A 72,089-nucleotide genomic window follows, 5' to 3' on the forward strand; every position below is an offset into this window, starting at 1 on the left:
ACAGACAATGTCTTATGTATCTACATATCCTTAGCATGTGGCACAGATGAACAAAGTTGCTTGAGGCTGGGGAGTGTCATAGCTTATTCATATTTTTCATTGTAATGCTTTTCTCCAAGTACTGTGCTTCAGACCTTAGAAATGTAAATATTCATTGACTAAATAAGCAGACAGGTGAATGGATGGATAGGTAGATATATAAGTAAATGGATGAATTAAAAGACAAGGGAAAGGTGTAAAAGTTGTTTTAAAATAAGAACAAGAACAGTCATGAAGAATAGGGAATATGCCTGTTCCATGATGCCCCAGAGGGCAAGACAAAGTTCAAATAATGTAAGTAACAAGGAAGCAGGTTTCACCTCAACCTAAGCTCTAATCATTAGAGCTTCACAAAGGGTGCAGGCTATTTAGAGATAGTAAGCTTCTATCTTTTTTTTTTTAAAAGAATTATACATTCATTTGATAAGGTTGCCCAGAAAGGATATGGTATGGCTTACAATATACCTACATGATAGGGCCTCTTCAGCCTCTCTGAACTCTTCCCAGTTCCTTCCACTGCAGCCACACTGGCTTTCTTGCTCTTCCTAAAACGTGACAAGCTCACTGCCTCCTCTGGGCCTGAATACCTGATGTCTGGAATGTTCTTCTTCCAGATTTTCTCATGGATCTTCCTTTTCATTAGCAGGTCTCTGCTAATTAGCAGGTCCATCCACAGATAGGCTCTTCTGATCACTCCAACTATATAGTCTGTTCCCCACCCCCTAAACACACACACACCCCTCCTTCCCCTTAATTTGCTTAATGTTCTGCACAGAATTTATCCATGTCTGAAATTATAAATTTTGGTTTACTTTCTTATTACCTGTCTTCTCCATTACAGTATAAGCTCCAAGATGAAAGGGATCTTGCCTTTTTTATTCACTGCTGTGTCCTTATACCTAAAAGTTTCTGGCACTATAATAGGTGCCAAAAAAAAAAAAAAGTTTGTGGAATGAGTTAACTTTCTATAATAACCAGCTGTTTATTCTCAGAACTGAATCTTGACAAACCTAGAGAATAGATGGTTTGATTTGGGGGCTCTAACATCCAATTTGATTGAAAATGAATTCCCCTCATCAAGTCCCAAGTATTACTCTGTCCTAAGAACCAGCTTTATAAAGCAGAGAATTGTTGCATGACGGTTCTTGAATGGGCACTGAAAATACTCTGTCAATGCTTAAATATCTCTCTTCCTAAAGTGTGAGTGCTTGAAATTGTACTTTTAAAGATTCATTTTCTTGTATCCTCAAAGAATTTTAAAGTCCCCTAATAAACTGTTGAATTGGAGGCCATAGAGATAACTTGTTTAATTGTTAGATTTTTAAATTTAAATAAAAGTACCCTTCTAATAGGAAGTTTTCATCATATCTTGTCTTGGAAAATTTTGGAAGGGGACAAATGTTTTGGGAAGGTCGGTGGGAAAGCACTGACTCAGCTCTGGATAGAGTGGCCTGGCACTTCTTTATCAATGCCAGCTCATAGAAAATGATATAAAAAATCATTTACACTAAGATGTAAATGACTGACTAAGCCAATCAGTGGCCTATTGTCCTGTCTAGAAGAACTTAAATTTTAGATGCAATTGGACACATGGATAATATATATTTTGAGGGGCAGGGAGTCCTGCCTTGAATGACTGAGATCATATCTTGGAATTCCATTGTCAATCTCTGTTATGAGAAACAGTGTGAGTGCTGTTTTGTAATAAAATGAATGCTTGGCAAATAGCAGGTGCTCACATTTCGACATTCATTTGGTTTAATGAATAAACAGTGATAACTGGAATGAGTGAAGTTCACTTAAATCAACATGTTGGCTCAGAGGAAGAAGTGATTAAATACAGCTCCAGGGTTCAGGAAAAGCCTTTTGAAGGAGGTGTATCATTCCAAGGAAGATCATTCCAGTCTAGGGAAAGGCATGGGGACTGGAGTATCTATATTTTTAAAAGGTGCCAGGTTGAGTTTGAAATGGGACAGGTTTGAGTATGACAGTTTCAAGCAGATACAACAGCAAGAGTAAGGGCGCAGAGGTAGGGCTGAGTGCAGGTGGATAGGGCTGAGAGGCAGTTGCTGGAAATGAGGCCAGAAAGAAAGGTTTGGGAGATGCCCTAACAGCAAAGTACATCATTTTGAGGCAGCTGAAGCCGAATCATTAGTTAAGTGGTTTGCCAAGGATGCACAAAACAGCGCTGCAAAAGAGTATGTAGCACCAGGTCTCCAGTGTTGTTTCCACTGTAACAGGTGCTTAGGTAATAGCTAGACCAGGAAAGTCTTGAAATGTCTGAAGGATGAAATTTTTGATAAGAGTCTTAGTCCATAGTAGCTAGATGTCCACTTGTCTTGCAGCACTTGATGCTGAAGCTCCTAAACTCTAAGTGATTTTAAAATTTTGTCCTCAACGGAAAAATGTAGGGCATTTCCTCTCTACACCAATTCGCCAACATGAGAGGTAATGGCCTGCTTTGCAAAGTCGTCTAGCATCACGTTGTAGCCGCCTTTTCCAACACTGACCTTCCTTGAAATGCCCCAAGACGACGTCATCCAGTGAGTTCAGGGGGCGGTGCGCCCCTGACCACACCCCCTGCTGCCGGAGCCTCGCCTCTCAGCAGTTTCTCCCCTCCTTTTCTCAGGTGCGTCGTGACGTAAGACGTGGGTCACACAACCTTGGCAACTGGTCCCGGAAGCAAAAAGCCGAGGGGCGGAGAAGAAGGCGGAAAGGAGGGCTTCCGTCCGGGTAGGCCGGCAGGGGGCGGGGCGGGGCCGGGCATGGTAACGGCTCGAAAGCCGAGGGGGCTGGGTCGGGGGGAGGCAGAGGGACCGGTGTCGGCCGCAGCTGCCGCTGCCGCCGCTGCTCCAGTCTGTTCCGTGTGGCCCACGCGGGCCCCGCTGCGGCCATGATGATCCACGGCTTCCAGAGCAGCCACCAGGACTTCTCCTTCGGGCCCTGGAAGCTGACGGCGTCCAAGACCCACATCATGAAATCAGCGGATGTGGAGAAGTGAGGCTCCGGGGCTGGGATTCGGACGCGAGCCGGGGAGCTGGGCCTGGGTGGGAGGCAGGGCGAGCTCGGCGGAGCCCCAGCCCTTCTCTGGGGGGCGGAGGCTCGGGTCCCTCCGGACGGGACCTTTGAATTGACAACACCAGGAAATATTCTTTTCGCCACCTCCTGTCCTTCGGTTCGGGCCGCCAGGCGCTGCCTTCGTGAAATTGTCACTCGCCTGGGTTTGAGCAGAGCATGATTGTTACAGTGGACTTTCCCCTCCCGTAGGTCTCTACCTGCCGCAGCCTGCGCCACCTTTAGACTATTTCTTTCTGGGTGGCTATGACCTGTTTTCTTAGGGGTTAATAACGGGGATGATATATATGCTTGGTTTTTAGCATATCAGAGGCCGTGCCAGGCACGTGAGATACAGAAGATGAAAGACAGCCTCTGCCTCGAGGAATTCACAGTCTTGTGAGAGAGACAGACAATTATAATACAGTGTGAATTGATATAGGTGTATATGCAGGGTTATTTGAGATTGTTTAAGGGAACAAGGCATCCGGGAAATTGGGATGCCTGAACTGAATCTTGATAAAGTCGGTGGGATGGGGTGGGGCTGGGGGCATGTGTAAAGCCGAAAGGCCAGGGAGAGTGACAGCTGTGATGCGTTTGTGATGCCTGAACTGAATCTTGACAAAGTCGGGGTGGGGGCGGGGTCCGGGGGCACGTGGCAAGCCGGTGGGTCAGAGAGAGTGGGAGCCATGAAGAACTGTTTCTGTGTGATTGGCGTGTGAGGTATCAGAGGGGGAGTACTGTAGTGAGAAGCCAGAGGCAGGTAGGCCCCTGGGCAGTGGAGATACCACTGAGAGAACTTTTATGCCAGCCTCAGGAGTTTTGAATTTTATCTAACTACCACCGGGTGCCATTTTACACAAAGGATCGACATTATCAGATGTATACTCTGAAAGATTTCTCTGGAGGTGATGTGGAGGATGGATTGGTGGGCTGCAGGACTGGGTAAGGAAACCAGTTAGAAGGGGAGAGAGGAGAGGTTTTAGAAGATTAAGTCCCTGAATTTGATGGCCACTTGATAGGAGGAAGGAAAAAGGAGGAATCCATACCCTTGGCAAGATTTCATTGCCATTGGACAAGGTGAGAAACCCAGGAGGAAGAGCAGATTGGGGGCAGATGTTGGACAGGGGATGAGTTTAGTTTTGTTGAAATATGAGTTGTGTGTAGGTTATAAAGTGGAGGTGTCTTAGGCGTTTATTTTGGAGTTTAAAAAAGATGACTTGTCCATGGATTTAGGTTGGGAATCATCAGCTTATAGTTGATACCTGGAGCCTTGGGAGTGAATTAAGATCATCTAGAAGTTATCCAGAAGAAAAGGAAAAGGTCATGAGATGGAACCCTAGGGAGCGTGGACATTTTAAGATTTAGGCAGAGGGAAGTGACCAGGGAAGAGAGGAGAGTCATGAAAGGATGTTTAGCTTCCTAATTGAAAAAAAAAAAAAAAAAAAGTAACATTCTTGCAGAGTTACTAAGAAAAATTGAGAAAATACAGAAAAGAAAGGGAAAAAATTCCCTTCATCCCACCACAGACTGAGTTACTCTCTGAGTTTTCCTCTCCATATAACTTTCTCTGTTACATATTGCACCATATATATAATTGTGTTATATAAAGCAGTCAGCTTCAAATTGTGGTTACCCATATAATTTACTTACAGACTCCCTAAGAGGTGCTGGATGCATGGAGAGTTCTAAGGGAATCAAATTCCCGATCTTTAATCTCCTTGTTTATTATTTCTGAAACAGCTCTGCCTGAGTATACTTAGTCCTTTTTCCTTATGACAAAAGAAAGGCTTATCTGCTCCCATCCTAAATTTTTCTGTGATGCCTTGCCCTAGGGTATAGAAACCTCTTGGGTGCTATATAAATGAATTAGGGGAAATTTTGGATTAACGAAACTTCCTTTAATGAATTAAGGCATCTTAATCCCATAGAGGCTTCCTGTCTTCCTTGCCTTATAAATGGTCCTACCTATTTGTTAATGGTGAAGCTTGACATTAGAAATGGGGTTAAGATACTCTGTGTTTGGCCTGTGTTTAAGATACTCGGAATTTAGGACGTTTGAAGAAGTGTTAAGTTAGTGGCAGTGATTCTTTTACATATATGACTGGAATATTTCATAGGACTACCAGATTTTTCCAGATATGTTGGGAAAAATCCAAAGAATCACATCTTACATTAGTTCATATTTGGTATGCATTATCCAGTAAAGTGGTTAGAACTTTACTACTTGACTGGTTTATTTTACTTAGCATAATGTCCTCAGGTTTCATCCATGTTGTCACAAATTGCAGAATTTCTTTCTTTTTAAAGGCTGCATAGTATTCCACTGTATGTATAAAACACATTTTCTTTTCTTATTTCTTTGCTTTTTGTTTCTTTTTTTTAAACCACATTTTCTTTATCCATTCATATGTCTATGGACATTTGCATGGGAGTGTTGATCTCTCTAGTATTTAATATTTTCTACTTCCTAATAACAAAAGAATAAATTTCACTTAAATTTATGATGAAAAATTAATGTTGTTAGCTATCATACTAAAGATGTGCAACTTAAAAGGTTAGATTACTGATATGTGCACATATACATAAACACAGAGATAAAATAAACATACAGTGTGCCTGTTTTTTTCTTTACTATTGTATCATAAGCATTTTTCTCCATTATTATATTCTCCCTTTAAGTATTTTTAATGATTCCATAATATTTCATCATATGGATATACTATAGTTTACATAACCATTTATTTCTTTATAATTAGAGTATTTCTTTTTCTATTAAAAATAAGATGATTATGAGTATTAATGTGTATAATTTTTTTTCCTGCATTGGGGATTATTTCTATATTACAGATTTCCCAAAGCTGATATTTTGGGTCAAAGAATATAAATTTGATTAAGTTCTTGGTACTTTTTTCTTAATTTTTGCCCCAGGGTGGAATGTAAATTGATGCAGTTCTTCTGAAAATCAAGTGAGCAAGTGCTTGTTTCCCTCAGTGGGTGCTTTTGCTTTTTTTTAAAGCTTGCAACAAGTTGAGAATTTTACTGGCGAAGGTGTTTTCCTACAAGAAACAGGATCTTTAATTGCTATCTTTTCTTCATAGCCAAAATTAATATAATTGTTGTGTAAGAACAAAAAGTTCACCAGAGATCGGAAGCTTATGGAAACATGGGACTGTGGTGCATTAAGTCCTCTCCTGGGCAGTCATGGTGGAATTAGAACCCATCTTTATTCTTGAAAGTGGTGGGGCTTTGATGATCCAGGAATGAAGTAGATGTTTATAATAAGAATCAGTATTTTTTCCATTTAAGGCTTAAGTATTTTAATTTGTTTATGCAGGGTTTTTTGCTTGTTTGTTTTTAATATATATACAAGACTTGATTGGTGTGTCTGATTGGAAATAGATTTAAAGCAATTGGAAAGAGAGTAATTGTGGTCTTGGGATATGCATAGATCCTTTGTTAGTTTTATGTAAGAATATATTCTTCAATATAGCATTATTTTACTTTACCTAACAAATATAACTATGTAGCTGTTCAAAAATCCAGAAGTCTTAAAAAAAGAAAAAAGAAAAGAAAGCCTTCTGTTCTGCTAAAGTAGCTATCATAGAACACTTGCACTAAAATTCTGTGCTTTGTTCAGGATCCCTTAGAACTTCGTTCAAAGCATATTTACACTTTTGACTATTGCATACTGTATGATTGTAACCATGTTGGAAATGTAAGGAAGGAAAAGAGTTCCATATAGTCACTTTGCCCTAATAAATGGTTAGCATATTTCATGTTCTCTTTTTATTCATTATGCAATTTTAAGGAGTGTGATTGTTTGCTTTTCTATCCTTTGATAGATAAGAGACCAAATAAAAAGGGATGAGGGTGCTTCAGGGGCAGATACCTACATTCTAGAGCAGCTAGAGGTATACACACTCAATTGAACTTGAGGACATTATCTTACAAGATTGTTAAATATGATGATCTCTGGTCAGCAAGAAAAGGTAAAATAACATTTTATATGTTTTGTTTAAAAACAAAGAGAAGTGTACAATACATTTTGAAAATTTTCCAAAATCAATAAACAGAAAAAAATTGGTACATAAGATAACTGGAAAATCACTTCCATGGAACCTCTGTGTTAGTTGTGCTTTCAGGTTGCAAGGAACGGAGACTCCCGTCCACCCCCCCACCCCCGTGTTGCCTCAAGTGATGAGAATTTAATAATACATGAGGAAATAATTAAACACAGGAATTAGCTCAGAAAATGAACAGCAGTTCTTGTGGCCCCAACTACAGATGTATCTAATCTTCTTGTTACCCTTATTTCTCAGTCTCTACTTGGCTCTATCAGCGTCTCTTGCTATTACTTAAAAATTTCACTCTCCCCTCTTCTCTACCTCATGGTTCTGTGTCATGCCATGTCTCTTGGTCTGTGCTTCATTTAACTGTCATTCAGACTTATAAAAAGAGGGATCAGAGTAAGTTTAATTGGCCGTTATTCAATTCAGCATGAGTGTATCGGGCAGAGTTCTCAGGCTAAAATTCAGGGGTTCCTGCCAGCCCATAGATAATTGCCATTGGTTGAGAAGCCAAACTTTCATCCCTAAGTTGAAAGTCCCGGTTGTAACTCAGGTGTTGGGGTCATAAGGCATGGTAACCTATACATTGACCCACTTTTTTCAGAAGTAACGAGTAGCCACTTAAAAGTCTTTATAACAGGGGTCACAGACTCAGCTTTTAAAGGGCCAAGGAGACTGGTGAACCAGAGAGCCCATGCCCCACTTGAAGGGGGCAACCTCCACTCAGCTCCAGCCAGTTGGTGTCACGTGCAAATACAGGTCCAATGTCGCCAAGTCTTTTTTTTTTTTTTTTTAAGAGAAACTAGAAGTCCAGATTTCTCAAAAATCTCTCAATTTTTATTGGCACCTCAATAATTTTGCCAGTTATTTCAAATATTAAAAAATATATTGTGTAGGCTAATCAAAACACATCTGTGGGTTAATAATTTGTGATCCTGGTCTTATAGTATGTCTAATATAACTTTCTTATGTAATGAGGCTAGCTAGATGAGGTCCAAGTCTTTATAAAGCAGTCTAATATAATGGAAATAGGCCTGGTGTTACCACTTAACTGGCTCTGTGATTTGAGTTAGCTGCTTAAACTCTCTGAGCCTTTCTTAGCTCACAGGGTAGTTTTGAGGCTCAAATTCAACTGTCTCAGATGTGATCTGTGATCATGCTACCTAAAACAGTGCCTCCCCCATCACCTTGCTTTAATTTTTATATATCACTTGTTACTAGCTGACATTATATTGTGTATTTATTTGTATTTGTTTATTATCTGTCTTATTTAGCCCACTACCTAATACAGTGCCAAAAAGATATACACAGAGAGAATGGATGATGAAACCATTTATAGACTTTACAAATATATCATTTTATTAAATCATGTATTATTTAACTCATTTAGGAGTAGAAGGTATTCTGTGGGGATCAAAAGGAAGCAAAAGTGCCAACAGTGATACAAAATAATCCTGCTGACTTTTGGTTATACATAGGTTAGCTGATGAATTGCATATGCCATCTCTCCCTGAAATGATGTTTGGAGACAACGTTTTAAGAATCCAGCATGGCTCTGGCTTTGGGATTGAGTTCAATGCTACAGATGCATTAAGATGTGTGAACAACTACCAAGGAATGCTTAAAGTAGCCTGTGCTGAAGAGTGGCAGGAAAGCAGGTGAGAATCTGGGTAGTTATGGGTTAAACAAAAAAGAAAAGAGTTGAAAAAATATTCAGTTGTGATATGTGTATTTTATTAGAATAGCTAGCACTATTATTAAATCTGATAGTTGAATCATTCTAGAGTTCATTTTTCTCATCCATAAAATGGAGATTAATTACCCCACTCTTGAATACTTCTTGAATTAAATTGAATTACAATTGAGCTGAGCTATGTAGGGTTTACTTTTTTGAGCTTTCAGTGTTCTTTAGTGAAGAGGCATTACACTGTGTACTTTAATGTTCCTATTTTTGAAGAACAATGTTTACTTATGATTTGCATTGAAAATTTGAGGAGCATTGAAATTAAGAAAAATGTATTTTCTTTCATAATCAAATCAGCAGTTATTTACTTTGTGCCTATTATGTACTAGGTTCTTTGAAAAAAGTATAAGCCTTTAAACCATGTCCTCAGGCAGTGTACAGATTAATTGGAGAGACTACATTATCAGTGCATGACAAGTTAAATAACAATAAATGTGCAGAAAAACTAAGACGGATCTTGTGTTAGCGAATTATGACAAGTCTATGTATTTAGTAGGATAGTTTATATTACCTGTCGAATGTGATTTGGTGTGATATATGAATACAGATGATCTATGCTCTGCATCGCTGACTGATCCTCTCACTTTGGTATTTGAGGACGGAGGGTGAGCACTCTAAGGAGGTTGTGAAACCGTATGATTGGACCTATACAACCGATTATAAGGGGACGCTCCTTGGAGAATCACTTAAGCTAAAGGTAAATCTTAGTTTTTGCTTTTATGAGTCGTTGATTGCCTTGGACAGTTTCAGTGTTAGAACTTTCCAGTAATGGGTTATTTTACGCTGCTACTTTACTTTCTATTGTGCGAGGCTTCAGAACCTAATGTAAAGGGATTTTGCTTGTTGATTATCAGCACAAAATAAAAGAAAGCCATAGTGGAACAATTTTTGCTAAAAATGTGGTTGGTAGCAATGGCAGACTGTCTTAATGTTATCATTATCGCTATCAAGAAGCATTAAAATGTATCTGTTCTTGGTGTAATGTATTAGGTGATTTAGGCAGAACCTGCTAGCTAGTAGCTTACAGTTTTATAGATGAACAGATATGTGGGCAGATAGAAATTTTGGTCAGACAGCTTGGATTATTGTTCTGCCTACACTATGTGTGAACCTGGTGTGACTTCAGGCAAGTTATTTAATCTGTCTGGTTCTGTTTTATCAGTAAATTGGATAAACAGAAATATCTACCTCACAGCAGATACAAGATAATCTACGGGAAAGTTCTCAATGAATTCTAAGTCTCTGTATTAATGTTAAGTTGCATCTGTGTAAGCCCTGCTTAAGAAGAGATTCACTTTGTGAATCTCACTTCGTAAATGACACCAGGAAGGTGGAATTGGTAGGCCTCATATTGGGAGCTTAGCTACATAGAGCCATGGATACTGCAGGGAACAGACAAAAAAATCCTTCCATTACAGTCTAATGGGGGAGGAAGGTTTTTCTAGTCCATTAATACTTCATAGATTAATTTTCTTTCTTTTCACTCCTGATTGAAAAACTTTGCAAAGTGTGTAGGCCTTTTGATATTTCATTGCAAGGAGTGAGGAAACGAGAGCTTGTTTTAACCCAATGCAATAACGATGATGATTTACTTTGTGGGCTGACTTACAGAAGCCTCCTGGAGGCTATGAAGTAGCATTAACTGTGATCGAGGACCAAGATCCACGGCAGTAGAGACAGGGAGTGTGAGAGTAGTAGGGGGTGAAAGGCATGTGCTCAGTACCCTTTATTGGCACTTCAGCCTGTCATGTGATTTGTTCTAAGGTGTTGCTGACAAATGTCAATGTGATCAACCACTCACTAGTGGTAAGGAGCTCTGGGTTTGGCAAACCTGAGTTCAAATCCCAGCACCATCACTTAACAGCTTGGAAAAGCAATTTAATCTTTGCTAAGCCTTAGTTCTCACTTTGGTAAACTAGGGATAATATCAGTTGTGAGGTAGTAAATAAGATAACATGTATTAAGTGTTTATGGCACAGTGTCTGTTAACACAATAAGATCTTAATAAATGGCAGCTGCTATTATTATGATAATATCGTATCTCAAATGTCAAGGCAACTAAGTTAATATTATTGAAATACCAAGAGTAAAAGTAGCTATATTGTCTAAATAGTATTTACCCTTGCTTTATGGTCTAAACAGAGCTGATGAATGTGTTCCTTTATTGCCTTAAAAAATAGAGTGACTATTTTCCAGGTAAAATTGTTAGGACTTTGTTGCTTAATTCTCAAAATAGTCTTGTAAGATAGGCATTTTTATCCTTATTTTGTAGACGAAGAAATGGGTTCAAGATCTCAAAGTATGTGTCTCTTAGTAACATAACACCGATGTTAGAGCTTCTTGTTAAGCACATTTGTTATATGTGGAAGATCACTTTCATAGGAACATTTTTTACTTTTAACTTTGTTTTAATACCTAAAGATTTTTTGGCCTGTAATATTATTTGAGATTTTAAATTATTTAATCCTTCAGCTCTTCCTTAAAACACTATTCAGAAGCCCTGGTATGTATAGGAAGTGTATGCCTGTGTGGGAGAAGGTATTTTATGTGTACAGTAAGAATATCAGAGAATGAGGCATTAGAATGAAGCCTTTCCTTTGCCCGTAAATTCTTGGTTTTTAGTTGCTGGGGCCTGTTGGGGTGTGTGTGTGTGTGTTTGATGTTTTCTCACTCTTTAGGTTGTTTAGCCTATTACTCTGAGTTGTAGCATGGTGTAAGAGGAGAGAGCCAGTCACAGAGTTGTACTGACCTGGCTGGATTCATATCCAGCCTTGTCATTTGTTGTCTGGGCTACCATAGGCGCTTCTCTCAGATTATGGTATGAGAATGTTATGAGAAAACAGGTCAAATGCCTAATATGTACCTGGCCTATAGTAACCTATCAACGTTTGGCTGTTTTCTTCTTTCTTATTAAATAAATAAATTGAATATGCAGGAAAATATAAGTAGAAGACTGCCTCTTCTATTGATACTGCTTTTTGGGAATAAAACATGCTTGGTGTTCATGCGTTTAAAAAAGCTTTTTTTTTTAAAGCACATTGGAACATTTGCCCAACTTAGTGTGATTCAGTATCTTGAGCTTTCTTTTTTCCTTTTTTTTTCATTGTGGTAAAAAAATATGTAACAAAATCTACTATCTTAGTTATTTCTAAGTGTATTAAACACTGTTAAGTATATTCATGTTGTTGTGCAACTAATCTCCAGAACTTCTTCCTCTTGAAAAACTGAAACTCTATACCTATTGAACAGCAACTCCCCATTTCTCCCTTCTCCCAGCACCTGGCAGTCACCTTTCTACTTTCTGTGAATTTGACTATTCTAGATGCCTCATATAAGTGGAATCGTACATTATTTGTCTTTTTGTGACTGGCTTATATCACTTAGCATAATGTCCTCAGGGTTTATCCATGTTGTGGCATGTGTCAGACTTCCCGTCCTTTTTAGGGCTGAGTAATATTCCATTGTATGTATATACCACATTTTGTTTTTCCATTCATTTGTCAGTGAGCATTTGGGTTGCTTCTGCCTCTTGGCTATTGTGAATAGTGCTGCTATGAACATAGGTGTGCAAATCTCTCTTCAAAATTCTGCTTTCATTTTTTGGGGGATATATACCCAGAAGTGGAATTGCTGGATCATATGGTAATTCTATTTTTAATTTTTGGAGGAACCCCTGTACTATTTTCCATAGCGGCTGTACCATTTTACATTCCCACCAGCAGTGTATGAGAGGTTTTGATTTGCATTTCCCTAATGACTGGTGATGTTGAACATCACTATGCTTGTTGGCCATTTGTATATCATCTTTAATATCTTGAGCTTTTGAAAATAACTTTAGGGCAGGAATGTGCTGGCATAAACATTGGAAATGAACAGAGTTTATAAGACAAAAGGCAAAAGGAACTACATATGAGTACTGTATGCTTGTTGATAGTTGTTTTCCTCAGAGGTATGGGTTAACAATTCTGGTACTGTTTTAGTTTTGCAAGATGAAAAAGTTTTAGAGATCCATCTTACAACAATGTGAATATAATTTACACTACTGAACTGTACACTTAAATATGGTTAAGATGGTAGATTTCTTGTTATGCCTTTTTTTTTTTTGCCAGCAATTAGAAAAAAAGTTAAACATGATTGCCATGTAACCGAGCAATTCCACTCCTAGGTATACACTCAAGAGAATTGAAAACTGTATATCCACATAAAAACCTGTACATGAATATGCATAGCTGCATTACTCATAATAGCTAAAATGTGAAAACCACCCAGATATTCATTGGTGGATAAACAGAACTGGTATATCTAGACAGTGGAATATTATTTAGTCCTGAAAAAGGAAGGAAACACTGATACATGCTACCACCTTGGAAACATTATGCTAAGTGAAAGAAGCCAGACACAAGGGTACATGTATATGATTCCAGAATGATTTGCTGAACAAACAAATCTATGGAAACAGAAATTAGAGTATTGGCTTCCAGAGGCTGGGGGACGTGGGGAATGGAGAGTGACTGCTAATGGGTATGGCGGTTTCTTTTTGGGGTGATGATATGTTCTGGATAAGATAATAGTGGTGACTGCACAGTCTTGTGAATATACTAAAAACCACTGAATTGTACACTTTAAAAGGGTAAATTGTATAATATGGGAGTTATATCTCCATATTTTTAAAAAAGAAAAATCATTGTAAAACATAGCAATTTCACTGTATGTTCCTAATGGGATGTACACACACACACACACACACACACACACACACACTACTTTCAGCAGTTTTTAAAAAAGGAATTTAACATAGGGTTCTTAGCATTTGCTGTTAATTAACTTTATATGATAAATTTAAAAATATTTATGTCAAGTAATTTCCTTATTATAAGCCTCCATCTGATGTGAGGGAGGTTCCACTTGAAAGATGTGACCAGGACTTATTTTTCTTGTAATGTATCAAGAATATTTGTAGTGCTCCGTATGTTTTTTAAGCTTTTTAAAAATTGTGGAATAACTTAGAAAAGTCCATAAAACATGAAGGTAGAGTTTAATGAATTGTAAAATGTAACCACCCAGGGAAAGAAGTAGAACATTGTGAGCACCCACAAGCAGGACCCTTCCCGATCATAGTTCTTTTAAAAAAAATATTTCCTAGTATCTTTTGAAATTTTCAACCTTAGCTTTTATTTCCTTGAAACTAGTGTACATTGTTGTTTTACAGCTTGGGCCTCATATTTTCAACATCTAGAGTCCCCAGTGTCTTTTATTGTCTTGTTATTTCTGTTGGTTCCGATTTATGGTGTCTAGACTCCTAATATGCCTTCTTATTTTTCTTTGAATCCTGTTTTCCCTCCACAGAGGATTTTTGTTTATTTCTGGTGGGCAGCTGAGGGCATTCATAGTCAAGGGCATAGGTTTGCAAACTGTTTCTGTAAAGGACCAGATAGTAAGTATTTCAGGCTTTGAGGACCATAGAGTTTATGTTGCAGTTACTCAGCTGTGCTGCTGTAGTCGAAAGCAGACATAGACAATATGCAAACGAACGGGTATAGCTGTTTCTCAGTAAAATTTTTTTTATGGCCATGGAAATTTGAATTTCATATAATTTTTATGTGACATGAAATATTCTTAAGAAAAAATTTCCCCCAGTCATTTGAAAAATGTAAAAAGGATTCTCAGCTTGCAGTTCATATAAAAATAGGTGGCAGGACACATTGGCCTGGAAGTCTTAGTTTGCTAACCTCTGGTATGGGGCCGGAGTTTGAGGTTTACTGGGCGTGTAATATAAGAAGCTGTGCAACCAGTGTAGCACTTTGAGATGTCATCCCAAAATTGGGAGCAGGGCAAGGAATTCTCCAAGGCCTCTGCCCTTAGTGAATACTGAGCAGTTATGGCGCCAGCAGAGCTCAGCCTCTCCTCTGTCCAGTCATTGCTGATGCCTCAAGGCCAAAGCCGGAAAACTGTAGGCTCACTTTCACTTTTCTGGGCTCCAGTCCTCTTCCAGATATCAGCCCAGTCATTCTTTAGTGCCTTGTCCGTATAATGCTTTTAAGAACTGTTTGTTTTTTCATCCAGCTTTTTAAATTGTCTTCAGCAAGAGGGTTTGTCCAGGTTACTTATTTTGACAATACCAGAAGCCAAAAATGTTCCATATGTCTTAAGTGTAGCTGTTTTACCTTTTCTTTTCAGATGCTTGAGTTCAGAGAGGAGATAAGTGGAGTTGAGGAAGAGAAAAGGCAAATAAATACAAAGTTTTAGACATATTTGTCCTTATGAATGAAGAAAATAGTATATAGATAAGTTAAATATATTGAATTTCCCTAATCCATGTGTTATCTAATTATTTTTTGTCTTTCTCTTTCAAACATTTTATAAGAACAAGTAAATGGCAAAACTGATGGATTCATGTTCACCAGTCACTTACTGAAGGCATATATGAAATATTAGTGAAGTAGCCATTTACTAATGAGAAAATTCATGTAATGATTAATTTTTTGGAAGTCAGATGTATCTATAAGGAGGATTTTCAGATGTGTTCCTTTGAACTAAAACTAATTAAAAAGTAAGGAATTTAGAAGTTGTGTTTATTTAATAGTAACTAAAGTTTTATGCTCTTAGGGAATCCTAGAGGCACCAACGTTGGTCTTAAATAGATCACAAACATGCAAGTGATGCAAGAGACTGATTATATGCTGCCCTATCCCTATCCCTCACATTCCTTCCCCACTCCGAATTTCACCTTCACGTGTGGTCTCATGTCTGATCTAGACACATATTGGTATAAAATTGCAGAGGGCTAAAATGTTATCTGTAGGTAAACATGGAAGAACTATGGACATTTTTTTCATCTCTTGGGAATCGCATACAAACTGCTGGTTTCTTTCGTAGCAACCTTTTCCCCCTCTGCATCACTTAATACTCCCTAAGATCATTTTCCCACAAAATCTATGTAATCTCTTGGACATCCGTATCATATTTTTCTAATTCTTGTCCAGTTTTCTGAAACTACTCTTCATTTCTTAATTCTATCCATGAGTCAAACAAATGACCTAGTCATAGCTACTAAGTAAAGTAAAATAATAGCTACCATTTACTGAATTCTTATGGTTTGACAAGCATTGTTGTGTTTATTTATGATACAACTATGTCAAAGAATTGAAAAGCTGAACATTTTGTAGTGAAATTGAATGTAGTAAAGAATGGTATCACAAATCATACTTTCATGTTACTATTAGGAGACACTTGGATTTAGTGAGCTACTGATGTGACCTGCCTTGAGATTGTTGGTGCTTTTGTTGGGTTATGTATGTTTGTGTCGGGGGCTGCAAAATAATACTTTGAAAAAATAGCCAGTATCCTCTAATGCCCTTTGGAATGCTAGGAGTTTCCCTTAGAATTTCTCTGAAAGTTCTTATTTACCTCAGTATTTAAAACACCTTTGTTTGTAGATTTGGGGATCTAAAATATATAACATCATTCTAATGGGAAAAAATTTTTTTAAGTTCCAAATAAATGTCGTAAAAGTAGACTTTTACGGCACAAAACTGCTTTGAACTTCTGTGATAGTAGTAGTTCATCACATTGACTAATTTTCAGATGGTTAATTTTTCTCATAGTCACAATAGAGCACTTGATTTTAATGTGTTCTATTTAATGATTTTCATATGAAAGACGATGAATTTTGACTCTCTGTTGTGAAGCTATAGTATCAGACATCTTAGGTTTTTCAGGGACAAGGCATATATCTCGTTTTTCGTGTCTACTGATAACACCCAAATTTAGAACCGGGTGCTCTGGCTATGCAGAAAATACTGGTAGGAAAGCTGTCAAATTTTTTTTTTTATGTGCCCCTTCTTATATTTTTTCTTTTAGGTTGTACCTACAACAGATCATATAGATACAGAGAAATTGAAAGCCAGAGAACAGATTAAGTTTTTTGAAGAAGTTCTCCTGTTTGAGGATGAACTTCACGATCATGGAGTTTCAAGCCTGAGTGTGAAAATTGTGAGTATTGTGAATGTGTTTAAAATTAACTTCTTCCATTTTTACCATTGGTCAGAAATACAAGACTAACTTGAAATCATACCATCTTAACGTGATGTCATGTAAAGTTTCACTTGGGTCTAGAATACATCTTATTAATATCCATCATAAAATTCACAAAATCTTACATATTTTATATGTTGTATTCTGTGTATTTTGTATATTGTTAAGACTTTAGCAAATCATTTTTTTGTAGACCTGTCTGGCTACTTTGCTGTTTGTTTATTACTTAATTTAAATGAAAACTGTGGCTCAATTTTCACATTTCTGAATTAAAAATGATAATTGAAAGGATCTGCAGACAGCACAGTGGATGTCATTTTATTTTATTTTTATTTATTTATTTTAAAAATTATTTTACTTTATTTTTTTAATCTTTGGCTGCATTGGGTCTTTGTTGCTGAACGCAGGCTTTCTCTAGTTGCGGCGAGCAGGGGCTACTCTTCGTTGCGGTGCGTGGGCTTCTCATTGCGGTGGCTTCTCTTGTTGCGGAGCACAGGCTCCAGGCGGGCTTCAGTAGTTGTGGTGCACAGGCTTAGTTGCTCCGCGGCAGGTGGGATCTTTCCGGACCAGGGCTCGAACCCGTGTCCCCTGCATTGGCAGGTGCATTCCTAACTACTGTGCCACCAGGGAAGCCCCTGGATGTCATTTTAAAAAGTCACCCATGTGTCAGAATTTCAGTGCACCATTAAAATACACTTTAGTCTCCAGCATAGAAGTGGAAAACAGAAATGACAAGTGTTAATTCCCTCTTTTTTTTTTTCGTATTCTTTTCTACCAGCGGAGGACAGACTACTTCCATTAACAGTGTTATTGGTGGAACATGATAAAAAAGAATAATAAATAGATCCCCTATTTGTTTACTATTAGGTTATAATTGGGTTTCTAACACTTCCCAGAGAAACTTCAACTGAAACTTTTTATTAAATGCCTTATCCTTAAGATCCAGCTAAAATGTCACCTCCTCTGTAAGGCCTTCCACAGCTCCCCTAGGCAGAGTCAAATATCCCTTTACCATACTCCTATAAGTACTTTTTTTTTTAACCCCTCTATCACAGCACTTATCATAACGACTGCCAAAGACAAGGGCCCCAGCATCAAACATTGTTCTTGGAGCATGATTATGGATACTGTGATTTAAATAATAGTAAAGAATGAAAACAATAAGTCAAAAACAGCAATAAATGTGTTTTAAGCTGAGTTTTTCTGTAGAATCATAGGATTTTGGAATTGTAATGAATTTTTAGAGAATCATTTAGTCTAGCCTCTATAGATGAGATCCAAAAAGTTAGTTTATCTAAGGTTGTGACACTAATTAGTGACAAAGTTTTCTTTGTACCATCTAACATATATCATTATTCTAGCATTAGATGATTGCTCCTTGTTCACCTATAACTTTCCCCCAGTTTATCTCTTGTCATTTAGATTTGTTCATTCTCCAGCTCATCCAGTCATGTACCTTTCCACTTGTCTACCTACCTACGGAATTGACTGTGTTGAATGTTCATTATGAGTTTGCATATCTGGATGTGCATTTGTATCCAAGTGGGTAGATAGTCTACAGTGTATGCAAGTGGATAGGTATGTAGGGAGCATGTGTTTTTTGCAGCTGAAGGAGTTGGAGAGGGTATGGGCATAAATGTATTATGTGTGTATCAGAGTAAATAGTAAGTCTCAAACTGAAGCGTAGCATCATCTTAAAATGCTTTCTTCTTACCTAGTGTAACTTTTAAAAAGTTATGTGATAGGGTTCCATTTTAAGAATGCCTGGAAGGATTTCATTAGAATAGTGAACTTCCTTTCTGGGTTGGTTTCTTTCTCGGAATGTAACAGATATTGCTGTAAATAAAATAAATGCCATAATTTCTGGCTTAGAGGCAATAGGGTATGGACAAATGAAGTTCTTTCTTATAGAAGCAAAGATTAGGCTGGTAAATGTGGATGTAGGTGAGAAACCAGGAATGTGGTGCCTGGGAAGTGAAGGGAGTAGAACTTCTCAAGGCTGGCATGGAGTTCAGTATGCTGAAAAGAGATCTTAATAAGTTTAGAATGGGATGGTGTCCACTAGACTAAAACATTTGTTTATTGGTTTTAGCAATTAGGATATTGTTCTTCACCATGGCAAGATCAAGGTAAGTTACATACTTAGGGGGTAAATGAAAGATGTGGAGGTGGAGACAAAGTGTAGATATAGACCAAACTTTCCTAAAGCTTACTGGTATAGGAGGGGAAACAGATGTAGCTAAGAGAGAACATGAGGTTGACAGAGGCGCGTGTGTGTTTGTGTTTTTAAATACGGGGAAGACTTTAGCATGTTTAGGTACAGGAAGGACTCACTTGTAGACTTGTAGAGAAAGGGGTGAAAATGGATGGAGTGAGGTTTCTGAGGATGAGTATGGGAGGAAGAGGAAGGCTTTGAGCCTTTGCTGTATGTGAGACTGATTGGAAAAACTCCAGTCTTCTCCTGTGTTTCTCCTTTACTCTCACACTACTATCCCACTCACAACACTTCTGACACCAGATGTGTGAGTTTTTTCCCAGCACCAAGCAATTCTGTGACACCAGCTGGATGTCCTACAATTTAATCCAGTTCTGACATTATCTACCTGGAAATAACATCAGGTCCCACAGGTTAAGGACTCAGTTCCATGAGACTGCCCTCCCTCCTTCAGATGCCAATAGCAGGTAGTAGGTCCCCAGGTTACCCACAGCCTCTGTTGGACTTGGCTACAAATTGGAGGTTCCCATGACATTCTCCTTTTGGATTTGATTATTTGCTAGAACAGATCATAGAACTCAGGGAAACACTTATGTTTACCAGTTTATTAAAGAATATGTTAAAGCAGGGGTCCCCAACCGGGCTGCACAGCAGGAGGTGAGGGGCGGGTGAGTGAGAGAAGCTTCATCTGTATTTACAGCCGCTCCCCATTGCTCGCATTATCACCTGAGCTCCACCTCCTGTCAGATCAGCGATGGCATTAGATTCTCATAGGAGCACGAACCCTATTGTGAACTGCACATGCAAGGGATCTAGGCTGCATGCTCCTTATGAGAATCTAATGCTTGATGATCTGAGGTGGAGCTGAGTCAGTGATGCTAGCGCTGGGGAGTGGCTGCAAATACAGATTATCGTTAGCAGAGAGGTTTGACTGCACAGAGACCATAATAAATCAATTGCTTGCAGAGTCATATCAAAACCCTATCAGTGAGTGGCAAGTGAGAACAAGCTCAGGGCTCCCACTGATTCTGCATTATGGTGAGTTGTATAATTATTTCATCATATATTACAATGTCATAATAATAGAAATAAAGTGCATTATAAATGTAATGCACTTGAATCATCCCAAAGCCATCCCCCCCTGGAAAAATTGTCTTCCACGAAACCGGTCCCTGGTGCCAAAAGGTTGGGGACTGCTGTGTTAAAGAATACAGATGAAGAGATACATAGGATGAAGTCTGGGAAGGTCCTAAGCCTACGAGCATCTGTCCCTGTGGAGTAGAGGTGCATTGTCCTTCCAGTATGTGGGTGTGTTCACCAGCCTGGAAGCTCTTTGAATCGCATGCTATTGGGATTTTATGGAGGCTTCTTCACATAGGCAGGATCAATTAGTAATTCCATTTCCAGCCCCTCTCCCTTCTCTGGAGAATGGAGGTAGGCCTGGAAATTCCAAGCTTATCATCATGGCTTGGCCTTTCTGGGTACCAGCTCCCATCCAGGAGCCCACCCAGAATCACCTCATTAGAACAAAAGGTGCTTGCTTCTACTGCTCTTATCGGTTAGGAATTTATAAGGGTTTCAGAAGTCCTATTTCAGAAACCAGGGGTAGAGACCAGTGTATGATTCTCTATTATCTCACAGATACCTTGCTAGACAATTTTCTATGTTATCTGATTTAATCCTCCTGAAAATTCTATGCAGTGAATACTTATTCTTATTTTCAGAAATATTAAGTAACTTGCCCTACATCAATCATACAATGGATAAGTTTGTCTCTCTGCCTTTGTTCCTAATCTTCTAGGATCTAGATCATGAGTAGAAGGACTAGCCTTAAGAGAGAGAGATGCTTCTTCCATATTGATGGGAGGAAGGGAGAACAGGATGCAGATAAGTCAGCCTCTGTGCCGGTGATTCCTAAACCTGGAGTTTTATCAGAATTCCTAGGCACATTAGAGATTTATTTGTTTTTTAACACTATAGGACAAAGAATACATATATTGCTTTTATTTGGTGTTTTAACCTTGGCCGGAAAACGGCTAAAAAGTTATTCTTTTAGAACTGCAAAGTAGTTGATTACAAATGTTTGCTTTCCAGTTTCCATAATAATTATAAAACACTCTGAAAAGAAATTCTGTTGAAATGTGGAAGATGCTTATATAAACAAAATAACGTACTTTAGATTCTTGATATTGTTGGATTGAACCTTTTAGATTCTCTTAATTTATTTAACTGTTTCAGGTTTTAAAGTGTGTTTTCCACCTTCAAATTTCAACCCAGACAACTTTTATTAAAAAATAATCATAATTTCTTTGTGGTACAGTTCCCTAGTGGGAAAGAGTAGATTTAGAGCTCTGTGCACCATGAGGCCTGGGATGTTTTGGATTTGCTTCACTGAATTTATTATGAGTTTTGATAACTTTGTGTGAGTGGCATTACCTATATATCTAATTAGGAGATACTTGTTTCAGAAATTAATTTTCTTTTGTATTTCTAAATTAGCTTCTCTCAGCAATGTTTGTTTTCAGGTTAGGATTTTGTGTCTTAACCTACTTCCTTGTTAGGCCTTACAGCTTGTAGGGCTGTGCTCTAACAGAGATTTAAAGAGAGGCTCTTTTTGTGCTAATGTTAGTTTTTAACTTTCAAAAGAAAATTAATTTCCTATCTGCCAAATACTGGCAGCACTGTGATGTTCTGTAATGGCTTTAACAGCTAATGGTTAATTCCATTCTGAGTCGAGTCAAGAGTGAACATTGTCTGCCTTCTGCTCCCATGTTCTATTTAGAGTGCAAGTATACTGGGCAGGGACATATCTTTCATCTCTGTGTACAGAGAATTCTACAATGCTTGTGCAGAGGTAGCTTTTATTGGACGCGTAGTCCCTTAGAATTGTCATATTTTACAGACACAGGGCCCAAGAGATTGTTTCTTTACATCCCCTGTCTTTGTAGGTGAAAGAGAAGACTTTGGGTGGTTCAGAAACTTGCTCTAAGTTGGTTGTTCTCAACCTTATCGGACCCATTGCTCCATTTTTGTTTTTAACCAAATACTTTAAGCACCCTCTCCCTTTTACTATCCTGAAAGAAATTCATAGATAATATAAGCCACCTTCTTTATAATAAATCAACATAGTGTTCTAATTATAAGATAAAAGGGAAATTTAAAAATTGATTTAGAATAAAATGATAGGAATTTCAATATGTAAACGCATAGTATGACTGTATAAGTAGTCAGATACTTACATTTGCATACTAAATCGCTGTGAACGTGACAGCTACAAGTGTAGGCTGACAGATATGCCAGGTATCAGTCAGTGACTCAGATAACACAATCGGGACTGTCATCAGTGATGTAATTTTTCAAAGTGGTGAACGACTCTTAGTGAAGTGTCAAATAAAACAAAGGATAATCTTCCCTTGATTTACAAGGTAATTGTCTTCCTGGAAATTGAGTGAATTTTATATTTATATGTAAAATGGAATTAGGTTCCAACGTCAGATAATTATAAATCAGTTTTTTTTTTTCACCCACATAAATGCCAGGTGAGATATTTGACAGTTTTGTGGGATGCAGGATTGGACTTTGTTGTAAAGGATCGTCCTGGGTACTACAGAACATCTAATGTCTCTGGTCTTTAACTGCTAATTGTTAGTATTGGCTGCTTATCTTTGTGACAACGAAAAACACCCTCAGAAATTTCCAAACGTCTCCTTGGAGAGAACTACTGCCTTAAAATATACAGCTGAATTGTAGAATTGGGACTAGAACTTGGTCCCTTATTCTTAGTCTCCCCATTGTGCCATGCTGAAACGATACTTCAACTTGCTTCACGTGTTGTGCCCAGTATGACTGTTAATAATTAATTTTGAAATCTGAAGAAATGTTGCAAATAAGTCTTTCCAGTAATTACAAACAGCACTCTGTCAGTGCTAATGATGTGCTTCTCAATTTGTTGTGGTACTGAGTGATCATAAGTCAGGTTCTTCCTCTAGCTCTTCATTACCGCAAGTCTTGCTCTTAAGTCTGTTGTTGTTAACCTGCAGGATACATTTTGACTCAGAGCCTTTTCTCCATCAAAGAGCTTCTAGCCTCTGTTTCATTCAGTCAATAGTTAATGAGCACCTGCTGTGTGGTAGCAACTTTTTTAGGCAATAGGGACACAGTGATGAACAAAGCAGATATTCCCACTGTTGTGGAGCCTACAGCCAAGTGGAGGAGAGAGGCCTTAAGCACGTAAACACATAAATGAATATGGTTACAGATATGTTCATTCATTTGTAATGGAGAACTATGAGAGAGAATAACAAGAAATCTCTGTGATTATGAAACAGTAGGAAAGGCTTCCTCGTAGAAGTGACATTTATTCTGACATCTGAAGGACAAGTAAGCGTTAGCCAGGAGAACAACTCCAGGTCAGGGAACAGGGTATTGAAAGGTCCTAGGGCAGGAGAGGTTGGCCTGTGGCTGGTGACTCTCCAGGCAGTAAAGCTACTTTGGTTACTAGGTTATACTTGTTATTTCTTCTTTCTTCATTAACATTGCCCTGTGCTTGTCTGGAATTACAGGCAGTTCCCTGAATGTATCTTACTATTTCATGCCTCAGTACTGTTTTTCTTTTTTTGGTACATGCTGTTTCCTCTTTCTAGAATTCTTCTTCCCACCCCAGCTTTTCTTTTCATGGTCAGCTCAAAGATTGCCTTCTCTGATTTTCTTCAGCAGGCTTAGCTACTTATTTCTTTGAGTGCTTATTGAACCTTGTGTGTACCTCTGTTATAGCAGCTACCACATCATTTTGTCTGTCTGACTGTTTCCCTCTTTGATAAACTTCTTGAGAATTGAGATTGTATTTTATTTTTATAAATCCAAGACCTACTATAATAAGAACTTGACACTTAGTAGACGATAGTATTTATTTAGTAAATGGTCAAACATATTTTTCCTTTTTTTTTACTAATCCTTTATTATAAAACTTTCAAATATATTCAAAAGTAGACACAATTCTCTTTTTAAAAAAATATTTATTTATTTATTTATTTATTTATTTATTTATGGCTGAGTTGGGTCTTTGTTGCTGGACGCGGGCTTTCTCTAGTTGCGGCGAGCAGGGTCTACTCTTTGTTGCGGTGCGCGGGCTTCTCATTGCGGTGGCTTCTCTTGTTGAGGAGTACGGGCTCTAGGCGTGCCGGCTTCAGTCGTTGTGGCTCACGGGCTCTAGAGTGCAGGCTCAGTAGTTGTGGCACACGGGCTTAGTTGCTCCATGGCATGTGGGTCTTCCTGGACCAGGGCTCGAACCCGTGTCCCCTGCATTGGCAGGCGGATTCTTAACCACTGCGCCACCAGGGAAGCCCCACAATTCTCTTTTATTTAAAAAAATTTTACTGAAGTATAGTTGATGTACAATATTATATAAGTTACAGGTACACAATGTAGTGATTCACAATTTTTAAAGGTTATACTCCATTTATAGTTATTATAAAATATTGGCTATATTCCCCATGTTGTACAGTATATCCTTGTAGCTTACTTTATACCTAATAGTTTGTACCTCTTAATACTCTACCCCTGTGTTTCCCCTCCCCCATCCCTTCTCCCCACTGGTAACCACTGGTTTGTTCTCTATATCTGTGAGCCAGCTTCCTTTTTGTTACATTCACTAGTTTGTTGTATTTTTTAGATTCCACATGTAAGTGATATCATATAGCAGTTGTCTTTTTCTGTCTGATTTATTTCACTTAGCATAATGCACTCCAAGTCCATCCTTGTTGCTGCAAATGGCAAAATTTCATTCTTTTTTATGGCTGAGTAGTACTCCATTGTATATATATTACCATATCGTCTTTATGCAATCATCTGTCGATGGAAACTTTGGTTGCTTCCATATCTTGGCAATTGTAAATAATGCTGCTATGAACTTTGGAGCGCATGTATTTTTTCTTTTTCTTTTTTTTTAAAGATTTTTTTGATGTGGACTATATTTAAAGTCTTTATTGACTTTGTTACAATATTGCTTCTGTTTTGTGTTTTGTTTTTTTGGCCGCAAGGCATGTGGGATCTTAGCTCCCCAACCAGGGATCGAACCTGCACCCCCTGCATTGGAAGGCGAAGTCTTAACCACTGGACCACAAGGGAAGTCCCTGGAGTGCATGTATTTTTTCAAATTAGTGTTTTTGGCTTTTTTGGGTATAAACCCAGGAGTGGAATTGCTGAGTCATACGGCAGTTCTATTTTTAGTGTTTTGAGAAACCGCCATACAGTTTTCCACAGTGGCTACACCAATTTACATTCCCAGCAACAGTGTACGAGGGTTCCCTTTTCTCCTCATTCTTGGCAACATTTGTTATTTGTGTTCTTTTTGATGATAGTCATTCTGACAGGTGTGAGGTGGTATCTCACTGTGGTTTTGATTTGCATTTCCCTGATGATTAGACAGAATTCAGTAATGAATTAATATGTACTTGTCACACACCAATTTATGTCAATCTTTAAAAAAGATTTAATTTTTTTATTGAGTTAACAATGATTTATAACATTATATAAGCTTTATGTGGACAACATTGTATTTCTACTTCTGCATACTTTACAACATGCTTATCACCAAAAATTTATTTTTCATTCATCACCATACAGTTGATTCCCCTTTACCCATTTTGCCCTCCCCCCAACCCCTTCCCCTCTGGTAACCACTACTCTGTTATCTGTATCTATGTGTTTTTGTTTGTTTGTTTGGTTTATTCACTTATTTTGTTTTTGTTTGTTTATTAGTTTTTTATATTACACATATGAGTGAAATCATGCTGTATTTGTCTTTCTCCATCTGACTTATTTTACCTAGCATAATACCCTCAGTGTGCATCCATGTTATTGCAGATGGCAAGCTTTCATCTATTTTTATGGCTGAGTAGTATTCCATTCTATATATATACCATATCTTCTTTATCCATTCATCTGTTCATGGGCATTTAAGTTGTTTCCATATCTTTGCTATTGTAAATAATGCTACGATGAACACAAGGGTGCAGATGTCTTTTCAGATTAGTGTTTTCATATTCTTTAGATGATACCCAGACATGGGATAGCTGGTTAATATGGTAGTTCTATTCTTAATTTTTTTAGGAGTCTCCATACTGTCTTGCATAGTTACTGCACCAATTTAAATTCCCATCAATAGTGTACGAGTGTTCCCTTTACTCCATATCCTTGCATAAGATATTTCTTATCTTTTTGATAATACCTGTTCTGACAGGTGTGAGGTGATTTCTCATTGTATTGTGGTTTTGGTTTGCTTTTCCCTAATAATTAGTGATGTTGAACATCTTTTTATGTGCCTATTGGCCATCTGTGTGTCTTTTTGGAAAAATGTCTATTCATCTCCTCTGCCCATCTTTCAACTGGGTTGTCTGGTTTTTGGGTTGTTGTTGAATTTTACGAGGTCTTTATATATTTTGAATATTATACCCTTTATCAGATATATTATTTACAAATATCTTCTTCCATTCGATGTCTTTGTTTTATTGATGGTTTCCTTTGCTATGCAGAAGCTTTGTAGTTTGATGTAATCCCATTTGTTTATTTTTACTTTTGTTTCCCTTGCCTGAGGAGACATCTAGAAAGATATTACTAAGACCAATGTCAAAGAGCATACTGCGTATGTTTTCTTCTAGGAATTTAATGGTTTCAGGTTTTACATTCAAGTCTTTAATCCATTTTGAGTTAATTTTTGTGATGGTGTGAGATAGTAGTCTAGTCTCTTTTTTTTTTGTTGTTTTTTGCATGTGACTGTCCAGTTTTCCCAGAACCATTTATTGGCAAGACTTTCCTTTCTCCATTGTTTATTCTTTGCTCCTTAGTCATAAATTGTCCATATATGTGTAGGTTTATTTCTGGGCTCTCAGTTCTGTTCCATTGATTCATATATCTGTTTTTTCTGCCAGTACCATGCTGTTTTGATTATTATAGCTTTGAAATATAGTTTGAAAAGAGGGAGTATGATACCTCCAGCTTTGTTCTTTTTTCTCAGGATTGCTTTGGCTATTCAGGGTCTTTTGTGGATCCATATAAATTTTAGAATTTTTTTGTTCTATTTCTATGAAAAATGTCCTTGGGGTTTTGATAGGGCTTGCATTGAATCTGTAGATTGCTTATGTAATAAGGACATTTTGAAAAGTTGTATTTTATTCTTTTTGTTGTGATTGTAAATGGGATTGTTTTCTTAATTTCTCTGCCAGCTCATTATTAGCACATAGAAATGCAACAAATTTTTGTATACTGATTTTGTATCCTGCAACTTTGCTGTGTTCATTTATTATTTCTAATAGTTTGTGTGTGTGTGTGTGTGTGTGTGTGTGTAGTCTTTAGAGTTTTCTGTATATAAAATCATGTCAACTGCAAATAGTGACAGTTTTACTTTTGCCTTTCCAATTTGGATGCCTTTTATTTATTTTTCTTGCCTAATTGCTCTGTCTAGGACTTCCAATACTATGTTGAATAAGAATGGTGAGAGTGGGTATCCTTGTTTTTTCCTCATCTTAGAGGGATAGCTTTCAATTTTTCACCATTGAGTATGATGTGGGTTTGTCATATATAGCTTTTATTATGTTGAGGTACGTTCCTTTGCTATTCACTTTTTTGAGAGTTTTTTTTTTTTAACCATAAATGGGTATTGAATCTTGTCAAATACTTTTTCTGCATCTATTGAGATGATCATGTGGTTTTTTTCCTTCATTCTGTTAATGTGGCGTATCACATTGATTGATTTGCATATATTGAACCATCCTTGCATCCCTGGAATAAATCCCACTTGATCATGGTGTATGATCCTTTTGTTGTATTGTTGATTTCATTTTGCTAATATTGTGATGAGGATTTTTTCATTTATGTTTATCAGAGGTATTGGCCTGTAATTTTCTTTCTTTGTAGTGTCTTTGTCTGGTTTTGGTATCAGCATGATGTTGGCCTTGAAAAATGACTTAGGAAGTGTTCCCTTCTTTGCAATTTTTTGGAATAGTTTGAGAAGGACAGGTGTTAAATCTTCTTTGAATATTTGATAGAGTTTACCTGTGAAGTTGTCTGGTCCTGGACTTTTTGTTTTTTGGGAGCTTTTTGATTACTGTTTCCATCTCTGTACTAGTGATTGGTCTATTCAGATTTTCTATTTCTTCATGATTCAGTCTTGGAAGTTTGTATGATTCTAAAAATTTGTCTATTTCTTTTAGGTGTCCTATTTGTTAGTGTATAGCTGTTCATAATATTCTGTTATAATCCTATGTATTTCTGTGGTATCCATTGTTATTTCTCCTCTTTCGTTCCTGATTTGATTCATCAGGACCTTCTCTTTCTTTTTCTTAGTGAGTCTAGCTAACGGTTTGTCAATTTTGTTTGTCATTTCAAAGAACCAGCTCTTAGTTTCATTGATCTTTTCTATTATCTTTTTAGTTTTTATTTCATTTATTTCTGCTCTGCTCTTTATTACTTCCTTCTGTCTACGGCCATACCACCCTGAATGTGCCCGATATTGTCTCTATTACTTCCTTCCTTCTACTAACTCTGGGCTTTATTTGTTTTTCTTTTTCTAGCTCCTTTAGGTGTAAGGTTAGATTGCTTAGATTTCTCTTGTTTCTTGAGGTAGGTCTGTATTGCTATAAATTTCCCTCTTAGTACTACTTTTGCTGTATCCTGTAGATTTTGGTATGTTGTATTTTCATTTCTGTTTGTCTTCAGGTAATTTTTGATTTCTCCTTTGATTTCTTCATTGATCTAATAGTAATATTTCAGTAGTATGTTGTTCAGTCTATACATATTTATGATTTTTCCAGTTTTATTCTTGTAGTTGATTTGTAGTTTCAGTCTATTGTGATTGGAAAAGATGCTTGATGTGATTTGTCTTCTTAAATTTATTGAGACTTGTTTTGTGTCCCAACATATGTTCTATCCTTGAGAAAATTCCATGTGCACTTGAGAAGAATGTGTATTCTGTTGCATTTGGATGGAGTGTTCTGTACAATTCTATCAAATCCATCTAGTCTAATGTTTTATTTAAGGCCGCTAATAGTAGGGGTGTTAAAGTCCCCTACTATTATAGTGTTGCTGTCAATTTCTCCCTTTAGGTCTGTTAATAATTGTTTCATATATTTTGGTACTTATATGTTAGGTACATACATGTTAACCACTGTTATATCTTCTTGATGAATAGTCCACTTTATGGTTAGATACTGTCCATTTTTGTCTCCTGTTAACCTTTTTGGCTTGAAGTCTATTTTGTTTGATATGAATATGGCTACCTCTGCTTTCTTTTGGCTCCATTTGCATCGACTATCTTCCATTCCTTTACTTTTAGCCTGTGTTTCTCTTTAGAGCTAAGTTGTGTCTCCTGGAGGCAGCATATAGTTGGGTCTTGTTTTTTAACCCACCTAGCTACTCTCTGTCTTTCAATGGGTGAATTCAATCCATTTACATTTAGTGTGATTATTGATAGATGAGGATTTAGTCCTGCCACTTTATCTTTTGTGTTCTGGTTGCTCTATATTTCTATTGTTTTTCCCTGTGTTTCTGTTTGCCATTTTGTGTTGGTGATTTTCTATGATACCTTTCTCAATTTCCTCTTTTTTTTGTTCTGTATCTCTACTCTATGTTTATGTTTTGTGGTTACCCTGAGGTTTTTATTAAACCTCTCCTAGAGAAGATAGTCCTTTTCCTGCCGATAGCATCTCACCTTCTTTTACCTGTATAAATTCTGTCCTTTTCCTCTTCCCTTTTTATGTTTTTGTTGTCTCAAATTATCCTTTTTCATATTGTGAGTTTGTTACCAAACTGAGATAGCGATAGTTATTTTTCTGCTTTCTTTAAAACGTATTCTGATAAACAGTTGCAATTCTCTGGTTCTGTCTGTTTATCACCTTGCTCAAAGTTTTGTGTATTTTTGCTGTTTTGTTTCTAGTAAAAGAGCTCCTTTTAACATCTCTTATAAGGCAGGTCTAGTGTTGATGAACTTCCTCATCATTTGTTTGTCTGGGAAAGTATTTCTCCTTTATATCTGAATGACAGCTTTGCTGGATAGAGTATTCTTGGGTGACAGTTTTTGTCTTTCAATATTTTGAGAATGTCATTCCACTCCCTACTGGCATGTAGGGTTTCTGCTGAGAGATCTGCTGATAGCCTAATGGGAGATCCTTTGTAGTTACTATCCTTTTTTCCATGGCTATCTTTAAAATTCTTTCTTTGTCATTGACTTTCAACAGTTTTAATATTATGTCTTGGAGAAGGTCTTTTGCATTGAGGTGATTAGGTGTTCTCTGAGCTTCATGGACTTGTATTTCCAGTTCCTTCTCCAGGTTTGGGAAGTTCTCTGCTGTTCTTTCTTTAAATAATCTCTTTGCTCCCTTCTCCCTCTCTTCTTCTTTTAAGATACCCATTATCCTAATGTTGCCCTTCCTAAAAGAATCACATAGTTCTTGTAGAATTTTCTCATTTTTAAAATATCTTACTTCTCTTTCCTTTTCTACTTGTATCATCTCTAGATTTCTACCATTGAGCTCACTAATACTCTCTTCCATATGCTGTGCTCTATTTCCAGTGTCTTCTAATGCATTCTTCATATTGTTTATTGAGTTCTTCAGCTCCAGAATTTCTGTTTGGTCCTTTAGAGTTTCAGTCTTCTTGGTAAAGTATTCCTTCTGCTCATTACTTTTATTTCTGAGCTCATTAAACTGCCTTTCTTGAGTTTTCTTGTGTCTCGTTCAGTTTCTTCATGATAGCTACTTTGAATTCTCTATCAGTTAGATTGAAAAATCCTGTGACTTTTAAGTTTGGTTTCTGGAGATCTGTCATTTTCTTTTTGTCATATAGTATTACTGTGGTTCTTCATGGTGCTTGATGAAATGTTCCTCTGCTTGTGCATTTGAAGTTAAATGACAGGTTAGAAGTGAGAGTGCTTTCTTTTGTTTTCTGGTAGGTGGTGCTGTAACACAAGTTTCTGGTTTCTCTTATCTGTGCTACCTCTGGTTATTTTTGAGAATTGGCACTTTCCAGCCTCCACTGTCTTTGTAAGAGGTGTGGCTCCATGCCTTCTTTGTCACTTCTTGTGCCTCTGGGGTAGTTGCTGCTTTGCTTCTGCCAGAGCTGCTAATGTCATGAGGATGGTAGGCTCTTCCCTTGTGTCTGGGATCCCCTGAGACACAGGCTCTGCTGTGGGAAGAGGAGGATAATTGGAGGGGAGCAGGGTTGTGCAGGCTTCTCCACCATGTTGGGTGTCATAAGGGTTCTGCTACTGTGGATGGGGGGCCAGGGCTGTGGGTGCATAAGCAGCTGGAGGGACAGGGTCCCAGGCCCCACTGCCACTGCTTCCCAGTTACCTGTGGCCATGGGCGCTCCCACAGTTGGGAGACCAAAGTCATGTGTGCTGGTTCTCCTGCTGCTACTGGGTTTTCTGAAGCTGTGGGCTCATCCGTCTCGGTCATGGGGCTGGGATTGCAGGCACCGACTTCACTGTTCCCTTGGTTCCACCTCCTCCATGTGTTCCAGTTCACCCACCTTTAGATGTACAGATGTGTGGAATTCTCCAGTGTCCTGTTGAGTTGGGCAGAGGTATACCTTTGTTGAGTTGTGGATGTTTTGCTGGCTGTAGATTGAAGGGGAGAGATAAAGGTAGCCATGTGTCTGACAGCACTCCCATGAGGTATATTCTTTTGAAAGACCTGAAGACCCCACACCTCATCCATCCCCTCCCTCCCTGCCACCAGGACCCACTCTCCACTAACTGACTTTCTTTAGTGGTAATACTTGGAAAACAGAAATACATGGATGTGACACAGATCAAAGATATTAAGAACGTGTTATAATGATCTCATAAACCAGACTTTGGCAGTATGAAATAGTACTTAATTGGTTGCACTGAATTAGAGCATACCATTAAAGCCCTCTTGTCTTTATGTAAAGTTAATAAAAGATGAGTAGCAACAAAGAACTAGGTTGTTCTTTCATTTTGATATTACTGGTATTAACATTTACTGTAAGTACAATTATTTTTTTCACATTATTTAGGTGAGTTTTAAATCTTTTTAACCTCATTATCTTTTGACCTAGAAAAAATATTTTTCTATTGTAGGAAACTGAAACCAGTATGTTACGTATAAACAAGGTTTTGAGCCTTGGTTGGCGCTAGGGCAAAGAACTTCTAGTTCAGAGAATTTTATATAGGGCTAATTCAGCCTTCCTCCGATGCCTTAAAAATGTTTTTTCTTTCAGCAAAGTAATAAAGTATTTAATTTTCATTAAAATACTTTTTACATTTTTCTTTTCCAGAGAGTAATGCCTTCTAGCTTTTTCTTGCTGTTGCGGTTTTTCTTGAGAATTGATGGAGTGCTTATTAGGATGAATGACACAAGACTTTACCATGAGGTATCTATTCTCATTTAATGAAAGTACTAATTGACATTGGGCTTGTTCATGTTGTTACATTGTCAGTCTGACAGTTTGAAATTCAGTAATGCTTTATATTATATGGCTATTTGTCTAACCTTTAAGATTGGGTGTGTCATATTCACTGTTGACTGCACAGTTATCGAAACATTACATCTTCTTTTCCAAAAGTTCTACGAGTTGAACATGTTTTCCAAAAGACACTCCCTGATAAAGGGGAGTCTGATGCTTTTAAAAAGCCTCTTAAACTTAATCTGTTTAAGAAAACTGTCCCTTAACTCTTACTTTTTTTGTAGTATGTGTTGTTTATGTAATGTCCTGATATTAGAAATACCAATCTCATGGCCTCCAGAAATTTGTATTATACAATTATTTTGATAGTTGTTTTAATGTTTGAAAGCTCTGTGCTCCATTTCAAGGAACTGTTAACATACGAAGTTTTTTAAAAAAAATGAAGAAAGTGGGGGGGAGGCTTAAATTGAGTCATGAAAATTCTTCTTGTAGCTTTATAGCAGCCTATCCTTCTTGAATGAATTTTTAACATCATATTTGTGATCCTATAGAATGACGAATGAGAGAAGAAACCACCAGTATCAGTCAGGGTAATCGTAGTAATAGTTAACTCTCCTAACAACCCTATGAAATAGATGCTATTATTATCTCTGTTTTACAGCTGAGGCAACTAAGGCAAAGAGAGATTAAGTAACTTGCCCAAGTTATACAGTTAATAGGTGGCAGAACTGGAATTTAAGCCCAGTAAGATATGACTGGATTGGTATTTTCCTAAATCCTGCACTTTCTTTTTCCTTTGAAATAACATGGTCACTGTGATGGATCTTTTTCTTTTTAAAAGTGATAGTAAAGTACTAAAAATAAGCTATACTTTACTCCCTCAGAAAAAATGAAATCTAAATTTTTAGAAATGCTTATACTTTAATTCAACAATATTGATTTTTTTTTCAGAATTTATCCTCAAAAGATTCTTACATACAGTAACCCACAAATATTAATCAGGCAGCTGTATAGAGTTGTATATATATAAATATTCATGGCAATGCTATTGTTTATAATAGCTAAAAGGAAAGAAGGAAGGTGCTATAATGCCCATTGAATGAGCATTGATTAAATGGCCATTTATATCCTGTTGGCCTACAACAAATAGACTGCCAGATATTTCTCCAGCAAAGTTGGATTTATTCGGGATCAGCAGAAAATTGCAATTCAGGTCTGTAACCATGGTGAGCCCTGTGCAAGTCCCCACACGACAAGAGAAGGAGAATGCTTCTATAGAGAGGAAAAGGAAAATGGGAGTGCTACAGTAAGCAGAGAATCCATGACTTTCCACTGGTTGAGTCCTTGCCAGGAAGTAAGAGGAGTCTTTCTTTTTTCTGTTGGGCTCTGCTATGGTTGCTGGGTATGAGAGCTCCCCAGTCTAGTCTCCCAAATCTATTTAATTGAGGCTTCTGTTTATTAATTTTTTACAGTCCATATAGTAGAAAAATATGCAACCATTAAAATTAATGGCAGAAAGTTGTTTAACTGATTTGGAAAGATGTGCATATTAATGTTGACTTTTAAGATGCAAGTATGAATCTATATAAGATTTTATGTAGAGATTTCTAAATGTTAAGGATAGTGTTGTCTGTAGAGATTGTGATTGCTGATGATTTATACTCTATACGTTTATAGTATTTGATTTTTTTTTAACAATGAGCATTAATCTGTTTTGTTGATATAAAAGATTGAAACTTTAAGGGAGCATAATCTTGTGATTTTTCTTTTATTAAATAATGTTTTACCAAAAAAAACAAATTGTAATAAATTGCTTTCTAAAACCTCACTTTAAGAAGTCTTAAATGGGAAAATTGAAGTACCAAAAAAGTGGCTGTAAATAAACAATTTGATAAGAATTTTTTAGAAATGGGAAAGAACAAAACTTGTTTAAACTTTTTTTGGGGAAACATAAGAGTAGCCACAGTTATGTAGGTAGATGGTAATATAGCTTAAGGAAAAGATGTAGTTCCAAAAGTAATATTAAAATCTCTTGCATATCTCATTTACAAACATACACATTTTCTTTCAAAATAAAACCTTTGCTTGTGTTTTTCTTACATGGTAATTATTAAATCTGTTTACATATGTGTATCAGATATTAATGTGATTTATAGAGATTGGAATTAATAATTCAGAATTCTTGAATTAGTTATTTCACTGTAGAATTAGATGTTCTTATCAGACTTAATGGTACTTTCACAACCTGTTCTAAAATGTGGGCAGTTCTGTTTAATAGAAATGAGTTTTTTAATTAATATAAATAAATTTATTGCAATTTTTTGATTTTTAAACATAGGCTGACAAGACCTACATGTTACGAGAATATACCTCACGAGAGAGCAAAATTGCTAATTTAATGGTACAGTATTTAAATATCAGTTTTTAGAAGTTAAATTTTAATGTTTTATTTTAAGTATGGTATTCCCCCATGCCCCACCCATCCACCAAATCTACATCCCTAAATCCATTCATTTACCTAATAAAGCTCTATAGGAGAAATCCTATGGGAGCGTATTTTTTCTGGAACTTATCTCAATTACAGTTAGAGTTGTTAGGTACCTTAACCATCATCCAATCCAATTTCCATATTTTATTTTGGAAAAACTGAGACCCAGAGGTGTGACTAAAAGTCTCACAGCTAGTTGGTGGTGCAGCTGCAATAGGATGTTCTTTCCATGACTTACTTTTGGGGGCATAATTTCCCCTGATTTTTTTTTGCTCCCCTGCGACTTGTAAAGGGCTTCTACAAGTCTATAGCATTCGATAATGGGTTGTTTAAAAAGTGATACCTTCCTGCTAACTTGATATTTTTTATTCACTCTTAGTGCTTATTTCTCTCTATATATAGAATATACGTAGGTTAGAAAAGTTATATAGAGTCTCTAGTAGACCACATATTGGCATCTTACTGAAGGCTAGTGCTTTCAAGGTGCAAAAATAACAGGAAAAAGGGATTGGATTAAGATGTATTAAATTCTTAGGACATTTATGGGAGCATTATAAATGATATATCCCTATGATCTTTGAGGAAACCATCTAGTAACAGAGCTGAGTCAGTAACAAGAGATACCTGATATTATTAGGAACACCTAATGATGCTCCTTATATATGTATATATATATAGCACCTCATTTTAAAATTGGCATGCTTTAGGAATGCTTGAATGAAAGCATTTGCAAAACTATCAGTGCAGTAACTTAATATATGCTAATACGATTTATGTATTTCCTAGCATGTTTCACCTTCCCTCTTCACGGAACCTAATGAAATATCACAGTATTTGCCGATAAAGGAGGCAGTTTGTGAGAAGCTAATATTTCCAGAAAGAATTGATCCTAACCCTGCAGACTCAAAAGAATGTACACCTGTGGAATAGAATTTATTACAGCATATACTGACCGTGGAATCTGACTGGAGACCTTGGGGCTATTTGGAGGGGGTATTTTTATTATGAGAATTAATTGCCTTGTCTATGTGCAGATTTTCTGTAGCCTTAAAGGAAAAATAAATAAATAAAAGAGTGTCGCAGGCAGTTCCCACTCAACTGCTGTTGTACTCTCTGTCTTCAAATTCATATTCCAGAAATTTATATCTTCTGGAGTTAAATTCAGATTTCTAAATTGTCACAAAGTGCGGTCTCACCAGTAGGGGGTGATGTGTGTATCTCTCAGAAGCAGTGGCCATAACCTATATCTGTCATGAAACACTATCTTCTACCATGAGGAAGTTACTTTAAATCAGTGAATCGTAACACCTTGTGACTTTCATACGATTCCTAATTGTTCACGTTGATGTGGTGGCTCTTTACCGTGGGTTTTTTGATGTTTATTCACACTTCTGGAGAGTCATGACTTGCCTCCTAGGAAATTGATCTCAAATGATCTATACCCAGAAATTAAAAAAAAAATTACCCTCCTAAATTTTAATTGGCTTTTGAAGTTTAAAGAAAGTTTCAGACATAGAAACAAACTAGGTTTTTGGAGAACTTAAGGTGTTATGTCCATGGAAACACACAATCATGGTTTGCCAGTGACAGGATGTCAGAGCTGTCTCTCCTCCATCTTTAGGTGCTTTTTCTTATGTGTGGTTCTATTTGTACTGACGTTTTTTACTTCCACCTTCCACGCACCCTCAGAGTGAATAAATCTTTTGGATATTGAATTTGATGTTGGTCCTAAAAAGTTTGAAGTGTTACAGTTTAAGCAAAAATTACATCAGCCTCTAAAGCAACCAGATTAATTTTCTGCTTAAAATATTTGAAGGGTAGCTGTGGAGGAGGAAGGGGCTTATTTTAAAATCTAAAAGCCAGTTTTTCTTTTTTTAAAATTCATGTTTTGGGGAATTCCCTGGCAGTCCAATGGTTAGGACTCCACGCTTTCACTGCCAAGGGCCTGGGTTCAGTCCCTGGTCAGGGACCTAAGATCCAGCAAGCCGCGCAGCATGGCCAAAAAAAAAAAAAAAGATTCATGTTTTTAACATTACAGGGGATCCAGTAAAGTGTAATTAATTAGTACAAAATCTAGGTAGTACAGAAAGTTTACAAAAGTAAATTTGAAATCCATTTGGCTATTTTGATGGTGACCCTTTAAACATTTTATATTCTTTTCTGCCTTTTAAAATGGTCTCCATAAAGTAGAAAGTGGTTATAAAGTACCAAGTAAGAAATTACTTTAAATGAATTTAAAAAAATATTTTATTTAAAGGGCAGGGGAAAAGAATTACCCCCTTTTTTTCTGGTTTGAAACAGCTGTTGTACATATTTCCACTTGATACATAAATCATTAAGGAAGGATATTTAATTGTAAGTATTAGCAAAACTCTTCAGGTATTAGCCTGAAGATAAATTTTAGTGAAACAAATACAGTTGGATATTCATCATTACTCAGACTCTGGTGTGTTGTTGTGTATATTGTTTTTTTAGCTAATTTTATTAGCTAAATTTGGTCACAAATGATTTGGGTATTTGTTTGCTTTCTGCTACATCACCTGCAAGGTATAGGAAATCAGGATTTTGTGGGCTTTAAGAAAATACATGGCATGTTCAGTGTATGTTAAATATACCGGTACTTAATGTTTTCTCTTAGGACAGAAAAGTGTATATATTGTACTCTGCTTTCTGTTTAGTTTATTTACCATGCAGATTTGAACAGAACAGACTCTTTAGTCATACAAATTATAAAAAATGAAAAACTGTAATAATATTTATTAATTGAATTAGAGGTTTCTGGGCAGCATCATAGTACACATATATTTTTAACTTGATTCAGATGTCTTAGTCCCTGAGTCAGTCTTAAATTACTTATTTTGAGAATCCATTGTTAAAAATTGTAGAATTGACCGTTTTATAGAAGAAGGTGGGAGGTGGATAGGATGAGTGTACTTTTGAAAACTTCATTAGTTTGTTCCTGTGGAGAATGCCAAGAAAACTTATATTTGCCCATTGCTAATCAAGACATACACCATTTTATATTTATTTGTTCCAAGTGTCTTTTTGTAAGAGGAGAATAAACAATAAGTAATTACCGATCTGTGTTTTGCTATTTCACTTAATTTCATTTTTCTTGAAGCTTAATTAAAAAATGGTTTGGTATACCTTTCTTGTTTGTGCTGTATGTTTTGAACTTGGTCAACATTATAGCCAGATTCTCCAGACAGATTATAAATGAAAATCTAACAGATAGTCCAGAATAGAATCCTCCAGTTTAGCTATTGGGCTCTTGTTCTTCCTCCCTCTCTGTCCCCTAGTGTGGGTTGGCCAAAAAGTTCGTTTGGGTTTTTCCGTAACATCTTATGGACAAACCCAAATGAAATTTTTGGCCAACCCAATACTTCTGTGGATGTTTTAATTAGCCATTGTTTTCTCTATGATAGGTTAATGCTTTCTGTTTTTGAAAATATAAATACTTGTGGTATGTATCATTCCATTTAGTTTTAAGTACTGTCCAATATGGTGCTAGGTACAGGGGTTACAGTAATGAATAGATTATTCAGTAGGCCCTCTGTATCCTCAGGTTCTGCATCCGCAGATTCAACCAATCATGGATTGAAATATTGAAAAAAAAATTCCATGGGACTTCCCTGGTGGTCCAGTGGTTAAGACTCCGTGCTCCCAATGCAGGGGGCACAGGTTCAATCCTTGGTCCGGGGAACTAAGATCCTGCATGCCCCGCAGCATGGCAAAAAAAAAAAAAAAAATTCCAAAAAGCAAAACTTGAATTTGCGGTGTACCCAGCAGCTATTTACATAGCATTTACATTGTATTTACAACTATCTACGTAGCCTTTACATTGTATTAGGTATTATAAGTAATTTAGAGATGATTTAAAGTATATGGGAGGATGTGTGTAGGTTATATGCAAATACACCGTTTTATATAAGGGACTTGAGTATCCTCAGATTTTGGTGGGAGGAGGGGACTGGAGTCAATCCTCTGTGGATACTGAGAGATGACTGTACTATATGTCTTCATGGAGTTAAAGTCTAATGGAGGAGACAAAGTAAAAATAATTACAAATTTTAGTAATTGCAATGACAGAAATAATACTGACTTTAAAGAGAATAACAAAATCACCTTTGGTAGCAGTAGTCAGAGTTCTACCTGGAAAAGCATGTAGAAAGCCTCAAGAGAATGTCACTCCTAACTTACCCAGGAGAAAAACCTGGGTAATCTATACAATTACAGTTTTTCTTGAGCATATCAGACAGCTGAGGTTGCAAAGCAAAGTAAACTAAATCCCAAAGAGTGATAAGCCCTCCAACAAGAGGTGGAAACTACCAATCATCTCATCTTAGAGCATGAGAGAAACAGGTGGCCACTGTACAAGCAGGTAAGAAAAAAATCAACTAAAATTTTAATAAATTCTGAAAGGCTTAGTATGGGCTAGTTTGTCAGTTTGGAAGAGCTGAGAGTCTCAAATAAGAAGACTTCATACACTCACACAGGTTCTATCCCAAGGGCCTACCGCAGTGCTCACAAGAAACACTGGGGCAGGGCAGGGGACCAGAAAGTCCCTGTCAGTGGTTCAAGCATGCAGGAGGTAATTGGCTGCTGCTGAGGGGTAGGTATGAAACCCTGCCCATTTTTCTTAGACCCCTCTTTTGAAGTATACAAAAGACTTAAGCTGCTGTGGGAAGAGCAACAAATCATATCACCCCCCAGGACCCCAGCAAAATCCATTATTTCTGGGGGAGGAATAAAAGCAAAACCCGTCTGCTTCTGGGAGGAGGAATGGGAAATGCTCTGCCTTCAGGCCACGAAGAACCATTACTGCTGGAGAAGGAGTATAAGCAAGTAACCTCTGACCTTGGAGGAGGAGCAGAAAAACCTGGGCCCAGGATACTACATGGATAGCAAAAAGAGAAGTCTACCACTGGGAGATGGGCATGAAATTCACACAACAGTAGAATGCACATTGTTTTCAAGTGCATCTAGAATGTTCACCAAGATAGAGAATATTCTAAGCCATAACACCTCAACAAATAAAACACTTGAAATCTTGTGAATTATGTTCTCTGACCATAACAGAATTAAACTAGTAAAAACCAGTAACAGAAAGATACCTGGAAAATACCCAAATACCTCTGATGAGAGAAAGAAGTAAAGAGAGACAAATACCGTGATCATAGAATGAAAGACTCAAGATGTTAATACGCCGGTTCTCCCCAGATTGGCCTACAGAATCAATGTAATCCCATTCAAAATCCTAGGTGGCTTTTTCATTAGACATTTATAAGATGATTCTAATATGTGTGGAAATCCAAAGAATCTAGAACAGCCAAAACAATTTTGAAAAAGAATAAAGTTGGAGGACTCAAATTACCTGACTTCAACACTTAGAGCTACAGTAGTCAAGACCACATGACAATTGTTTAAGTACTGTCCAATATGGTGCTAGGTACAGGGGTTACAGTAATGAAGAGATTATTCAGTTGGCCCTCTGTATCCTCAGGTTCTGCATCCGCAGATGCAGATGGAAGTGGACTTCTCTCAGTATGTTTTTACAGTCTTGCCTTTTGAACCAAGTAAATATTTTACATACTAAAAAAGTTAAATAAAAATGGATGGGGCTTCCCTGGTGGCGCAGTGGTTGAGAGTCTGCCTGCCAATGCAGGGGACACGGGTTCGAGCCCTGGTCTGGGAAGATCCCACATGCCGCGGAGCAACTGGGCCGGTGAGCCACAATTGCTGAGCCTGCGCGTCTGGAGCCTGTGCTCCGCAGCCAGAGAGGCCGTGATGGTGAGAGGCCCGCGCATCGCGATGAAGAGTGGCCCCCGCTTGCCGCAGCTAGAGAAAGCCCTCGCACAGAAACGAAGACCCAACACAGCCATAAATAAATTAAAAAAAAAAAAAAAAAAAAGAATTAGAGACTCCATTCTCACATTACAGCGGCTCAGCTTTAAAAAAAAAAAAAAAAAAAGTCTATCAAAATAAGGTTCCAGATAACACTGGTTCCAAAAACCAGAAATCATCTAGTTTCTTTCCTTACATGCTTAACCACATAGCCTCCCTCAGGCATTTACAGAACATCAGAGGCTTTCCCTAATCTTTCCTAGGGGCGCACGCTTAGTTGTGCCTAGGATGTAATACTGTAATACTCCTGTAAATGTGAGCCCTGCTCTTGCTTTGGGGCTTCACTGAGTTGCAGTACTGTAACTATTAGGTCAGGCGGTGCTTATGGGAAATCTGCCTGCCCTGGTATCATCTCCAGGAAACACGTTTAGGTGTGCAGGTTTTCCTACTCAGGATGTATTTAGGGCACTGGCAGAGAAACACCCGTGTGGCTTTGAAGGCTGGACTAGTGTTAGAGTGACAGGCCTCTGTGTGAGCGTGAGACCTGATTCTGTCAGAGATAGAAATAAAAGCTCGTTACAGCAAATATCACCCCTGTCTGGTTTGGGCTTTCTGCAAAGCATAGCCTGAGACCAGCACTAAGACGCAGGTAGTTGGGAGGTGATCTCAGGAAGAACACACAAGTGAGAACGTGGAGAAAGGGAGATAGGGAGGCAAGGCAAAATGGGGTGTAATGAATGAGCAGGTTACCTCTTGCTGGAGACTTCTGAGATGCTTTGTCCCAAAGAACGTGCCTTGGATTGTCCCAGCAGAGGAGGGGGGCCTGGGGCATTTATAATCCCACCCCACTGGACATGGCTCCAGGGGATAGCTCCCCCCCTTAACTGCCACACCCCAGCACACACACACACACACACACGCAAGAAAGGGCTTGGGAAGAGATGCTATCTGCATGCCAGGATGTCTGCCACAGGTGCAGGTGGATTCAGGTGGGCGAAGGAATATGAAGGGGGGTGTCAACAGCCCTCACTAAAAACCCCAAATTCATGTATTGCAAATTTAGTCCCCTGCAGTGATGACGAGAAGAGTCTTGTTTTTATTATCCCCAATTCTGTGCACTCCTGAACTGAAATGGTTTCTCTGGCCCCTGTCCCCTTAACTGTTCCTTTATCAGCCAGCTGTGTTGTGATTGATCAAGGGGCTACCAGGTGGTGAGAATCCCTGAAGAGTGATGATAGGACGTCAAACAATTTCTCTTCAGTTCTCTTTCCTCCTTTAAATGATCATGCCTCTCCCCAAAGGGACTTTGAAAAAATATATCTAAACTCTCACACCACCATTAAAATCAAGTGAACACGCAAAACAATCTAGGGCTTGTAGCAAAAGAAAGCTGGGGTCTGTTTCCCTGCTAAACCTGGGTTCTCAACCAGGCACCCATAAGCAATGGCTGAACTTTTGCTCTACATAACTGCCCTGGAATTGGAGGCAACCATTCTTCACATGGGCCCATGGAGAGAGGCTCTATACAATTATATTCTCAAAAAGGTCTATGACACCAGAAGAGAATAAGAACCGCTATCCTCACTGGCTCACCAAGGCTCCTTTTCTACTTCACTTATTTACTTCATGTGGAGGATTCAAGAAAAGGCAAGAATACGCATTGGATGGAGAGAGGAAGTCTGGCTGCCCAGACAGATCCCCACAGGGTGCCATAACCCTGAGGAGGTCTCCCTAGTCCAGCCTTTTGGCTTCACATGTTCAAGGTCTGACTTGCGACCACTCGGAGGGCTGATGTCTTCCTGGGAGCGGCAGGTTATAATAGAGAAAGCTGCTTGGTAAGCAAGGAACCAGGGAAAAAGAATAAAGTTCAGGATTTGCACAGTCAGTGGCCCCAGGTTCTCACAAGTGTGATGGGGATGTACCTGGTTTAGGCAGAATTCATGCACCAGAACCACATCTTACCTGCCCCGTGGTTAAATGGGCTTTGCCAGCATTGCCTTAGACGCTTCTTTAGCCTCTAGGATGGATCAGTCTGAGGAATCGGCTTTCCTTCCCTCTCTCCCTCTTTTTCCTCTCCAGATATATAAAGACATTCAATCTTGATATCTTAACATCTTTTAGGCCTTTTTCTTTAAAATCACCAGGAATGTGATTTGAAAGAAAATCCGCTGGATAAATCCAACGGCTTCTGTCTTAATTTCATGCATTAAGGATCAGAGGTCTGTCTTGTTTTCTCTTCCCTCGGGGCTACCCTGTAAAGTGCCCTGAATACAGATTTCTTAGAGACTCTCTAAAAGCTGTTTTCCTTTTAGCTCTTGCTGAGGATGAAATCCGACAAGGCACACATGAAACTTCAACTAAAAGCTGCCTGCTTGTCCGCCCTGGCAAGACAGACGTACAGAGAGGCTCTGCCGGAGTGCATCACACAGCCTGGAGGAGCTGGTTGCCTCTGCATTGCACAGTGGGGAGTGAGAAGAATGGCTAATAGCAAGCCGAATGGGCGATGATGCAGTAGGTTACTTAACACCTACTATGGTGCTAAACTTATTCATTCATTTAGCACTTGCTATGTGTTCCTGCGCTGTGCTGGTGCTGGAGGTGCAAAGGCAAATAAGACAGGGTCCATGCCACGTAGGGACCTTTATGTGAATGAAAGAAACAGCAAACAAACAACTAGAGCATTTTGTGCTAAGTGTTAAAATAGAGGTAAGAATCAGGTGACTTGGGAGCATTGTGTGCTGGGAGAGAGAAGGGGACAAAGATGGGAAGAGAGCAGGTGTTTTCCCGGAGGACAAGGTGGGGAACACAATGAGTTCAGGAACTACTCTCTCTTATGTTTGGGGCCCAGGCATGTCAGAGAAAGGGGAGAAATGAGTTCACAAAGGAAAGTATGTGCTGCTGAGTCGGCCACAGTTTATCTGTAGGTAGTGGGGACTCATGTGCATTAGTTCCCTGGGAATGCTGTAACAAATTACTACAAATCTGATGGCTTAAAACACCAGAAATTTGTTCTCTCACACTTCTGGAGGCCAGAAAGGCACCAATCAAGGTGTTGGCAGGGCTGCGTCCCTCTGGATGCTCTAGGGGAGAATCCTTTCTTTTCCTCTTCCAGCTTCTGGTGGCCTCTGGCATTCCTTGGCTTGTGGCTGTGTCCCTCCAATCTCTGGTCACGCTGCCTTCTCCTCTTCCGTCTGTGTCAAATCTTCTGCCTCATTCTTCTAGGGACACATATGATTGCATTTAGGGCCCACCTGGATAAACCAGGATAATCTATCTTAAGATTCTTAAAGTAATCACATCTGCATAATCCCCCCATGCCCTGCCACACACACTTTTTTGGCCATATAAGATAACACCCCCAGATTCCAGTGATTTGGACATGGATATCTTGTACGGGACATTTTTCAGTTTACCACGTTGCGGGAGATTTTAAGCAGGGCAACACTTAAGTTTACAAAGGTCCTACGGGGAGTGGTGTGACCCAGTAAGAAAGAACCCTCTGAAGACATTTATTAAACCTAACATGAAATAGCATGGTGGAAGAGTGGATTGAAGGAAGTTACAGCAAATTCACTGTACCTACCCTGGGTAGCAGCCTTGGTTAGAAGAGGGGCTTAGGAGTTAGACTGATTAATGTGGAACTCAGAAACCCAGAGCAAGTTAATTAACCTTTCTAAGCCTCAATTTCCTCATCTGTGAAAGCTGGATTATGATAATAGTATCTACCTTTTAGGGTTGTTGAGAGGAGTAAACTAAATATGATACATTGATTGGCACATGAGTAGGACTCAACAAAGCACGTTCTGGTGATGACTGATGTTCTGGAATCAGGTTCCTGAGCAGAGGTGGCTGGAAAACCATGAGACGGAGCACATTTCACCCAGTGGCCTCTGATCAACTTGCTGAACCAGTCCACTAAAAGAGAGATATTGATTATGCGCAGCACTGAAAGAATTCCTGGTTCTTAGTGGGATGGTTTGGCTACATTTAAATGCAGAAATCACCTGCAAGTAATATTGTTCTCTTAGACTATCACAGCCTGCTCATGACTTGACACCCTACATTTGATAAATGTTTAGCAGGAATAGTGTGTTTTTAATTTTAATGTGTAGTGTTTAAAGTCAATCAGTATATATTGTGCAGAGCATGATGCTTAAGTCATCATGTTTGGGGAACATAATGATTTGGGGAACAGACTGGAAAGTCAGTTTGGGGACGTTTAAAGGGGCCTTGAGTGGCAGGTAAGACCTTCAGACTTGATGGTGAAGACAGGGGGAAGCAGGTGCAGGCTTTGGAGTCAGAGGCATGACCTGATGAAAATGGTACCTGAAGGTGATAAAACGCGCATTGGTGGCAGGAGGAATCTGAGGTAGAAGCAAGGAAAAGACAGGGAGGCCACTTAGGAAGCTAGTGCAATTTCCCACATGTGAGGTGACTGGGACCCGACTGGGAGGGAAGCAGGGGGAGTGGAGGGGAGAAGAAAACTTGAAGGAAATCTTCCTTCAGATAAATTAGAGCTGATAAGGGTAGGTTCAGATGACAGGTGGTAGAGTAGGAACAATACAAGGGTAGGATCAAGAGAGATTGGTAGGTAGGCAAAGTGACAACAGTGCAGTGGGAGCCACTGAGATCTTTTGCTTGCCCTCGTGGGGAGGTGTCGGAGCTGCCTTGCTCACCTTGGGAAGGGTGGATCACCGCTGAGGATGACAAAATGAGGTTTGTGCAGAGGGGAAGTTCTGGGAGGCCCTGGAGAGGATCAGCCTCTACCCCTACTCTCCTGGGAGAATCAGCCTTTTGTGTTAAATTTTAAAAGCAGAAGTTGCCTGGCCATGATGGGGGCCACAGCCAATGAGGCAACCGGATGGGAGTGGCCCTAAGTGCAGAGGGGCTGGAGGAGGGTGGTCCTGAGGAGGGGGTGGGAGAGGGGGTGGGAAGCAGTGTGTGTAGTGTTCTGAGTCCTCACGAGGGTGGGTGGTGGAGGCCGCGGCAGATTCCAGCTGTTGTGCGGATGGTTAAAGGACACACCCTGAACGTCACAGCGGAGGGCCCAGCAGACAGAAGGAAGCATGCGTCGCTGTGCTCTGGCGCCCATCCTAGTGCCTGGTCCTCTCGCCGGTACCTCCCTGGTCGCTGTGTCAATTGTTTCCGCCCTCGTTTCCTTTCTTAGCAACAGGCTACTACTCCATGAGAGGCTGTTTGCTCGAAACCCCTCCAAGCCAGCTGCCTCAGATGGAAATTCTGCATACTCCCCTTCCTCCCTCCTTCCTTTCTTCTCTCTCTTTCCCCTACCTCTCCATTTTTCTTTCTGTTTTAAAAAACTTATTGAGGTGAAATTTGCATAACGTAAAATTAACAATTTCGAAGTGAACAATTCGGTTGCATTGAGTACATTCACAGTACCGTGCGACCACCTCCTCTGTTGAGTTTCCAAACATTTTCATCCCTCTAAAGTAAAGCCCCTTACCCAGGAATCGGTTTCTCCCCATCCCGCCTCCCCCCGGTTCCTAGCAACCACCAATCTGCTTTCCGTTTCTATGGCTCTATCTATTCTGGATATTTCATATAAATGGAATCATACAATATGTGACCTTTTGTGTCTATATTTATTATTGAGTAGCAGGCACATTCACAAGTTTCATAATTGAAAAGTCAGTGAAAGATAGTGATATGTTCTCTGCCCCATGGTCGCTTAATTCCTTCCCTGGAGGTAAAGAATAACCTCAGTATTTTTTGTTTATTATTGTTTTTGTTTTTCTGCCCTTCCAGATATACTTCATGCATATAAAAGCAAATATACATATATAAATATATATCTTCTTTAATCTACCGTTCTTCATTATGCTATAAGTATGATGGAATGCCATCACTTGAGTTAAGATGAATATTTTCACCAGGTCTATACAGGAACTCTGTTATCTGACTCTAAACCCACCATCTTTTCTTAAAATTAAAATTTATTGTGTTTTGTCGGATTATACATTTACTGTAGAGTTAATTAAAACTAAGACAAAGAAAAAAAAGCAAATATACATATATACACGCATATGTCTATCATCTATCTGTGTATTCATCATCTATCTATCTTCTCCTACACTGTTTGGACCTGATTTTTTTTCTCCTAACACTAGATCTTAGAAAGAGTTTCATTATCAGTATATTAAGGCTCCCTCATTCTTCTTTTAATAGTCTTTTAATGACTATTTTGTATTCTTGTGACTGAGTATATCATAATTTATTTAACTATTCCCCCCATTGATGGACTTTTAGGTTGGTTCCAATCTTTTGCTGTTATAGACAATGCCAGGATGAATTGCCTTGTACACAGGCCAATTTGCGCATGTGCACATGTATCTGCAGATAAATTAGGAGTCCAATACTCAGGGTTCAAACTTGGACACATTTAAGGTGAGATAAGGGTGGACACTTGCTACATTGTACAATAAATAACATTCATGGATAAGGAAACGTACTAGGCACTGTACTAAGCATTTTTAAAGCAGCTTTACTGCAATATAATTCATATCCCATAAAGTTCACTCACTTAGAGTACACTTCAATAGCTTTTAAATTTTAGTATATTCACAGTTTGTGCAACCATCACCACAACTGATTTTAGAACATTTTCACCCTCAAAATACCGCTGTACCTATTAGCCGTCACTCTCTATTCCCTTCTGCCCCAACTCCTGGCAACCACTAATCTACTTTTTGTCTCTTTGGATTTGCCCATTCTGGACATTTCATATGAATGAGATCATATAATATGTGATCTTTTAAAAAATTTTTTTATTTTGTTTATCCATTTTTTATACAGCAAGTTATTATTAGTTATCTATTTTATACGTATTAGTGTATACATGTCAATCCCAATCTCCCAATTCATCACATCACCCCCTCCCACCCGCTTTCCCCCCGCCTTGGTGTCCATACGTTTGTTCTATACGTCTGTGTCTCTATTTCTGCCTTGCAAACTAGTTCATTTGTACCATCTTTCTAGATTCCACATATATGCTTTAATAGAGGATATTTGTTTTTCTCTTTCTGACTTACTTCACTCTGTATGACACGCTCTAGGTCCATCCACGTTTCTACAAATGATCCAATTTCGTTTCTTTTTATGGCTGAGTAATATGCCATTATATATATGGACCACATCTTTATCCATTCGTCTGTCGATGGACACTTATGTTGCTTCCATGACCTGGCTATTGTAAATAGTGCTGCAATGAACATTGGGGTGCATGTGTCTTTTTGAATTATGGTTTTCTCTGGGTATATGCCCAGTAGTGGGATTGCTGGGTCATATGGTAATTTTATTTTTAGTTTTTTAGGGAAACTGCATACTGTTCTCCATAGCGGCTGTATCAATTTACATTCCCACCAACAGTGCAAGAGGGTTCCCTTTTCTCCACACCTTCTCCAGCATTTGTTGTTTGTAGATTTTCTGATGATGCCCATTCTAACCGGTGTGAGGTGATATCTCATTGTAGTTTTGATTTGCATTTCTCTAATGATTAGTGATGTTGAGCAGTTTTTCATGTGCCTCTTGGCCATCTGTATGTCTTCTTTGGAGAAATGTTTATTTAGGTCTTCTGCCCATTTTTTGATTGGGTTTTTTGTTTCTTTAATATTGAGCTGCATGAGCTGTTTATATATTTTGGAGATTAATCCTTTGTCTGCTGATTCTTTTGCAAATATTTTCTTCCGTTCTGAGGATTGTCTTTTTGTAATATGTGATCTTATATGTCTGGCTTCTTTCACTTAGCATGTTTTCAAGGTTCATCCGTTTTGTAGCATGTATCATTATTTCATTCATTTTTTATTGCAGAATAATATTCCATTGTATGGATATATCACATTTTATTTATTTATTTATTTATTTGGGTCTTTTCCACTTTTTGGTAACTATGAATAATGCTCCTGTGGACATTTGTATACAAGTTTCTGTGTAAACATATGGTTTCACTTTTCTTGGGGATATGCCTGGGAGTAGAATTACTAGGTCATGTGGTAACTCTATTTTTAAACTTTTGAGGAATTACCAAATTGTTTTCCAAGGTGGCTGCCCTATTTTATATTCCTACCAGCTGTGTATGAGGGTTCCAATTTGTCCACATCTTCAGTGACACTTGTTATTATTATCCGTCTTTCTCATCATACCTATCCTAGTGGGTGTGAAATTTTATCACATTATGGTTTTTTCTTTTTTTTTTTTATGAATTCCTATCTTTTTTTTTTAAATTTATTAATTTATTAATTTATTTATTTTTGGCTGTGTTGGGTCTTCGTTTCTGTGCGAGGGCTTTCTCTAGTTGCGGCAAGCGGGGGCCATTCTTCATCGCGGTGCGTGGGCCTCTCACTATCGCGGCCTCTCTTGTTGCGGAGCACAGGCTCCAGACGCGCAGGCTCAGTAATTGTGGCTCACGGGCCTAGTTGCTCCGCGGCATGTGGGATCCTCCCAGACTAGGGCTCGAACCCGTGTCCCCTGCATCGGCAGGCAGATTCTCAAACACTGCGCCACCAGGGAAGCCCCTCATTATGGTTTTGATTTGCATTTCTCTGATGACTAATGATGTTGAGCATCTTTTCATGTGCTTATTGGCCATTTGTGTATCTTTTTGGGAGAAATGTCTATACAGAGCCTTTGTCCATTTAAAAAATTGGGTTGTCCTTTTATTATTGAGTTGTAATAGTTCTTTACACCTCTTAGATACAAGTCCCTTATTAGATAGATGATTTGCAAATCCTTTCTCCCATTCTGTGGCTTATTTTTTCCCACTTTCTTGGTGTCCTTTGAGCACAAAGGCTATTAATTCTGATCAAATCCAATTTTTCTATTTTTTTCTTTTGTCATTTGTGCTTTGTGTCATTTGTGTGAAGATTTATTCCTATATTTTCTTCCAAGAGTTGTATACTTTTGTTGTCAAATGCAAGTTCATGTTCCCGACGCACAGTGAGGCCAAACGAATTAAAACAGAGGAGTTTGGAGCAGAGAGAGGTTTACTGTAGGATCAAGCAAGGGTGGCTTGTGCTCAAGAAACCTGAACTCCCTGATGGGTTTCAGGGAAGAGTTTTATAGGCAAAACTGGGGTGAGGGCTTGCAGTTTTAGCTCTTAAATTTAAGCTTATGATTCGTTTTCACTTAATTTTTGTATATGGCTTGAGGAAAGGGTCCAAATTCATTCTTTTGGATGTCAATATCTAGTAGTCCTGGCACCTTTTGTTGAAAAGATATGGTGAGCATTTTATACTGATTATCTCATTCACATCCCATAAAACCCTGGAAGAAGGTATTATTATTATCTCTTTTTACAGATGAAGAAACCAAGTCTTAGAAAGATTAAATAACTTGACCATGTGAAACCAAGCTGGACTCTGTGGGGCTGTCCTGGGTACAGATCCTTTCCGCGTCCCCCCGTTTCTTGTTTGTAGGAAAAAGACTTCAGCCTCCTAGACCTTCCCTGAATTCCAAAGGGCAGATTCAAACAGTTGTTGATCAGAAAACTGAGGGAATGCAGAAACAAAGGAGGAGCAATCATGAAACAATAATGCAGTGATAAAGAAGGATCTTAGTTCCTCCTCAAGGAATACACATACAATATACCTCTGAGTTCTTCTGCAGGAACTAAGGCCCCCACCCAGGTGTATGATGATAACTTCAGGCTGAGCACCAGATTCCTGGAGCACTGCCCTCTTACTTCACCACCAACCAATCAGAAGAAAGTCTGCACACAGTGGAAGATAATGAAGATGCTGACCCCCTCCCCAAATGATTAACTGCGATTAACTTCCGCTTTCTCCCTTTAAAAACTTTCATGGTTGAGCAGAATCTTCGAAGTTGTTTATTGGACATGAGTCCACCTTCTCCCCAGGTTGTCAGCCTCCTGAATAAAGCAACCTTTCCTTTCCAACCAACACTTTTCTCTTGAGTATTGGCTTTCAAGTGGTGAACAGTCAAACCTGAGTTTGGTAACACATGATCACAAAACTAATAAATGGAAGAACTAGATTTAAACCCATATCCTTCTGACACTAGGGACTACTTTATGCTGTAAAAGAACTTTGTAAATTGTAAAGCACTGTAGAAATGTGTTGTTGACACCCTGAAAGGAATAAACTTTCCAAAGGTGAATGTGTAAAGAGAGAAAACAGAGAGCAGACAACACCTATTTTATGGTTGGGGAAAAGAAATGAAGGTAGAGAAGAACTAGTTATAGATGGGGATCCATGAGACCAGGGGTTCTCAGACGTACAGATTTCATAGACATGGTTTTCACAGTATGACAACTGATATCGTGACCATTTTACTATAATATCATGTATAAAACTCACATAAGCGTCAGGTCAAGGCACTATGAAAAGAGTTATGGAAGACCACAAATATTTAGTCCTGCTAAGAATATTTTTAAAACACCTACCTTTTTCTATCATTATCACTTCAGAAAATCAACAGTAATTACAGAAAAAAGAACAATTCTTCCCAAGAAGTATGGAGATTATACCACCACATACACATGACACATTGTCATATACTGCATAGTAAATATTTCATAAGCGCTAACATATGTCCTGTGGGTACTGTTTTGTCTTTTTTCATTTCCCTGCAAAAATTTCCCTGCTAAAATTGTCAAAACCTCATTTCCCTGCTAAAATGGTCAAAAAGTCATCATTTGTAACTTTACCCTCTTTGAAAATAGGAACTGCATATTTCTTCATTGGCACATAGCACTCAATAAATGTTTTTTAAGTGAATAACAGACCAATTAAAAAAATGAATCAGCAACCTTGAGAACAAGGAGGGGGGAGGAAGTTAGTTTTAAGATATTTTAAGATACCTTATATTTTAAGATAATGTTCCTCAAGCATTACATAACTACTTGCATAGTGATATAACTAGTTATATTGGGCTCCAGCACAGATTCTAATATTCTGCCTCCTTCCCTCTTTCTTATGGGTCCTGCAATTAACTCAAAGTGCTTCCTTCCTCTTTCCAGCAGGAGAGGAGGTTGGTCTCTAAAGTTCTTTGAAGTCAGGGATAATGTCTCTTTAGTTTTGTGTTTGTACATCAAGCACCTGGCCTTGTGTATAGTATGTAGTAGGTGCTCAATAAATGTGAAAGGACTGAAGGACTCTGTGAGGCTAAGCCAATGGGGGACAGGGAGGCTGCCTTGGAGAAAGTAGAGAGACCTTGGAGGGAAAGGAGACTGACCAGGTTTTCCCTGGGGTAAGATCCCATGCTCCAATCCTGCTGGATGCAGATACCTCACCCATCTTCCTCAGGCTGAAATTCTGTTAAGAGTTTTGCTGTAGGTGGGGCTGTCTGGGTTATAAGACTTATACTCTCCTGCTTCAGGTAATTTCATCACTGCTTGAACATAAAGCTTGTACACTGGTACTTTTTTTTTTTAAATTTTATTTATTTATTTATTTATTTTTGGCTGTGTTGGGTCTTCGTTTCTGTGCGAGGGCTTTCTCCAGTTGCGGCAAGCGAGGGCCACTCTTCATCGCGGTGCGTGGGCCTCTCACTATCGCGGCCTCTCTTGTTGCGGAGCACAGGCTCCAGACGCGCAGGCTCAGTAATTGTGGCTCACGGGCCTAGTTGCTCCGCAGCATGTGGGATCTTCCCAGACCAGGGCTCGAACCCGTGTTCCCTGCATTGGCAGGCAGACTCTCAACCACTGCGCCACCAGGGAAGCCCGTACACTGATACTTTGATAGCAGGTTTGTTTTTCTCCTAATTTAAAACAGAAAATCCTTGTCCTTTTACATCTGAACGCATCTAGCATTTCCCCTCAGGCAACCCAAGTCCTTTGACTGGACCACTTACAGGCAAGTGTGCCCCTAGGATTTGCAGGATCTGGGAAATAGTACAAATGGAAGTCCATATGTCTAAATATTTTAAAGCTATAAATCAAGCTAAACAATTGTTAAATTATGTTCGATCCTCCTACATTGACAAATACATGTAGAGCTATAGTTTTCTTTTTGTTGTTGATCTTAGTTCCCCGACCAGGGATTGAACCCGTGCCCTTGGCAGTGAAAGCTCCAAGTTCTAACCACTGGACCGCCAGGGAATTCTCTATAGTTTTCATATAACTGAAAATTGGCAAAATATCAAAGATGACTGAATCCAATTATTATTACAAAATTGGAATATATTATCATGACAACATAAATTCAATTTTCAAATAAAATTGTCACTTCTTATGTTTTCAAGAATTATTTTTCTAAGATATTCAAAATCAAAAGGGAAGAAATATAATTCATAATTAACAAATGTTAAAAATTAAACCAAGTATTTAAATAAAGTTGAAACTTTTTACTTGACTTTTTGAAAATGCAATAAAATCTTCTTAAATATTTTTATCAAAAGCTACTGATGATTCTAGTGTTCAGTGTCAAGTCAGTGTCACATTTCACGTACATTATGCCTAGACCTATATTAAGAGCAATATGAAGTGTTTAATTCTGCAAAATACTCATCAGCCTCCGTGTGAACTGTTGCAAATACTGCATTAATTTGTGAGTACCTCTGGGATCTTAAATTAGAGCATGTAGAGAAGTAAGAAAATGTATACTTGGTGCTACTGGGAGGTGGTATATTCTTATACAAGAATCTATTGTATCCAAGGCATCTTAGTGGAGGGATCTGACAAGTGCACTTGTCTTTTTTCTGTTACCTAAGCTCTTCCATTGTTTTGTATACTACTGGCTCTGAAGCAGTCTCTGTGTGCACAGGTAGTGGCACAACCCACAAGCTTCACAGCATTCAGATGTTGTCACCTTTTGTGTCAAGGACATTGGGCAGGAAACATGAAGAAGCAGTTCCCTGGGGCCTGAGCAGTGTCATCCATGAGAGGGGGTGTCGCAGTGCTGAGTGTCAGATCCCAAGTAACCAAAGAGTCGTGTATTCTTTAACGCATTTGTGTGTGTTTGTGATTTGCAGGATCCCCTGCAAGCATGGGCCAAGAGCAGAGTCTATCCCTACCCAGCCCTAAGAGAAATACTGACTTTAGGCATGGGGTGAGATTACAGGTATATGATCTTTCTGATCAAAATCTCATTTTCTGTGAGGAATGCAGAGAGGAGGTGGAGGTGGAGGGCGGCCCAATATTCTCACTTTGCTGACAAAAATAGGCTTTCCCAGCTGACTTGGGTAGCATAGTCATTTAAGTGTTGCCCTATCTGCCAATCTGGCTGTTACAATTCACTGAATTGCAAAAGACAGACACAAAGTTTCTCATTCATTCATTCACTCACTCAAGGCGGATTTTCTGAGCACCTGTTTTGTGGGTGTTTTTCTGGGTTCAGGGAGTAAAGAACTGAATGACACTGTGAGGGTCTCACAATGTAGAGGAGACAGACTTGACCATGAATAAAGGTAACACTGTGAGGTGAGTACTTACAGGTGTGTTTAAGGTGCTTTGGGAACACAGAGGAAAGAGTAACTGCAACGTCATTGTGGGTTGGCTTAGAGAAGGCTTCAGAGGATATGGCAGAGTAATACTAGCTTCCATTAGTTGCTAACTGAATGCCTGCCATGTTCCAGGCTCTCTACATATACTGTCATGTTTACTTCCCACAATAACTTTCAGAGGTAGTCATTTATGTCCATTTTACAGATGAGAAAATTGAGGACCAGAAAGGTTAAGTAACTCAATACCACACATCTAGTATGTGGTGGTGTCAGAGTTGTAACTCCCAGATCTTCCTAACTCCACTATGGATGGACTTTCCACTCTGTGCTGATATTTCAAGAGTATTGAAAGATGTGTAGGAATTTACTTGAGTGAAACAAGGGGGTAAAGAGCATCCAGGCAAGAGCACCGGCATTTGTTATTCAAGATTTCAGGAGTAAACTAAAATTATAATGCATAGCATATTTGCCTTCCATAAAGATGAAATCACATAAGGGTGTAATTACAGCCATTTGACTGACTTGTATAGGGTCCTTTGCAAATCCCTTTGCTAGGTTGATTTATAATACTTTCTAACAAGTTCTTGGTAACATCTAAATTCTCTCCATTCAGACACAGCATTCCTACTCTTTCATAAATATTTTCCCGTGCGCGCGCGCGTGTGTGTGTACGTGTATGGGGTGCAGGAGGGTGCAGGAAGATTCTCTAGTGGGTGCTCCTGGTAACCTCTCTTGGATTTGTTTTTTCTAAGCCTATTTAATCTCCAAGTTAGTTTTCCAGACATTCTCCAGCAAGCAGTTTGAGATGTGACCCCACGTCCTGTCTCTGGCACCATCCTGGGGGTTACATGGATTCTCCAACATAGAATCATTAGCGCTGGGGTCCAGTTTGAGGTCAGTAAAACAAACCATCCAAGAAACACAAAACGATCTGGTATACCCTTCCCCACTCCCTCACCCAAGTTCTACTCGTTTCTCAAGTTTTTGCCCAAATCATTCCTCTCGATGCATTTTCAGTTGGAACTACAGTAGTGTTTTTCTTGTTAACGTTTCCCCAAAGCTTGTTATAGATTGAATTTGCTCCAGTTGGCCTCAAGTGATTTTTAAACAGTTGTTTCCAGTATAACTACAATCACAACGCGGATTCCCCACAGCATTTGTTTACAAGTCTGCAACCACACACAGAGGGAGTGTAGGGTACGGGGAGAGGGGGGTCCAGGCTTCACCGTCTTTGTTTCTGCAGTGCCTCGCATGTGCTAGGGACTCCGCGTTTGTCGACTGAGCCTACGAGGGCCCCGCGAGGGAGGGCAGCTGGCTCGGGTGTGGAACGCGGCGCCGGACTCAAAATTGAGGTTTAGCCTCGCGTGGTCGACCTTAAACCCAGCGCTTCCTGCCCGCCCCTCCTTCCCGGACCAAAACCAGCCCTTAAACGCGGGCTGGGCGCAGGCTAGAGGCGGGCGCGGGGATCGCCGGGCGCCTGCGCAGGCATCCGCCAGGTGGGCAGGTACCTGGGCGGGGCGCGCCGTGGTTGGCGGCGGCGGGGGCCGAGCCCCCGGAAGAGCCCGCGACTCAGCCAGAGCAACAGGCTGCCGGCGCGGGGCTGGAGCTGGGGTGGATCGGGCCCGTCATGGACAAGCTGAAGAAGGTGCTGAGTGGGCAGGACACCGAGGACCGGGGCGGCCTGTCCGAGGTGAGTGCGCCGCGGCGCCCAGCCGCCTGGCCGCGCCCTCTCCGCCCCGAGGGTGCTGCGCCCCCGCCTCGGTGGAGGGTCCGCGGGGGGCCTGGGAGCGCGCCGGGGCTCGGGGGTCCGGGTGACACCGGAACCCCACCCCCAGCTCCGCCGGCGCCGGTTGCTGGCTGGTAGGAAAGGCAAGCAGGACTTACAGGATTTCGTGGAAAGCAGCTCTGCCACTGCTCCTTCCCCCTCCTCTCCAGGGCTCCGGACCCCCGCGCTCCCCCCACTCCCCACCCCAGGTGCCAGGGCCCACTCTGCACAGGGCAGTCGGCACCTGTTTACTTTTTTGTCCTGCACCCTTCAGCCTTCCGCGTCCCATCCCCCACAAAGGGAGGGCCGAGCTGGAGCAAAACCTAGAAACATCTGCGAAGGGGAGGGCAGACATTCCCGCTCGGCGGCCCCATCCCTGCAGGCCAGGGAAAGGGCTTTAGGGCCGAGCTAGGCTGGGGCCTCTGAGAACTTGGCGGAGGGAGTCCTCGTAGGGTAGATCGCCTGCGCCGGGGGCCTGGGTGACCGCCGCGAGGCGGGGCTAGTGGCCGCGCCCGGCTGCTCCCGGCTGCGTTCCTGCCCAGTTTAGGTTGTGGGGTGTGACACTCGCACCCGACCTTGTGCGCAGTGTTGCTGTAAACTACCCCCAGGAAAACCGTGAACTCCTGGACGGCTGGGACCACATCTTGTTTCTCTGTGCACGCACAGCGGGTAGACTCCGTAGACGCCCAGGACCTCATGAGGCCGCCTGCACGCTTGTTTGTTTTTTTAGAAAGGTTTGGTCGAGCTGAAATTTGGGCATTAATGCCCTATGTTCTAGAGCCACATAGGATGTTTATTTCCTATTTCTAGTGCTTTGAGTTTTGCTTTGTTTTTTTTCCTCCGTGAATGATAAAATAATATTTCTCTTTATTTTTTGGCGTATTCCGTGGGCCTCAGTTTCCTCATCTGTAAAATGAAGCTGTTGCACAAGATAATATGGCTTCTTTCAAGTTGGAACCTAAGTTTTTCCTCTGATTTTCATCACTGTCTCAAGTGGCTATCCCAGTATGCTTCTTTCACTCGCTTTTGTGGTCGCTGATTTTATTGTGACTTTTGTGTGACCCTGATACCTTCACCCCCACCATGAAATCTCGGAACCCTAAAAGTTGCTCTCTGAATCTTCACCTTGAAGAAGCAACACTACAGACATTGAGTGTTATAGGAATTGGAGTTTTAACTTTTTTTGACATTTCAAAACAGCCTGTGGCTTCTTTTAAATCTGTTGCCTTTATTAATTGGTCAAGGCTCGGTAATAATTTCATGAGTTCCTCGTTCTTGATTTCTGGCTTCTTGTATGAACTCACAAGCCAAACCTCAGACTGGGCCTAAGAAAACTTATGTGGTTGACAGTCATGCTTATCTAAAGCTTTATGTTGCACGGACTGTCAATAAGGTTTTAGAGCAGCTGGGGTTCAAGAGGGCGATGTTTTCTCTTCCTGTGGACTCTTGTGGGGACAGTGGGGATGATGCAGATATTTTGATTTAGAAAATCATCATGAAGTGGTGGACAGACCCTCAAGAGTGAATGATGTAGTACAGATTGAAAACATAAAATGCTGAGTTAGTTTTTACCTAAAATAGTGAATGCCTGTGTTGGACACAATGAAGGGCTTTAAAGAGTTGTAAGCTCAGGCATGTAGAATCTATTTTAGAAAGACTAGGTGCTTCTGTCTTGTTCTAAAACACTGCTGTCAGTTTCCTCTCTCTGAGTGTGAGATTCCTGTTTATGTACATCATTGTGTGGCACTTCCTGAGCCCCAACTACCAGGAAGCATTTTGTGTCCAGCTGAATTCACTCTCAGGGTTGTTTTTGGCTCAGTTTTTACTTATTAGGTCAGGGCCTCCTTGAAAATGTTGGTACTGACTTGATTGGCTCACATTTCCCATGGTTTTGAGGCTGGCAAGGCTGGAGGATGCTGGTGAAATTTCTGTTTTGTGTGGGAAGTTGGACTTGGTGGCCTTAAAGTCTCTTCACATTCAATTATAAAAACAGATGTCACCAGAAGTGAGTGCTTTAAAAAATTGTTATCCTTTTAGCTAGTGGGAAGCAGCTGCATAGCACAGGGAGATCAGCTCGGTGCTTTGCGACCACCTAGAGGGGTGGGATAGGGAGGGTGGGAGGGAGACGCAAGAGGGAGGGGATATGGGGATACACGTATGCATATAGCTGATTCACTTTGTTACACAGCAGAAACACAACACTGTAAAGCAATTATACTCCAATAAAGATGTTAAAAAAAATTGTTATCCTTTTAATGCAAAAAATAAAAATATGACTAGTTCTGTTTCTCCTACATATGAAACTGGGGAATTATAAAACTTGCCTGGTGATGTCTAGTCACAGATGGCCTCTTGATGAGTTTTGTGATTGATACTTGGTCTTCATAAATCCACCTTCAATCTTCAGTTTCTAGGGGCTTCTTTCTGAAAGTACAGGCTTTATGTTTTCTCTACAGGATTGCAGGGACAAGGAGGGTCTGAATTGTACCCGGTTTGAAAGCACAGGAATGAGGCACAGTGTTCCTTTCTCACCTTCTTCCTGTTACCAACCCTGTTTCCCCGAACAGTTCTCAGCTTTTCTTCTTTTGGCAAGAGCCCCTCTTCTCTCCACATCCCAGAGTCAAAGGGACCCTTGTGCATAACTGCCGGTCAGACAGCCTGTGAGCTCTTTGCCTACAGATTCCATCCAGGTGCTATTCCAGCTACTCTAATTTCCCAAACGTGCGCTAGCACTGTTTCCAGAAACCATGAATTTAAGGAGTTATTTTACATCAACGGAGTTGATTTTCACAAATCGGCACAAAGAAGTTTTTAGCTTTCACCGGATCCAGTTGCAAGTGGAGCAACGGCTTCCTCTGGCCTGTGACTAAGCATGCTTGGGAAAGAACTTGCAACCACGTAGATGAAAAGTTCTCGCCCCCTCCCTCATTCTGGCAAATAGGGTGACATTTGGATGGGAGTCAGCTTGAGATACATGTAGAACCCACGTGTTACTTTCCTTTTTGAAGCAGAAACCGGAACTGCTTCCTGTCACGAGTGATTTTAATTTTTATAAGAGCTGACATCTCACCGTCCTGTTGAGACTATTTTGTGCTCTAAATACCAAGGCCGTGTCAAATTGATACTTAACCTTGCGGCTTATCCTGTAAAAAAAAACGGGTGAATCTTTTAAAATGTCTCCGTTGATGCCAAGTAATGCTCAGGCAAGGAATCCAATCCAATCCCACTACCACAATTTTCTTCTTGCACGTAGCTCTGTTCATTTTTCCACCTTGGCAAGGTTAGTTCTTTGGTGCTTGCATGAGTAGGAAGAGCAGTGGCTTTCGATTTTCTCCTGTCCTTGTGGGAGGTTGAACAGATTAGTCAGAAGGGGTCTAACCCGAGTGTCTGGGGTGCCAGTGAAGACTGGTAACAGAGCATCACAAGACTCATTTTGGGGGAGAGGTGTTCCTAACGTGGGACCAGGTGGCCCCTCTGTCAGCTCCTAACACCCTACTCCCCCGGAGTGTCACCACCCCTGAGCGTGCCATTCTGTGTAGGGTCATATGTTGCCATATGTTTCTGTGAGTGCTGTGTGTGTGTGTGTGTGTGTGTGTGTGTGTGTGTGATGAGCCCCACTTTCAATATGTGTGAACATATGGGGCAGATAACCTGCCCTAAATACCTGTCTCCTGAGTGGGGAGGAAGCCATGCTGTAGTGAAGCCTGCCACGTCTGAGGAAGCCCCTGGACCTGCTCTTCCAGCTTCTGGTTTGACAGGAAGTTTAGAGACAGGGTTGAGAATAGCCCTCTGAGCTGGGAGCAGTCAAGGCTGAGGGAGTTCTCGGTTTAGTGACCCTGGGAACCTCTGCCACCACTGCCTTCCTCCATCAGCTGGGGGGATGTGTGGTCAGTAGCTGTCACCACATTGCCAGATGGGGACTGTGCTGGCCACTTGAGGTGAGCCCTGGGTGAATGAATACGCAGGGGGCCTGGCTGCCCTGCCTTGGCTGGGCGGGAGGAAAGGCCTTTGGTCTCCCTGGCAGCTGCCTGTGCAACTTGGAGCAGCTGTGGCCACTGCATGAGGTTGACAGACTAGGAAGGTCTCTGGTGCAGACACTTGGCTGTCATCTTTGACATGGGGAAAGAATCCTCAGGAGTACTCACAGGCTCCCTTGTTTTAGCGGGGCTTTTCTGGAAATCTCGGCCTCCTCTCAACTTTGCTCTTGGGAAGGATTAATCATGGTGACAGAGAGGGATGAGTAGGGCAGTCATTAATTAACTAGGATCCATCTCACATGTGGGTGACTTGGCTGATGCCGGCACCTTGAAGAACAACTTCTGCACCAAGAGTGAATAGACTCGGTTGAGAGTCCTGATTAGGATGAGAGCCTGAGCCCTCCCGGGTCCCAGAAAGGCCGGCAGGAGCAGTGATTCCTGAAGCTTGGCTGGTTGACTTAGGAGATGGTGCCCCTTGAATCCAACTGCGCGAGTGCCACCCCTGTCTTTTCCCCTTTCCCTGGGCCCTGCCTGGGGGAGCTCACACCTTTCCAGTTGTGATCCTCATCCTGCCTGGGCTGCCGTAAGGGCTCAGGCTGCTCTAGGGTCTGCTGTCTTGCAGACATGGGGTGCTGTGTCCATGGGGACATGGGTTCGAGCCCTGCTCCAGGAAGATCCCACATGCCACGGAGCAACTAAGCCCATGCGCCACAACTACTGAGCCTGTATGCCACAACTACTGAAACCCGTGTGCTCTAGGCCCTGTGTGCTGCAACTACTGAAGTCCACGTGCCTAGAGCGTGAATGGCCATCATCAAAAAGTCTACAAACAATAAACACTGGAGAGGGTATGGAGAAAAGGGAACCTTCCTACACTGTTGATGGGAGAGTAAATTGGTGCAGCCACTATGGATAACAGTATGGAGGTTCCTTAAAGAGTGAAAATACAGTTATCATATGATCCAGCAATCCCACTCCTGGACACGTATCCAGAAAAGATGAAAACTGTAGTTCAAAAAGGTACGGGTACCCCAATGTTCATAGCAGCACTATTTACAGTAGCCAAAATATGGAAGTAACCTAAGTGTCCATTGACAGAGGAAAGGATAAAGAAGATGTGGTGTGTGTATATATATATATATATATATATATACACACACACATATACACACACGTGTGTGTGTGTATATATATATATATTCCATTTTATATGGAATATATATTAATATACATATTAATTATATATAATGGAATATTACTTAGCCATAAAAATGAATGAAATAATGCCATTTGCAACAATGTGGATGGATGTAGAGATTGTCTGATTACTTCACTTCATATGATAAAGACAAATATATCACTTATATGTGGAATCTAAAAAACTGATACAAATGTACTTATTTACAAAACAGAAACAGACTCAGACATAGAAAACAAACTTATGGTTACCAAAGGGGAAAGGGGAGAAGAGAGGGGTAAAATTAGGAGTTTGGGATTAACAGATACACACTACTATATATAAAATAGATAAACAACAAGGACTTACTGTATAGGATAGGGAACTATAGTGAATAGTGAATATCTTATAATAACCTATAATGGAAAAGAATCTGAAAAAGAATACATACATGTATAACTGAATCACTTTGCTGTACAACTGAAACTAACACAACATTGTAAATCAACTATACTTCAATTTTTAAAAAACTGAATCATATGCTATGCTCAAAGACTGAGTAATTGTATCTACCTAAAATTTGAGGAAACAAGCTCATTTACAATGTAAGACTAATTAAATTAATTAAAGGGGAGTGGTGATTATAATAAAGTACATCTTATTCTAAGGACAGTAAATGAAATAACATGGATGGGATCCACATAGCTGTACCTTGATGAAGCACGAACCTACACTTCTTTTTTTTTTTTTTTTTTCAACCTACACTTCTAAATAGCTACGACACCAGCAGAAAATTGGACGTAACAGTCTTTGACATATGCATAGCCAAAAATTTCTTAAATATGGGTCCTTTTTAGATTTCAACATATCCAGGTTTCTGTATTTTCTTTCACATGTATGGTTTCTGTCAGCTCTTTATGTTGGCCTGGATCCTTTAATTCTACTTCTGTATTTGAATATCTACTTCATATATAACAACAAATAGAATACATAATTTAATAAATGACCAAGAGAAAATGGCCATATTTGTATTCACACACCTAATATCTTTCCACATCAAAGAGAGTGGAAATGTTATCAAAAGATATTTTCCTTTTACTATTATTAAAACCGTAATAAATGACCATTCTCATGGAATTTGAATCATCTAAATTGAAATATAAGTGTCTCATGCTACATAATATCCCATACTAATATGTTTGTCCTTACTTAATGTCAAAGATATTTGAAGATGACTTTACTTATAATAAACAGGACATGGTGGAGCATTTATGCATAGGATAATATTCTGGAACAGTCTCTGAGGTCAACCTTGGCATAATTTGACTTGTGGTTGTAACGGTATCTTATTCTAAGTACAGTGATTTCCTCATAAACATGGTCAAATCATTTTGTGGTAAAAACAAGAGAAAGTACATATAGCATACATGACACAGTACAGCACTAGACAGATTTTTTTATAATAAACACTCTTTAGGAAAAATGGAATGCATGTGTTTTTCAAATATAATTTTTCTAAGATCTAACTCTGTTACAAAGGCATATATCTTTAAAGCAATGAAACTTTAAAAATTTTGTAATATAAAGAACAGTGCACTCAAAAAAAAGAACCCAGTGATCATTCCATTCACTATTTTTCCACAGTTTTCTTGAGCTCCTCTTTTGAACTCAATAGCATCTGTTGGATAATTTTATAATTCCCTATGGAGTAAGAAACCAGAAGTTATCTATAAGTTTCCATGGATGATTTTACAGTTCATTATGGAGTAGGAAAGTAGATAATACCTATACATTGTCAAGATAAAGTTAAGGGACTTCCGTGGTGGCACAGTTTGTGCCACAGGTTTTACCAAGGATCAAAAACGCTAAATTTCTCTATATGATTTCCAGTGATGGAAACAAGGCAGAGACAGTAAGCACCCAAAGTGGTGAGTTAGCACTTTCCGGATGCCTGTCGTCCTCATGGAAGAGACCCTGGAACTATTTGTTGGCCCGTTTGTGTCTGTACATCTGCATGATCCTCTGACGGAACATGTCAAACATGTCTTCTTTGTGCTTCTGCCCGTCGGCACCCAACCGCTCCCCTTCCGAGGCAGTTCCCACGCTGATGAGCTCCCTGATGCCCTTCCCACAGGAGCCCAGGCCGTGGCCCTCCTTCCAGCCCATCTTCTGTAGCATCTGGAACCCCAGGTTCTTGTCAGTCAGTTTCTGCTGGGCGAAATCAAAGTCCTGGGGTGTCTTCTTCTTGGACACGGGACGACCCCGAGGCCTGACATAGGCAATTCGAACTGGTTCGTGAACTTTGGGCTCCTGGATGAGACATAGCACAGCTGTGGGACACAGCTCGGGTCCCACCAGCCCATCTCTTCAATCCACTTCACTGTTGGTGAAGTGCATTGTGCTTGAGGCAGAGTTTCCACCTCTGGAGATGTCCAACCAGAGGCTCGGTAGCCTCTGATCAGCTGCTGGAGAAGAGATTCATGGATGGATGAGGAGCTGGAGTCAGTGATCATGAGGGCCCCTGTAGCTATGCACAACTAGGATTCTGTGTTGCTGCCTTCCTCTGTACAAATTCTAAACTTAAGTATGTGTCCTTTGTTTTTGGTGATTAAATATGCATATACATGTATGTAATTAGTTTTTTAAATATTTCAGGTTGTTGAGGCAACTTCATTAAGCTCGGGCACCAGAATAAAAGGCTTCATTGCCTGTTTTGCTGCAGGAATTCTCTGCTCACTGCTGGTAAGACTGCCCTCCCCTCCTCCATCTTTTCCCCCTGCATTCCTTCCCTCTATCTTTCCACTTTCATCTACCTCCTTTTCTCTTCACCGAAATGCATGGATAAGAGGAGGGGGAGGTAAGGGAGGTGGTGAGGGAGCTGAGGGGAGCGGGGAGGGGAAAAGGTTCCTCTGTGCGCTCCTGGTTCGGGGGCTGTGGTGGGGTGTTCCTCACGTGCAGATACTCTGTGCCTTACCTTCCAGGGAACTCTTCTGCTCTGGGTGCCCAGGAAGGGACTGTACCTCTTCGCAGTGTTTTACACCTTTGGTAACATCGCATCTCTTGGGAGGTAACAGTTTTTTAAATCTAACCTTAGCCAATTGTTAGATGGGAAAATGGATGTGTGTTGTGTTTGGAGGGAGGTGAAGGAGGATGCTTCCATAGTTTTAAGGATTTGGAGAGAAAAGAGGTAGTTAAAATACATCACTTTCATATCCTATCACTTCAACATATATATATATATATATTCTATTTTTTCTTTTTTAACTTCAACATATTTTTATATCTTAGTTCATCCTTGAAGTACCACTGGAGAAGGCAGGAACTGTAGTACCAGTGTGATTTTATATGGCACGGAGCAGTTGAATGATTTCTTCAAAGTTTACAACACCGCCCTCTCCATTGCTCTAGTCTTACTGCTGCTGCCCCTTGCTGATTGACTCACATGCCCACACCCTGTGCTGGGCTCTGAGGATTCAGGGACAAGCAGGGTTTGGTTCCTGCTGTGATGGAGCTCACTGGTTGGCCAGGTAGACAGACATATAAACTGATAATATAATAGGGTATGGAGAGAGCAATGCTCAGGGAAGGGCAGGTGGGCTGATCTGATGTGACCTGGGGAGACAGGAGGGCTTCCCGTAGAAGGTGATATCTGAGCTGCTTTTAGCTCTGGCCTCTATCACTGCTCATCTGAAGACTACAGGAGTTCCTTGTTGGGCTTCTCTGCCTCTTTTATGGACCCTCGCCAGGCCATTTTCCACAGAGCTGTGGAGCCATTCATTTATAGCCTTGCTTAGCCCCCTTAGTGGCTTCCCATTCCCTCTCAACGGGTGAAGTCCAAAACCCTCAGCATGCATACAGGACAGGCCCTTCGAGTCGTCCTCCCCAGCCAGGCTGAACTTGCATTTCTCCAAACGTCTTTGTGCTTTGCTTGGGCTGTTTTCTGTGCCTGGGGTGCTGCCCTGTCTGCACCCCCCATTTGATGGGTACTTGCTCATTTGTCAAGACCTGACTCAGAAGTCACCTCTTCCATGAAACTTCTCTTAATTCCCTTTTCCCCTCCAGAATCAATGACCTTCTCCTTTATATGGGCTCTGTCTATCCCATATATATTTATGTGACAACACAGATAGCATTTTATTACACTGACTTGTTACAAGTCTACCACTTGACAAGGGCTGCACTTCTGTCTTACTTGTCCCTAATTGTCCCCAAACCTAGGTCTTTTTCTGCCTGGAAATGTTAACCAAATGATTAAGTGCAATGCACTGGCCACCTGCTTAAACTTAATTTATTAATTCTGGTTTTTTTCAAGTTGTTTTTTTTTTTTTTAATTTAATTTTTATTTTATATTGGAGTATAGTTGGTTTACAGTGTTATGTTAGTTTTAGGTGTACAGCTAAGTGATTCAGTTATACGTATACATATATGTATTCTTTTTCAGACACTTTTCCCATATAGGTTATTACAGAATACTGAGTAGAGTTCCCTGTGCTATACAGTAGGTCCTTGTTGATTATCTATTTTACATATAGTGGTATGTATATGTTAATCCCAAACTCCTAATTTATCCCTCCCCACCATGTTTCCCCTTTGTTAACCATAAGTTTGTTTTCAAAGTCTGTGAGTCTGTTTCTGTTTTGTAAGTTCATTTGTATCATTTTTTTCTTTTGATTCCACATATAAGTGATATCATATGTTATTTGTCTTTCTTTGTCTGACTTACTTCACTTAGTATGATAATCTCTAAATTTATTAATTCTTATGATAGTATAATGCTGGCCCTTGGAGATGTCTAATCTTGCCTCCAAAGCTCTCTCAAATACTAACTTTTGGGGGGTTATGCTTTGGGCAGACAGCATAGGTTATGATGTAGAGTCTAAACTGAGCATAAATATATGGGTGTGTTGGTTAGTACAAAAGAACTATTTAGCAAATCCTAATGGGACAACTTTTCGAAGCATTGCCCAGGGAAATAATAAAGGGAGCGAATTGTTATTCTAGGGTGTGTCTAGGAGTTTGTGGCTCTACCTGTAATCTTTTATATTTTTGTATATATGCTGCATTTAATTTTTAAGGCCACCCTTGGCTATTGCTTCTTGTTCAACGTAGGCTCAAGAGTGCACTCAGCGCAAACACTTGACCTGGGAGTGCAGCTTTGAATTCAAATGGAAACTTAATGGCACTTCAAAGAGAGGTAGACTTATTTAACAAATTTTTGTTTTTAGAACACTCAGTAGCTAATGTCATCTGCTGGTTGGCTTGTATTAAACGCTGGCTGTAAACCAGCTACGCCTGGGGTGATGCCACACGGGGCGTTTCTGTCAGGAGTCGGGAAGCATGACCTGTACCTGGCCCTGGCACTTGCCGTGTTAGGCGTGAGTGTCTGCTTCATTTGTGTTTACTCTTTCTCACTAGCCACCTGTCAAGTTCCATCCCTACAGAGGGCAAGCTGGGGCTGTCTTTTGGAGCTTGGGAATCCAATAGATGTGGGTTGGAATGCCAGCTCTTTTATGGGCTTAGCTGTGTGATCTTGGATAAGTAAATTAACCTTTCTGAGCTTTATTTTCTCAGCTCTAAAATAAGTGTAATAATACCTAACTCACAGAGCTGTTGAGGGGATGAAATGAGATCATGTACGTGATATCTAGCACTTAGCAAGTGTTCCACACATCACAGATGATATTCCTATCAACATTAGAATTATCCTCTGGAGATTACAAAAGAAAATGAAATGCTCTACCTTTTAACAGAAACTACCTAAGCCTGTAAGATGTGGTTTTTCTTTTTTAGATTACCTGAGTCTCTTTGGTTTGTTTGTTTCCATGGGTAGGTTGTTAAGGAGGTGAGGTAGCACCTGGAAGGGAGGGGTCCTCTAACCTAGTGGTTATGGACGTGGTTCCGGAGTCAGACCTACATGCATCTACAACCTCACTCTACCGTATTCTAGTTGGGTGGCCTTAGATAAGTAACAAGTCCTTTCTGGACTTAAGCTTCTTTGTCTGCAAAATAAGTATGATGACTGTTCCTATAATCAACTTCATAAATTGTTAATGGACTAAATAAGAATAAGGCACAAAAGGCCCTGAAGCACAGTGCCTAGCTCAGTCACAGCTTTTCACGTGTCAGCTACTATTACTGCTATTATTGCCACAGGTGAGCTGGGGGAGGCGATGGGGAGGCACCTTGGTTTACCTCGTGTGCTTCTGTTCTGGTCTGAACGGCTTATGTGTGTTTGCCTCTTAGCACTGTCTTCCTCATGGGACCAATGAAACAGCTGAAGCGAATGGTAGAGCCTACGCGTTTGATTGCAACCATCATGGTGCTGGTAAGGTCTGCCTGTTACCTGGATGTCTAAAATAGGAGTGTTTGTTTCTGCTGTTTGCAATTTTTTTCCTCTTAAACGTAAAGACTTCTATCCTTTTCCCTTTCATCTTGACTTACTATCTGATGCCTGTAACCACTGTGGCAGAAGGGGGCATTCTTCATCTAATAATTTTTCCTCTCTTCCCCGACTTGTGTTTCAGTTGGTGTTAAGGTACGGCCAGTTCTATAAAGCCCCTCCAGAAGGTGTTGCTTCTTAAATTTGGCAAACTCATGTGGTAATAAGAGAGCTCTGACACCTCCTGGTGGTGGGCGATGCCACACACAAGGAGAGCTTAGAGGGAATAACTGGGGAACGCAGGGTTCATTCTCTCAAGTGGGTGTCAAGTCTCCTAGCACAGGCTCTTTTTCCCCTTGTCGTTCTCTGACTTCGGGATCCTGTTTGTTTTTGTCAGTTTTCCTGAAGCAGCTCTGCTTTCCTCATGGCCCAGCACCCCTGTTCCCTGCTCTCACCACAGTGTCTTCAGTCTTGTCCTATCTTCCTGTCCCATTAACCCAGAATGCCTCTCCCTTCCTTGGGCCATTTCCTTCCATGGGACCATCCCATCATTCCAGATGACGTTCTCTGGACCGCTGTTACAGTTATCAGTATTGCATTGTCTAGACCTTGAGCAACATACTTTGTAGTTTCATTTGTGCACATCTCATTTGTTCAGGTGGGTAAGTTCTCCAAGGCCATGGCCACACTTGCTACTATTTTGTATCCTTTCAGAGCATCGGGCACAATGCTCGACACCAAGAAATTATTTCGTTCATATTTATTGAGTAGTTACTGATACAGCAGGATGGAGAGGACAGGCATGACTGACAGCTGGACTACTAATTGTTTTTGGCCATCCCTGGATGTAGATGGCCTGGATAAGTCTCTTGCAAAAAGAACTTACTAAGAAAGGACTCAGGGACAGTGTTAGGTGACATGTAAACAAATCGTTGACTCTCTGGCTGTGAGATTGACATCTTGTGTTAACCTTTGTCCTCACATGCCCTTTCTACTCCAGACATTAGTGTTTGGCAGGAGTTAAAGAGGTGTGTGTTTAACCTACTTTAGTATGTTGGAATGGAAGGATGGATGGATGGGTGGACCAGAAATGTGCTTGTGTTTGCTGGGCAGAGATTCTGGGAAAATTTGAAAGTAGAAGAGGATCCTTCTCTTTTTAATCTACATGAATCCTTATTGGCCAGTTTCATTTCACTGGGATTTGAACTCCTCTGCCAAAGATGGGTGCTCGGGTAGGTTCAGTGCTTTGAAATGAAGGATGCATTTGGTTGCTGTGATAACCACAGAATCTGATTACTGCAGTTTGATGTGTTGTTGTAAGTTTGTCAAGAATGATGTCTTTACAGTTTTTTCCCCCTCCCTGTTATCATTGTCATTGTATTAATTAAATAATGTTTCCTTTCTCTCTCTAGTTGTGCATTGCGCTTACCCTGTGTTCTGCCTTTTGGGTAAGGGTGTATTTTAATTTTCCTTAACCTTTTTGATGTGTACCTCTTGTCACACACGTACCTGTAACCATATCATTTTTCTTCCAGTGGCACAATAGAGGGCTTGCTCTCATCTTCTGCATTTTGCAATCTCTGGCCCTGACGTGGTAAGTAACCTTTTCAACAGTCCCTTCCCACATCGATCTCTGACTAATGCAGCTGAAGGAGATAAAATCCCACATGGTGTGGGTAGGAGGATTAGGAAAACAGAAGCTTTTCAACTTAAGAATCCTTAATGATGCAAGTCAAATCACACCGCAGAGCCCCAAAGCCTGTCGACTCAGCCCACCGCCAGTAGGTGGCATTAGTGGCCTTGAGTGGTCGTGGGAGGCTTTTTCCCCACTGTGGCATTTTTGCTGGGCTCAGGGTTGATTTTGAGATGTTACAAACGTTATTCAACCACTCACGTCTGGTAAGGGCAAGGACAATGAAGTAGTGTAGGGGCTGGTAAACAGAGGCTTGTGAGTCAAACAGGCATTAAAGAAAAAGGAAACTGGTAAGAAGAATCATGAGTGTTACATTTGTGGTGGGATGAATCATTTAACAGAAGGACAAAGAGTGAATTGGAAGCAGGAGATGAGGAGCAGTGACTGACAAAATGGAAAACCGTGTGGCTGTGTGCTGTAGCAAAACCCGGGAGTTGTGCCCCAGGGGCCAAGCATAGTGGAAGGACCACTGGAGACATTATCATTCAAAACCATGGATGGGGCTGTAGGTTCATGGCCATTTCAAACCTGTCCAACGTCACAGTAAGGGGGTGGTGGCACGTATGGAATCAATAGCTTCTGAGACGTTTCCATAATATGTTCACAGTTTATCAAGGGATGATATCTGCCAGAACAGTTTCATAAAAATGTGACTTGATCTCCTTTGGGAAAAAATGTTGGCTCTAATGCGAAGAAAGGAAGACTGTGAAAGTTTTAAAGCTTCCAAGGATCAAATGTTGTCTTATTTGTGATAGAAATGGATCTTGAGACTGCAAGCTTAACACCCATCCTTCCTTTTAGTAATATTGGACTTTTGAATAAATGTACTTTCAAAATGCCCTTTGGAATTTATTCCAAGTAGGTCAGCTTTGGTATGTGGTGAGTGTCAGCTACGGAGAAGAATGATGGCCTGATTTTAATGTGACACATACAGTGTGGTAGTAGGTACTGAAAGGGCCTGGTGTGATGGTTTATGTTTATATTTTGGTTTTCTTCTCGGGGCAGAAATTAGTCCCCACATACACATGCCTTTCTTTGCATATAGACTGATTCTGAAGCCAGTTTTTAAAGGTTTAGTGTTCATATGTGCACAGGCAGATGGCCCTATTCCAACCCTAATGTGTTCCAACTATATGTGCCTTCTTAGAGTTGATTGGCTTCCAGCCTGCCTGACACCCAGACCTGGTCTTTGGGAGCGTGGCCAGCTTCCTCCCCACTGTGGTTCCGTTCTGGGCGAGGGGGCTGAGCTAACTGGGACCACCAAGATATCTGTGGGCTTGGGTTCTTAAAGAATCATAGCTTGCTTATACTTTCATCCATAGGGCAGTTGGTAGTGGGTTTTTTTTTTTTTTTTCTTTTCCTGTTCTCTTTTCTCTTCTTTTAAAATTAATAGGCACAGAGCAGAAAACTTATCCCAATCGGGTAGAAGTTGTATTCTGTTGCGAACTTGTAACATATTAGAGGACAGCTGATCTGGATTTTATTTGATGTTCCTTTAGAATAAGGCTTCTAGGTCATCTGGATATCTGGAATCTGCCTGTTGTAGGTAACGGTGCTGGCTCATTTGGTTAAAACAGTAACCCCGTGAGGCTGAGGTGACAGAGTTGTCTCCATACGGGCCTTCTGCCCTCCTACTTTGGCTACAGATGACACCCTCTTCCCTGTTATACACATGGCACAGCGCGCGCACGCACGTGTGTGTGTGTGTGTGTGTGTGCGCGTGTGCACACACCCTCCACACTGAGGAGGGAGGGGGTCTGGATACATCACCGCAGGTGCTCTTGCAGCTCAGAAACCCAATCCACTGTGTAATCTTCCACTCCCTTCGTTTGACTTGATCTTTTGTTTGTTTTTCATTGTAGGTATAGCCTTTCCTACATACCGTTCGCAAGGTAAGACTGTCTTTAGGATTATAATGTCTGTCATTTGGGGATGATGATAGCTTGCATGGGGCCTTTTAGTTTAGGGTGCTTTCAGAGAGTTCATGCTGTTTTATCTTTATGAAAATCCTTTGAGATGAGTAGGCAGATGTTATACACCTATTTTATAGATTAATAAGCTAATGCCCAACCCCCCCACCCATAATACAACCAATGATGGGCATTGACCCAGGTCTACCGATTCCTGGCGCTGGGAACATTCTGCTGTGATAGACAGTATGTATATGCTCATTATCACTCTTTTAACCTGTAGGTTTGAGGAGATTTTCCTAAAGGTGAATATCACCTTAATATCACTGAGCAAGGGATGGAGGGGGTCTAAGTTCATGCTTGTTTTCTTGCTCTATCCCACTGATGGGAACATTTCAGAAAAGAATTCATAAAAGGAAAGTAAGCAGGGCCAGGACTCTGGAGGACCAGGGTTTCCTAATTAACAGTGTGACCTTGAGCAACTCACTTGACCCCCCCCCCCCCCCCACAGCCTGAAAGGACTCGTGATAACTAACTTGGGTTGGCCCCTTCTCGCTCTGAGCTTCTGACCTCCAAACCTCCTTTAATTAGCACTTTCAGTGAACTTTGCCTCTGACTCAGTTCTCAGGTCACCATTTAATTTCCATTCTTCTCTTTCATGACCTGTTAACTAAAAAGAGGCTTTTCCTTAACTGTGTTGAGGCAATGAGGAATGTGCGTGAGCTGGGAAGGAGGAAGAGCAGGCTTAGGCCTTCCAAGGCTGTTGCTGACAGTGATCGGAAGACGGTGGCGAGTGACTGATGAGACAAGAAGTTAACCAGCCCATCACGTTAAAGGCAGCTGGGTGGCTTTGTGAATAGGC

General features: G+C 40.0%; 2 protein-coding genes across 2 annotated transcripts in view; both read left to right on the forward strand.

Moving 5' to 3' along the window:
- Positions 1–2,804: 2,804 nt before the first annotated feature.
- TIPRL (TOR signaling pathway regulator) lies at positions 2,805–36,152 on the forward strand. The gene is made up of 7 exons (XM_068541206.1): positions 2,805–3,036; positions 8,642–8,821; positions 9,505–9,604; positions 16,768–16,899; positions 32,450–32,545; positions 34,917–34,979; positions 35,853–36,152. Exons 1-7 carry the CDS (start codon positions 2,933–2,935, stop codon positions 35,994–35,996), a joined length of 819 nt encoding a protein of 272 aa, XP_068397307.1. The 5' UTR covers positions 2,805–2,932; the 3' UTR covers positions 35,997–36,152.
- A 19,721-nt stretch (positions 36,153–55,873) lies between these two features.
- The window catches only part of SFT2D2 (SFT2 domain containing 2), a 23,652-nt gene continuing 7,436 nt past the window's right edge, over positions 55,874–72,089 (forward strand). Inside the window, exons 1-7 of the mRNA XM_068541207.1 lie at positions 55,874–56,016; positions 63,901–63,987; positions 64,227–64,312; positions 67,489–67,570; positions 69,037–69,072; positions 69,160–69,218; positions 71,180–71,209. Of these exons, the coding sequence (XP_068397308.1) occupies positions 55,954–56,016; positions 63,901–63,987; positions 64,227–64,312; positions 67,489–67,570; positions 69,037–69,072; positions 69,160–69,218; positions 71,180–71,209 (443 nt within the window). The 5' untranslated portion in view covers positions 55,874–55,953. The remainder of the gene's footprint in view (positions 56,017–63,900; positions 63,988–64,226; positions 64,313–67,488; positions 67,571–69,036; positions 69,073–69,159; positions 69,219–71,179; positions 71,210–72,089) is intronic.

This window comes from Eschrichtius robustus, chromosome 3 (genome assembly GCF_028021215.1).
Source record: "Eschrichtius robustus isolate mEscRob2 chromosome 3, mEscRob2.pri, whole genome shotgun sequence".
Taxonomy (NCBI): domain Eukaryota; kingdom Metazoa; phylum Chordata; class Mammalia; order Artiodactyla; family Eschrichtiidae; genus Eschrichtius; species Eschrichtius robustus.

Excerpts from the sequence above, each read along its gene's own strand:
- TIPRL (XM_068541206.1), top strand. The coding sequence starts at position 2,933 with ATGATGATCCACGGCTTCCAGAGCAGCCACCAGGACTTCTCCTTCGGG. Across the intron at positions 16,900-32,449 it reads CAAGCCTGAGTGTGAAAATT|AGAGTAATGCCTTCTAGCTT; the intron begins GTGAGTATTGTG and ends TTTCTTTTCCAG. Across the intron at positions 32,546-34,916 it reads ACACAAGACTTTACCATGAG|GCTGACAAGACCTACATGTT; the intron begins GTATCTATTCTC and ends TTTTAAACATAG.